This window comes from Magnolia sinica, chromosome 1, assembly GCF_029962835.1.
Source record: "Magnolia sinica isolate HGM2019 chromosome 1, MsV1, whole genome shotgun sequence".
Classification (NCBI taxonomy): domain Eukaryota; kingdom Viridiplantae; phylum Streptophyta; class Magnoliopsida; order Magnoliales; family Magnoliaceae; genus Magnolia; species Magnolia sinica.
The window spans coordinates 25154949-25227037 of NC_080573.1; the positions used below are offsets into that span (position 1 = coordinate 25154949).

The 72089-nt window shown below is 39.6% G+C and overlaps 1 protein-coding gene across 1 annotated transcript; it reads right to left on the bottom strand.

Annotated features, from left to right (window-relative positions):
* Positions 1-8279: 8279 nt before the first annotated feature.
* LOC131243339 (auxin response factor 6-like) lies at positions 8280-19786 on the bottom strand. Its single transcript, XM_058242633.1, has 14 exons — positions 18443-19786; positions 17449-17561; positions 16959-17057; positions 16817-16873; positions 16565-16720; positions 16342-16426; positions 14196-14286; positions 13920-14084; positions 13706-13828; positions 13397-13472; positions 13118-13265; positions 11764-12956; positions 10490-10680; positions 8280-8846 (listed from the first exon to the last, which is right to left on the bottom strand). The coding sequence occupies exons 1-14, from the start codon at positions 18483-18485 to the stop codon at positions 8651-8653; spliced, it is 2736 nt and encodes a 911-aa protein (XP_058098616.1). The 5' UTR covers positions 18486-19786; the 3' UTR covers positions 8280-8650.
* Positions 19787-72089: the final 52303 nt, after the last annotated feature.

Sequence of the window (72089 nt, forward strand, 5' to 3'; positions counted from 1 at the left end):
GATCTGATATAAAATAAGGAGAATATTAAAACTTAACTTTGATGTATTAAGTTTTTTAGTTATAGACTTATAGTTGTATGGAGTAAATATATTAATTTAACTTCCTATTATAATGCACTAACTTAACTTGCCTACCATAAATGTATTATTTTCTTATTTGTTCTTAGATTTTTTTACTTCTAGACTTGTAGTTATATAGAGTAACTTTTTCTTATATATTTCGATATTTGTTCTTTAAATATTGATGCTTATGATTTTTTGTCATCTAATGTTGTTAATTAGTATTTAAGTCACCTAGTGGTTTAACAATATACTTCCCGTTTAGGAAATTATATTGAACAAGTATAATTATTCGACTGAAAATGCTTGTTCTTTATGAATTCCTAAATTGTCTCATTTTGGACAGTTTAGTACCATACCATGTACTTAAGCTATTCTCATTTTTAATTTACATGTAGTTAGAATTTCGGTAGTGTTTCTCTATATTTTCTCCGGATATGTAGTTCTTTACTAGTTGGTTTCCACTACATGTGTAATGGATTACATGTGAGTGTGACAACTAATTAGTATTGAATTTTACATATATATGGAGAATGTGAGGAGGTGCTGTTGAAATTTCGGCTCGCATGTAAATTGTATTAGGATAGTACATGGTATGTTACCGAATGGGATAGAGATAATTAGCATTTCTACATAAAGACAAGTAGGAATATATGAGATATTTAGAGATAATTAGTAAACAAAATTTGAAACAATTATAAACAATTTATAATTATGTATATGTATGTATCCCGGTAGATTTATGAAGACTTAATATTGTTGACATTTAATTTGTATTTTTTAAACAAAAATATAGTAAATTGACAATGTATACATACATGTCTAGTGATGAAGATTGAAAAAAAGCTGAACATGTTCATTAGTTTCTCAGAGTCTTTTACGACTGCACAAAGATTTTTCTAGGAAATAAGTATCTTATAGCAAATCAATTTCTTCCTGAAATTATTTTCATTATAGATGCACTAAAAAAGTGTACTACTGAAGGGTTCAAGTTTTTTACAAGCGATGACTATAGGAATGCAGATGAAATTCGATAAGTATTAGGTTGAATGCCACTTGTTAATGGCCACCACAGTTGTTATGGATTCATAATATAAGATGGCAATGGTTAGATTTGTTTTCAGATCACTTTATTCCAGTTTTGAAAGAATTTCTGTGGAGACCGCCATTATTAATGATACAGTTGAAGAGTTGTTCACTTCATATGTTGGTAATTTGGCCGAAACATCCAGTACAATAATTACTTCTCAATCTACTATTCTTACTGGAGGCAAGTGGCTTTGTGACTTTATATTGTTTTTAGATGAAGAAGAAATGGAGACACATAAAACTGAATTTGAAGTGGAGAAGAATCTAAAGAAGCATGTCATAAGGCTACAAGAAGATGATTTTGATGTTTTGCAGTGGTGGAAGTCGATAGCTCGTGAATACCCTAGACTTTCGGTGATGACACGAGACATATTATCAATTCCAATTTTGACCGTGGCATCAGAATCAACTTTTAACACGGGAAGCAAGGTAGTTACCAAGTATCAAAGATCACTCGCTTCGAATACAGTTGAAGCACTGATATGTACGTAAGATTGGTTGCATCTAGTTTAGGGCGGTAGCAGTTTCGATGTTGAAGAGTATGAGGAGGAAAATGAAAGTGAAGATGAGGTCAAGAATGCATTTAAAATTGCTTGAAGGAATATAAGCTTTAAAATTTTTGTTTAATGTTTTATATTTTGTAATATATTTTCACTCTTTAATTTTGATGTTGAGGACTAATATGTGGTATGATAGTATCTAAAGGTATATCTGACACTCTTTTTTTGTCTTAATAATGTGGCATGTGAGATATTTTAAACTTAATATTGTTGACATTTAATTTCTATTTTTTAACAAAAAATATAATAAATTGATATATGAACAAGCTCGACTCAACTCGAGATAAGCTCGATGACTTGAACCACTAGTTTGACTCGAGCTCAACTCAAAAACTTTGGCAAACAATCTAAGTTTCAATGTAGAGCACGATGGTGAGCTCGAGCTCAAACTTGAGTATAGCATGGACGAATCAAGCCGAGCTTGGCCCACCTCGACTCACCTTTGCTCGATGTACAGCCCTAGCCATCCATACCGTTCATAACGTCATTCCCACTGGGATGAATTGAAAACACAAAATATTAGCCTAATTCAAAACTTCTATGGCCCCATGAATATTTCAACTGTGGACGTTCAATCCTCACGTTTTTGGTTCACTTGAGTATTCGATAGGGCTCATTTCTTAACTCATGTCCTTAAATGAGCTCACAAAACAGATGGACCGGGTGGATTTCTCACAAACATCACGGTGGGTCCCACCTAGGTTGCCATCGCAGGAACTTCCGCGTCCACCACATTGGGTCTCAATTTCCTGCACTACTGGTAGCCACGAACTCTGATGAGCTAAGCCGTCCAACCGTAGGTGGACTATCTAAAACTGTGATTCAAGTCTAAACTAGCATCAGCATCAGCAAATGCGATATTGAAGAAAAGAAAATTGAAGTTCAACACTATGTGGGTCGCATCAAAGACTCCACTCACTACAAATCCTCGCCGTCCATTCAATGGGAATTAAAATTCACTCAGTCCATCAGGTGAGAATGCTTACTTTCACCCTACATAGAGAATATCAGCCTAAAAATTCTTATGGGCCACACTGACAGAAACAATGTAAAATTTCTCCTAAAATCTCTAAATTCACGTGATGTGGCCCACCTTAGTAAGTTACACCTGATTAACAGGTTTGATGAAAGATATACCCTCACCCTCGGTGGTTCTCATACCAACCCCGTTGTTCCCTGCAGTGTGACCCACCTGAGTTGTAGATCTAACTGATTTTGGTTTCTCGTGCTTAGAATCAAGGATATAACATGATGGACGGAGTGGATTTCACATATCCAACATGGTAGGCCATAGAGCTTGCGATGTTTTACGTGGTGCATAAATCAGGAGTTCTAGTAGTTCAGGTTGAGAATCATGCCAAACCCAATCCTGGGCCCAGCTCAAACAATTCAACCCAAACCTAACCTATGTTATTCAACAGGTTGGGTATGGATTGTTCTAATCATATAACCCCATCATTCATGTCAGTTATGACATTGCATATGTGGGCCCACCTCAACCCGACCCATTTGCAGACCCGGTTTGTGTAGTGAGTAAACTCTGTGGGGCCCACTGTGATGTATGAGCCCAAAATTGAAAAAAGTAAAAAGAAAAAGTGGGGATGATAACATCCACCGTTGAAACCTTCCTAGGGCCCACAATGATGTTTATTTGGGAAACGGATTGGCTACTCCCCCTCCCAACAGCCAATGGCTGGTGGTCGGTGCTCTGTGGGCTGGGCCCCACCATGATGTATGTATGTCATCCATGCCGTCCATCTATTTTTCTAGATCATTTTAGGGCATGAGACAAAACACTAGGTATATCCTAATCTCAAGTGGACCACATTACTGGAAACATTGTTGAATGAACGTATACTATTAAAAACTTTCTTGGGGCATAAAAGTTTTGGATCAAGCTGATCTTTGCTTTTTCCCTTCATCTAGGCCATAACCTAATTAACAGATTGGATGTCAAATAAACAGTATAGTGGGCCTTAGAAGGATTTTAATGGTGGATATCCAATCACTATTGTTTTCCTGTGGTGTGGTCCACCTGAGATTTATATCCTTCTCATTTTTGAGATCAAGATATAAAATTATCTCTAAAAATAGATGAACGGCATGAATGAAACACATACATCATGGTGGGGCCCACAGAGCACCGACCACGAGCCACCAGGCTGGTGGCTGGGGAAGTAGCCAATCCGTTTCCTTTTATTTGTCATCTAACCTGTTCATAAGGTAACACAGACATGGATAAAGGGAAAACACAAATATCAGCTTGATCCAAAACTTCTGTGGCCCCTAAGAAAATTTCAATGGTAGGCATTCAATTCCCACTGTTTCCTGTGGTGTGGTCCACTTGAGCTTTGGACAAGATTCAGTTTTGGACTCATACACTAAAATGAACTGGAAAAACGGATGGATGGTGTGCATAAAACACATACATCACGGTGCGCCCCCCCCCCCAAAGTTTACAACTCACTTGACCCGACCCCACTTGCACCCCTATTCGGGCTCGAACCAGGTACAACAAAACGCAGCTCCCAAGTGCTATTGTCATATAGTACTAAGACTCAGATGAGTCCAATACGACTCGTTTCGGTCGACTTGGACTCGGTTGGACCCTTGACTCAGCAGAGTCGTGACTCAACTCAAGACTAGATAAGCCATCCGAGTCGCTCAGGCTTAAATCCATGACTGTACTATATAAGTGGACCAGACCAAGCCTAAGAATCTGGCCTTTAGGCAGATATAAACCAACGTCAAGCCAGTTATTTATCTGGACCAAAACTCAGCCGAGCCGATTTTCCACCCTATAAGATAAATAAGATTTCTGCCATGTGGTCCGCCAATGGCCTAACCTTCTAGATGAACGGTCCAGATCTTGGTCGCCAGAAGTTAGGCAAAAGATAAGGCTCAAAACATCACATGAGAGAGAGAGAGAGAGAGAGAGAGAGAGAGTCCTATATAGGGTTTGGACATCCCTGACTTTTATCATTAGACGGTGCCTGACTAGACCCATCACCATTCAATCAAGGCCCACCCAACTCCCGGAATGAAGATATCCAAGACCCTGTCACCTTTCCAGCTGGCTAACCCCACAAAAGTCTCAGATTTTCTTCCTCATTTTACCTTCTCCCAATAAATTATTTAAAAGAGAGATTGGGACAGTAATTACACGTGTCCTTCCTTCTTTAGTCTCTGTTCTGGTCAGGACAGTTAATATAGTGGTCCACCACGTTGATGTGCAATACACACAAACAAACGGTTGGAATCAGTTGGGTGCATATGAACAGTGAGAAAAATGGCAGAGATATTAATAGCAGTCTTACAGAATCATGCAGCCATAGCAAACAATGTGATCCATCCAGCCGTTCAAACAATGTGATCCCATCAATCGATCTGATCCGTCTATTAAGTCGACATCACATTTTATGGGCCACAAAAAAAAATGCTGATAGGATGATCCAATCCATCTTGATTTGTCCTTATTTACTATAGCCGTCCTTTTCACAAGCGATGGATGGGATGGTTATAATTGTCTAAAAAAGTAATTCTTTAGATTCATAACCGATCCATCTTTGATTATTTGCTGTGATGTTTTCATGGTGCCCCATGGATTCTGTTGGAGCTAATCAACGGTATAGATCAATCGATTGAACTGTCCAAAAATCCAAATGAAGCTACAGTACCCCAATCCCCAAAGATTTGGAAGATGCATTGAAAAGCCCAATCAATGTTTTCTGAAAGGACCGAAATGCCCTGCACTTTTATGTGGGTCTTCCATCATCATGGACCCACTTTTATTTTGAAACAATCCACACCGACCAAAAACCTCCTAACTCATGGGACCCACCTCATGATTAAATCAGCCTGATTTAATCCATTTGATCATGGTGATGGGATACACACACTTGACAGGTTGGAGCCCCACAAAGTTGTGGAATTAAAATCTTTTCTGTTATTTTTTAGAAAAACATAATAATGATAGACGGTCACTTCAGTCTTTCAAGCTCCCAGTGGGTCAATGCATTTCCGGTAAAATCTTTTTTTTGCCCTCTGATTTGTTGAAATTACAGGTAATTAGGTGTAAATAAGTAATCATTAGAAGTCATTAATTTAGTTAAAAGCCATGGTTCCTCCCCTTCGAAAAACACCTGGTCTCTTTTATAGGTCACCTGATGCTCAGTCTTTCTGTCTTTCTCAACGGTTGGGATTATAGGTGTTTGATTCGAGCTACATCCCCCGCTCATCAATAATTGAATTTTGAGACAAATTTCATTTTGGCACAGTCAATGAGACGCATATGTGACTTATAGTTTACCAATGTAAATAATATGGTTAGAAAATATAAAATTATTAAAATTATCACTTAGTGTCGGCATAAGGTCATTGACTAAAATGACCGACCCTATAACTAATACGACAAATAGAGCCAAATTATAGGCCCTTAGGGTAGTTTGACTCAAGAACCAACCAGCCTAGCACAACTTCTTGTGCTCCTGGTTCGTCCATTGATGAACCTCACAGCTCAAGAACCACAAATAGAGTGATCTTGGGAAGTTACTATGTTGAGTGCATGGCATTTGAAAAGGAATTCAGATGGCATTGGCATTGTCTATGTCGTAAAACTGTGTGGGCCCACCATGATATATGTGGCTTTTCTCCAAAATTCATTCATTTTGCATATTTATTTTAAGGCATGAGCATAAAAATGAGGCAAATCCAAAGCTCAAGTGGACCACAACATAGGATGAAGTATGAATAATAATGCACAGCAGTGGAACCTTTGTAGGGCCATCATGGTGTTTATTTGACATCCAACCTGTTTATGAGGACGTTGCACAAACATGAACAACAGGAAAACACAAATATGAACTTAATTAAAAACTTTTGTAGCCCCTAAAAAGCTTTCAATAGCAGGCGTTCAGTCACGTAATCCACTTGAGCTTTGGATCTACCTCATTTTTGGGCAGCCCTAAAATGATGTGAAAAAATGTATTGATCATGTGGATAAAACAAATACGTCTTGGTGGGGCCATAGTGGTTTGGCTTGAAAACACTTGTTATGAGGCTTAATCTTATCTAGCGTTCTAGGTAAAATTTTGCCTCTCTTCTAAAGAGTCAGCATGTCTCATCATTGTGATTTTTAACTACGGCTTACTGGTATTTATCCCTTACTAAACGGGCTCTCATAGGGAATTTTGCCGTAATACCCCCAAAATAAATATAGAAAAAAACTTACTGTAACAATCAGCGGGACCACCCAACTATTTAATACCCCGGGCCTGTTTGGGAGCTTGAAAAGTAATTGGGTGGAAAATACATTCCAATAAAATGGAGTCTTACCTTTTGGTGGAACACATTTTCCAAGAATGGGGCTTTGGTTTAATTGGCAAAATCCTAAAACTTTCAAAGCAAATGTCACTCTCCTATTTCCCAAACCACCAAAACAGGCCGCAAACGAAAAAAAAAAAAAAAAGGAACACGCTTTCACATGGGAAGCCGCAATGCGTGTGGGTCCCACAATTTCGGTCTCTGATACATCACCATGAGTAAACTTGGTTGACAGAAATGCTGCAGAGGGTGAAATGGATGAAAAGGACAGGTGAAAGTTAAGAGATCTGTCCACGACCTAAAAAAAGGCAGAGACCCCTTTTCACGTTGAAAGAGACTGTAGAGAAGTTCCAAAATTTTCCAGCAGTGAAGAAGCCCCACCCATCACATGGTCCATTTAATAACCTTACCCTAATCTCTCTCTCTCTCTCTCTCTCTCTCTCTCTCTGAGGATATTATCTGTCGGCAGAAGTCCAAGACAACCATCATATGATCCATGGGCCTGCCTTCTATATACACAGGCAGAGCCCATAATTTGGTTATCTAGACCGTTAACCTGATGGACCACAACGTGGATAGATCCTGCCACAAATATCCACGTTGAGACAACCCTAACCTGTATCAGTTAAAGGGTTAAAATGGGCACATCGTGTATCATGTAGTCCAAAATCGATACCCAATGTGCATTGGAAAAATACACCAAAATTCAGTTAAAAGAAGTATCGTTAGGACCACACCAAATTTCAGTTTAAAAAAGTCCTACAAGGACCACACAATTCATTGGAACTTGGTCAAGCATCTCATGTGAGGTGACTCGTGAGATATTTTAGGTGATTCGCTTGCCACAGGAACCGATGCATATGAAGCCGAACAAATTCGTTTTGGAAGATAGAAACCATGCTTTCAGCAGGTATCAGAAACGTAGCTGCACAAAGGAAATGCGACAAAGGTCCGTCCACTGAAAAACCAAGATATGGAATGGCTACTAACCTCCATCTACAAGATATTCAGGGTGTGGTCCATCCAGTGCAGCCAGTTAAAATCAATGGCACAGATCATCAAACCATGGGCTAAGCTTGCATTCACAAATATGGTTCCTCATAGGAAACGTGGAAGCGAAATGCCAGGGTGATTGCATGGGAGATTGGTGAGGCTATTCCCAGCACAAGTTAGACTCAGGCCTGGTGGATTCCACCAGAGAAGCTGTGATACTCATCTCTCATGTGAATCGCCTCCCCCTAGCAGAGATTAAAAAAGTAAAATCCAACTGATTGCCAGTATTAGTTGTCCAGAGTCTCGCTACCCTCGAATATCCATGACTGATCCTTACAAGTTCTGTGGCCCATCTCCTCCTGAAACCTCAGTTCAGAATACATTGCAGGATAATAATAATAAAATAAAAAGACAAACTGCCATCTTAACAACATTCGGTCTCCCCCTAATAATTACGTACATACGTGTTGTATGTGTATACTAATTGTTGTTATATGTGGATATCATATTATAATACAGAAATATTCATTAACTTAGGCAGCGGTGAGCTTCTACTCTCCTTGATGGAAAGGCAAGCTAACATTGCAGAAGAGGTTGGCTGGTGATCTATTATCTCCCCCCCTTCTTCAGTAGTCCAACGACCCCACAGACATGATCCCAGTAAGATTTCTTGAGTCCTGATGGCCCACGTAGTTGTCACAGCTGCTGCTTGAGAGCCTTTGGATTGGGACTGAATTCAGAAGCTCGAGGTCTTGTTTACCCATCTGCTGCACTTCTTGGGGTGAGAGGATTTTAATACACCAAACATTGTTTACAAACTCCCTGTATAAAGCATGAATTGAAGCATCCCGTGTCAAATAAATCAATAAACACTAACGATTATTGAAAATACTCGTTGTAATGGGCCGCAGAGAAAAAAATAAAAAAAAATAGTTGCCAGCAATTTTGATGTGCACAGATGGTTCTCCTGCACAATAGGAAAAAGACTGGAGGATTTTTTGGGGTCCAGCTCTGCAGCAATCAAGTTCACTGTTTTTTTTTTCATCTGGGACTCATGTCTCAATGAAAAAAGATTGCTAATCTGATGGATGCTTGCATTGATGGGGACACCCTGAAAATAGACCAGAAGATAAGATCCTAACCCTTCAACTGGCGACCTACAATTGGATTGTTAAGAAAAATGCAGTAACAGTCTGCAAAAGATGGAACAGTTGGGATCTTGGCATTCACATCCACAGTCCGGCCCATCAGAGTAGGGCTTAGGGGTTTGGATAACTGAACTATTGACTCGTGTACAGAACTGAAAGCATCAGTAAAGTGTACATTTGCCGAGGGCCTGAGGCTTGACCTTATTCCTTGAGATTGAAATAGAGAATTGAAAAGCTAAATTCTCATGGAGAGTTGCTAGAAAGGAACCAAACAGCATTTTTTCAGAAACAGCTCCATGTCAGACGCTGATCCAAAAGACTATTATAAAAAAGAACCATGCCTGGAAAAAGATCTTAAGCTATTTTTTTGAAAGAGATCTTACACTTTCAAGATTAATGTGCAAAACAGATTCATATATTAGCAGACATTTCAGAACCACTGGATTCTCTAGGGTCAGTGCATTTGGCATTGAATGTCCAACATATCAAAGTCTACTTTCAGGTTAAGGCTACGTTTGAGATCATGGGGCTGTTTCAATTCAAGGATATTTCCCCAGAAACCCACTGTCCACTTTTGCACATGTTTGTGCATGCGCACTAGAAACCTAGTTTCCTCCCCTCCTATTTTTCCAGTACGCACACACTTTAATTTTCCCTCCCCACCCCCACCAATAGGAGACGTCAATTCCTTTCTTGCATGGAAATAACACATGCCACCATCTAGCCCAAGCACTTTACATGTCCCAGCAACTGCCAAGAAATTTCTGGGGAATTTTTTTATTTTCCAAACAACACATCTGAAAATGGACCCCAATTTAATGAAAAAAAAAAATGTGTTGAATACATACACATGCATACACATTTGCATGTGTAGTATAGATCAAGTATTGATCAATTTTTTTGGGATAGTTTGGGATTTGAGGAAGGAGAGAAATGTAAGTCCTTCAGTATAAAGAGGTGCCAGTTCCTTTTTTTCTTTTTTTTTTGTTGATTGCTAGGTTTTGGAGTGACAAGAGGGTCGCTACTGGAATCTTCTTTTGGTTTCTTTCTGCCACTTTAAAATTAACCTCATTTGGAGAGAAAAAAAAAAGGGTTTTGATCAATTTTTTTTGGGAAAAAAAAAAAAAAAAAAAAAGAATTGGTTTCGTTCTGCCGCTTTAAAGAATTGGAATCTTCTTTTGGTTTCTCTGTGCCGCTTTAAAATTAACCACATGAGTCATCTTGTACTATAGCATCAGATAATTTTTTTTTTTAAAAAAAAAGAGCAATTGCCATGAAGAGAAGAAAGAAAATGTGAGAAAGGGAGAGAATACATACTGCCAGGGATCGTCTCCGAGGAGAAGAACATCGTTCTCCCGGTCGACAAATACAAGCTGCCAGCCTGATCTCAGAGGGTCCTCCAACTGGCCTTCAAGGCCAAACATATGGGCGAGCTCACTGCGCAGCTCATTGTAGCTGCTGAACCTGGTTATGTCCAGTGACCTCCCAAAGGACCCTAACTTGTGAACCTGTCTCGATACCAAAATGTACCCCATCAGTGACCGGGAAACAAATGTAGAAGTGTAACTCAAGACTCAGTATTTCTCTAACATAGTTTCAATGCCAGGACCATAACCTCAACTTCACAGAATCAAGGAAAAAGAATAGAAGAAAACATAAAGAAAAATGGGAAAAAAAAAAAACAAAAACAAAAAGAAATAGAAAAAAAAAGAAGAAGAATAAAGAGAGGTGTTCGCTAGGGAAATTCACCACTTCTGTCCCACTATATGGTGATCCAGACCATCATCAGCTTATAGGTCCCACCTTGGCTAGACCACATGGAAAACGCACCACACATTAGAGATCCTTTTCCTCTATACAAGTGTTCAAATCTGGACCATCATTTCTAACTCACATTTGTATGAATAATAAGGATCTTTGGTTAGTGGGACTTTTGCCACCCACCATCTAGACTGTTTCACTTGGTGTGGCACACAAATCATGGATGGGCCTAAATCCCCAAGCATAATTTATCACAAAGCAGCTGATGATTGGAATGGATTTCACATAATCATCATGGTGGACCCCTTAAAAATTCAAGGGTGGGACATCCCTCTCCTAACTGTTTCCTTTTGTGGCCAACTTGAACCACGGATCAGCCTGATTTTTGGGTTCTGGACATAAAGATGGAGACACAATTGATGGTTGGAGTGGATTGTGCATAAACATCACGATGGGCCTCATTAAAAATCAAGGGTAGGTGTCCCCCTCCGAACTGTTTATCTTGGTGTGGCCCACTTGAATCACAAATCTGACTGATTTTTGAGCCCCACAGCTAAATTTCTGTCACACACCTTTAGTCAAAGTGGATTTTAGAAACACGTCATGGTGTGTGTGTGTGTGTGTGTGTGTGTGTGTATCCCAACTGTTTATCTTGGTGTGGCCCACTTGAATCACAAATCTGACTGATTTTTGAGCCCTACAGCTAAATTTCTGTCACCCACTTTTAGTCAAAGTGGATTATAGAAACACTTCATGGTGTGTGTGTGTGTGTGTGTGTGTGTGTGTGTGACAATCAAATTTCTAAAGGTTGGTGGGTTCCAAATGCCCACCTTCACAAAGGTTCTGGTTGGTGGGTTCACTTGGCCCACATTGTCCGGCGACTGCAAAAAACCCGATTCATCCAAGCAGCTGGAAGTTGTCATTGCCAGATTCAGTGGGAAATCAGTTCCCGCGCCACTCAGAAAACTAGAAGCAGAAAATGGCAGGGTGGTTGAATCAGTCTCGCTGCTAACGCCTCTGAGGCTTGACATGTTGTTCTGCATTAGAAGAGCTGAGGAGTCTATGTTCACCCCAAAGAGAAGATGGTTCTGAGGGTCTGCGCTACCTTCTTGGTCCACTGAGCACTCTCTTCCGAGAAATGGTGGCAGTGATACAGAATGTTGAGAGACATTCGGCTGCGGTGGGCCCAACTGATCTACCTGGGGCAGAACAGACTGGGCTCCAGAAGAGAGAGTAGATTCAACTGTAACTTGCTTGGGCAACCAGGCAGAAGAAGAGGGGATTAGCGAGTTGTTTCTTGGCAGGTTAAGAAGGTGGGATGTATCATTCTGGGAGAATGAGCCCAGAATACTATGTAGAGGAGAGAGCCCAGCTGTAGCAACAGCATTTCCATTCGAGTCTGGAAAAGTCTGCTGCTGGCACAATGAAGATATGGCTTGCAAAGATGGAGTCTGGGTCTGAGAAGCTGATGCTAGCTGAGACAGTGATGAGACTACATTTGGGATCTGTTGCTGATCAGATAGTTGATGCTGCTGCTGCAGCTGGTGGTGGTGGTGTTGCTGTTGCTGTTGTTGCTGCTGCTGAGGCTGCTGCAGGTGATCCTTGAATGAGTGGTGATGCTGCAACTGATGCTGAAGAAGGTGGGCCTGAGATTGGGACTGAGTTTGGTTCCCTGGGATGTTCTGAAGAAAGGTTGGTGATGATTGAGGTTGAGATTGCTGCAAAATCTGACTCTGTAATAGAGACGCAGAACGATTAGGAATATTGTGAGGTTGCTGGAACTGCAGAAGAGATGGAGATGCCTGCTTCAGAGGATCTGCATTCCTCATTTCCTGAAGTGCTGCTGCCGCCATTGCTTGGTACATATCAGGCTGCAGACCTAATAGAGAAGCATCGAGTCTTGGTTGCATCCAGGGTGTCATTCCAATACTCTGGAAATTCAGAGACTGAATCCCCCGATCAACCCCATCTCCTCGGAGCCACATGAGGGGAGAATTCAGACCCAGATCATCATCCTTGCCGCCTGAACGAAATAAATAAATAAACAAATAATAAAAGATTTAGAAACAAAAGCAAGGGTGAAAAAAGTAACTTAAGAACAGACTTCTAAGTTAAAATTTAAGTAGGAGTCCACATTGCGTAAGTCATTTTCTCTGCTCAAAAGAAGCAATCAGGAAGCTATACCATGTAGAGATGGCAGTCCAGGCGGCCATGGTCGCTTCAACCGAAGGGGGAATGGAGATGGATACATTGGAAATGTGGTTAAAGGCTCGATTTCCCACAACGATACTCTCGGCTGCCTCTCTCCAGCTGTTGATTCGTCCCAGCCAACCTGCACTAGTGCTGTGAGAATTACAAACAATCTTCGGTTTCACCAGGGAATAATTCAAGCAGCAACATCTTCAAAAATATAGATTATCCCTACAGGTCCGATCTGAGTCCAATTCGTTTTGCATCGCGTACCTTCACAGAGCGCCAATGTGAGTTTGGCCAACGAACAGGATCTAAATCACCTATGCCAGTTATTGTGCCCATGTACCTAGGTATAATGGAATGACATTATTACTAAGTGTGAAGTGTATATACAAGCATAAAAGGCCAATAGAATGACAAACAAAACATTTGTGGATGGCAGTGTGCATAGCTTAGACATCAAATAGTTCAAAGGCATATCATATCTGCCATAGATAAATGTGAAATTACAGACAACAGCATAAAAAAGTTCAAAAGGGAGGAAGAACGAAAGAGAGACATTTTGAGGATGAAACCTACCGACGCACACTTGACTCTTCTGTTTCAAATAGCATCCGAAAGCGCATGCCAACTGAAACACGGGTGTGGTAGACTGCTTTAGCATATTTGGCTAGAGGTATGACAAATTCAGATGGGCTTGCCCTGAAAACAATGTAAAACAATATAATACATAACTGTTATATTTGTTATGATATTTACAACATTCAAGTTTTATGAGTTGCATTAATTCTACCTTGGGTTATAAAAAATAGTGAAACGACTATTTGTGGCTGCTGCATGAGCTGCAGCAGCAAGGAGCCCTATGTGCATGCTATCACTTGATAAAACTGACGAAGGCATGACTGTTTGTGGCCGATTAGCACGCCGGATTCCCAGGAGTAACTGATTCTTTTCATTCCTGATGACAAAAGCAATATATTTCAGTGTCAGATACAAACTACATATGACATGACGGGTTGAAATGCTACATGCATCAACTAGGTGGCATGAGGATTCTGAACCAGCATACCAGATGAAAAGGACCGAATCACCTGCAACAAGCCTCTTTGCACTTACAAACACACTCCATCCAGTTGTAAGAAGATGTCTCTTAGGCTGACCTGCATTATAAATGGAATTAACAAATGACAGGCCAGTTACAGAAGAGCTTCTAGGGACAGCAAGTATCCTTGCCATTCAGCAGGCCAGTAAATTAACACCTAAGTAACACATAGCACAAATCCTAGCTTAACTATAGAAAATACAAAACCAAACGAAATATTTGAACCCTGAAAAGTCATTTTAAGCTCACACAGTTTTTCACAAACGACAAACTGTCAAACAATATAAAGATACAGTTATAAGGCAGCACTTGTCCCTGTAAAGAGTTCGTGACGCAGGATAACGAACCACTTGCTCTAAAAGCTCAAACTGATAGAGTGTGGCGAATCAATCCCTTGAACATGAGACCTCCCGCTTTAATACTACTTTTGACGCAAGACAACTAACCACTTCCTCTAAAAGCTCCAACTGATAGAGCGTGGCAAATCAATCCCTTTATCTCGTAGCCCAGGTCAAGCCCTTGGCTAAACCCCCTTCATGGGCCCCACTTCACATGGGTCCCGCCTCACATAAGCCACCTACCTCACACCGGCCACTCACCCCAAGTGTGCCCCCGCTTCACACAAGCCACCCCACTCGAGCCCGGTGTGAAAATGCCCCTACATTAGTTTGTATAGACACTCCTTTGCAAGCACTCTAAACTCAGAAAGACACAAAATAATTGACCTTGAGTCGTGATTATTCAGATATCTTCCAAATAACACTTCTTGCAATCCCTTGCATTTCGATATTTTTTCATTTATCCTATCAAATCCATAGTATTGGATCTAGATAAGCTCTTCTGCTGCTTCAGAAACTTGTCCAGTTGTTGATTCCAACATGCACTTCAGAGGATTCATAAAAGCACGATGCATCCCAACATGCACAGCATCCTGATGCTCCGGTCTGTATCACATGGCACTCATGGTTCGATGATTCAGATTGATGATCTTATGTGCCCAAATATGGATGGGGATTCATCCAGATCCCAGGTTTGAAAACCTTTGATCAGTGACCCTCAAATAGATGATATAGAGAGAAATGCATTGAACTAATAAAAAGAGAGGTTTGATGCATCGGATCTTCAGATGTTGAAGATTTTGGGTCATCCCCCATTTGGGGTGGTTCCCTTAAGATCAAAAATCTGGATTAATGAACCATGGTTTCCACTTTTCTGGAATGGGTGCATGACAACACCATTCACATCTCTGATGCATCAGGACTCTATAATTCCTCACATTGAAAAATATCAACAAAATCGTACTGCAGAAATGGTTGCCAGTTCTCTTTATGGGATAACATCTGGGTACAGAATGCCTAAGGCTTACAAAGCCCTCTATGACCTTACAAAGCCCTCTATGACCGAAGAGCAGTAACAATTTACAACTCCCAGAAGGTTCAAATGATAACTTTCCATCAGATACATAGCAAATATACAATACTTGAGGGTTATACCAATCACCTAAACCTGGACAGCCCATTTCCCCTCCCTTTTGAATTCATTCAGTCTTCATTTTCTATTTTTGGTGATTGGGGGTTCTGTTTTCCTGCAAAGAAGCATCAACATTTTATGTCCATCATGTCTGAAACTCATTTTCCTTCTCTTGCTTCCACAACCTCATGAGAACACCATCACCGTACCAGAATTCCAGTACGTAAATTATTTATTTTAAAAAAAAAAAAAAAAGAAAAAGAAAAAAGAAAACTGCATGAATAAGATGTCCTTCACCTAACATAAACTCATCCCCTCCAAAAGTTATTATATTTGTCTCCTTTAAAAAAAAAATAATAATAATAATAATAGTTGAATCACTATATGGCCAAAAGAAAACTAAACGAACTATTCGAAGAATGAGGGTGGGTGACTGACACCTCTCAAACTAAAACAGATAAGAACAAGGTGTGATGAAAAGATGGGGAAAGAAAGTATCCTTTATATTTCAGAAGAAAACAGATTTTCATGTGACCATGAAATACATAATGGTAAGTGAATAGGCGAAATGGCTAATAACCAAAGAGATACAAGAATTTTTAAGACCCATTTATTCGCAGTGCTAAGTATCACTAAAACTCACCGCGAAATATATGACGAAATTTCCACTCATTATCATGAAGATCTCTTGCTATCAGTTCTTGAGCAGGAGGCTGCTGAGAAAAATCCTGCGGGGAACAACAAAGAACGAGAAGTTTATACCGCGTGCTATGAGCTTATAGGATGCGAGAGATATTAGGAAAACCAAAATGAGGATGGAACAGACATTAATGAATTGCTTCAAATTGATTTTTAAAACATCATACCAGTGGAGGAAACACTTTTTCAGCTGCCCGGCGAGGAACAGAAAATCCACCATGAGTACTTGTGTCACTAGCAGTCAATGTCTTGCAAAAATAATTGGTCGGCTGTTTGTTGGGGTTACCCAACTCGGCAGGTAGATAGGGATCCTTTTGCTCTTGCTACAGAATTAGTTGTGTCAATGAAAAGCTAAAACAAACAAAACTGAAAAAGTTGGAAGGAAAGAAAAGAAATCTGGAGATAAATGACTTCACTACCGGACTTAATGGCTGCAAGGTCATTTGAGCATACACTTCATCCGTCTCCACGTCTGCCTGAATAATGACAGATTATCGAACTTCAGAAAGCAAACCATAAAACACTTAAGGGCCCGATAGAGACAACAAGATAGAAACTTACATGCATTGTCACATTGTGAAGCTGACAGATCAATTGAGGAGGTAAGCTTGGGTAATTAGGTATATGGGCATCAACTTCCTTATTGGTTGAAGCAGCCACCTGAATACAGATACCCAGTAACACTAGTAACATTGGCAAAACATGCATTGACAAAAAATATCATTAAGTCTAGGTCATATGATGCCAGCATGGCTTGGTTGAAATGGAGTAGTTGTAATCCTCTAATCTACTCTCTACTTGGAACATGAAATACATGCATGACAGTAATTCTTACCCACAATCCAATATATATTTATAAACAATGGTGTATAAAAACATGAGTTCTTTTTTTTTTTTTTTTTGGAATAAGGTTGCAAATGAAACTACTGCTTTTCCAGCAAAGATCATATTACATGTTAAGATGAGAAGTGATCATAAAAGGAGGATGAATGGTGATTATTTTCCCATGTTCTGTTAGTACCACAGTGGAACCTTAAAAGTCTATGCTGACCTGCTCGCTATGACCTTGTGGGAAATAAACAACACGGCTTCCAACAGCAGGCAAAGACACAAGAGGGCCAGCGCATGCATGCCAAAGTTCAGAATTCAGGCATCGTTTTTCTCCTGTAATATATCCCACACAAAAAAGGCAGTCCTTAGATGCGAGATCTTGAAGCATAGACGAAGAAGAAGTGGGCATGGATCAAGCTTGATAATGAATTTTGTCGCCTTCTAAAAAAGCAAATGATCAAGCTTGATAAATAGCCACTGTTGTGCGTAGCAAATCAACGAGCAATATGTCAATTAATGTATAATTTGGATGCATCCCAAGTAAAAAATCAATCCAACAGCAATGCTGATCTGGATAGACATTGAAACAGGTTTTTTAAGGGCACTTCAGAAGGCCATCAGAAAAAAAAAAAAAAAATGAAAGTCAAATTGGTGACCCAAAATCAACATCCTGGATGAAGATTTAGAGGAGTCCATCCCACCTGCCACTTGGAACACCTAAACAGGCCCTAAATTTGTACGCAAATGCATTTACTGCTTACAAATACAAATACTGCAGTTGTCAGACCAAAACAAAAAACAAAAAGAAAAAAGAAAAAGAAAAAGATGAGAAAAGAAAAAAAGAAAAAGAAAAGAAAAGGCTCCAAAATTAAGAAATAGCCTGTTAGTACCATTAAAACTAACTTCGAGAGTTTGCTCTTTTTCAAAGATAAAAGGGATTCGTGCTCACCACCATTTATATCCCAAGATCGAGTAGGAGAATGCGGCTATTATGAAAACCATAACATAGCCATGGTAAAGAACTCCATATCAGAGAAATTAAAAACCCAAAATCAAAGGAAAGAAAGTTAAATAAAATAAAATTAAAAAAATAAAAATAAAAATTCAAACCCAACATGGTGGAATGTATCATGGATTGATTCAAATCTAACAGTTCAGAACTAACATCCAAAACAACATGAACATTGAAAAAGATTTCACCACCGTAAACTTACCTTCCTGAGGCTGATGACTGAAGCCAGACGAAGAGAGCTTCATTTTTGCAGACTCCAGGATCTTCACACGGATTGAGTAACACCAGACCCAAATCCACGTAGATCCTCCTCAGAAAATGACCAAAATCTTTAAAAGCGGTAACCACTCCATCAAACAACCAACCGTCACTTTCACCTCTCCTCCAAAAAACAAACTACCACATTTCAGACAACTCCATCAAAATTTGAAAATTCAACTTTTTCTCAGCTAATACAAATCAGTTGGCTGCAAACGCTCTCCCTTCCCTTCCCTTTACCGACAACACCCTGCTAACGACCAATATTCCCCAAATATCCCTCATCCAAAATCAGTTCCGCCGATAGAAACGCTTGTTTTCAACCTCATCCAGTCCTGAACTTCACCACCTTCAACCCTAGAATCCCAACCTTCATAACAACAGCTTCAATCACTTTCTAGCTCAAAACGTTCACATTTCATCTCAAAACCAGAGAAATAGCACCAGAAACACTAGATCATCGACCTCCACGGCACCTAGGGTTTCAAAACGTTAAATCTCACCCAATAACCACGCATTACACCAGAAAATCCAGCACAAATCAAAACTGGAGTTCTTTCGCTCAAACTCACAGTCTCAAAAACCGAAAAAGAGCTCCAAAACCTCCAGCTAACAGCTTCTTGCACTAAATTCGAACGAGAAAACCCCCTTTTGAGCAGAAATCGAAGAAAACCAGCAAGAAAACACTGCAAAGCTCAAAATCACCCCAAGATTTACACCTACAGCTTCCAGAACCTTCAATCCAGAAAACCCCTGTCACCAGTAGAAACTGAAGAAAAACCAGCAAAAACGCTCCACAGCTCAAAATATCCGCTTCAAAAGCCAGAAAATCTACAGATCCTCGTCTACAGCTTCCGTAAACGATTTGCAACTCAGAAAACCGCGCATTCTAGCAGAAAGCAGTGCACTTTAACAACAATCCTCGTATTTCAACACAAAGGTGCGCATTTGAGCAGAAAAAAGCGCATTCCAGCACAAAATGCTAGCCTGAGCGTCAAGAACGCGAGGATTCGATGTTAAACTCTAGAAAGTGCGGATCTGCACGATAGAGAGGTCCTGTCAGAGAACAGAGCCTTTAATGTGCGAATTCAGGGTTCAGATAGACGGTTTCGAAGAGCCGATGGGCGATGTGATGTGCAGATCAATGGCTCAGATCTTCCCTCGATCGAGGGAGTGAAAGAGAGCTGCTGCTGGTATTGTTCTGCTTCTTCTTCCTTTTCCCTTTTTTGCTCTCTGTATATTACTCAGCAGTCAATCAATGCAACCGCCATTATTTTCTCTTTTCTTTTTCTTTTCGCTGGGCTTTTATACGGTGAGAGCAAGGACTGGCTGTTTTACAGAAATGCCCCGGTGTTGGTTATCGAAGATTACGCGGATCCAAGCCGTTGGAAGGATGGGCCCCACTTTGAGTTATCATGCACCGAAGTTCACTGGTTTGGAAGAATCTCTACTGTTTTTATGATACTCAGGCAATGGACATTTATATATCCACAGAGTACTCGGCTTTTCAGTTTATGGGAACGACGGACGGAGACGGATTGCGTACTAACCCAGTCCGCTCAAGCGTCCTGGGTAAACTCTGTGGGGCCACCATGGATCTATGTGTCTTATCCACGCCGTTCATCCGTTTTTACACATAATTTTAAGTCATTAGCCCAAAATTGAAGCATATCCAAAGATAAAGTGGATCACACAATAGGAAACAATGGGAATAATGATTTCCACCGTGAAAACCTACCTAAACCGAAAGTGATGTTTATTTGTCATCGAAAGGTACGGAGGGAAAATACAAATATCATGAAGTTTCCAACATAAGCAATTTCATTCACACTGCTTCCTTTGGTGTGGTTAACTTTGGATGTATTTAAATTTTAGAGCCCTTTTGGCCAGGTGGATTGGAAGGGATTGGATGGTACTAGATGGATGGCATGAATTTCTAGGTAATAATGCTGTTTTCAGTAAATTGTCGCGAGATCCATGGGACTCTATATCCCGTCTCTTTGGCACGCCCGGCCAATCCAACCCCAGGATTAAACCTTCTCATCACTTTCAATCCTTCGAGCCAAATACGTCCCTGGAAAATTTGGACAAATTAGGATTCAATGCACTATCGTATCATCGACAAAGCATGACATTAATTTTATCCCATGGCAATATGGGACCATCCCTGCCATGGGTAATAATTATGTCTTTTGAGTCCCATCCCAACTAATCCCTTCTAATCCCACTGCCCAAACAAACGGTAGGGTCATGCTCTAAAATGCTGTGATAAAATGGATGACCGGAGTGGATAAAAGACAGATCACGGTGGCCCCACAGAGTGTCCTGAGTACGCAATCCGCTTCCATGGACCATTTAGGGTCCCACCATCGATGGACCATGCAAACAGATCTCCTTGATTGGATAACGTTCACCTTTCGATTCGCGGTCCACAACTAGACGTTGACGAGAATAGTCCATTTGATGCCGGGTCTCACCGGATCAACGGTTTGGATCATTGAACCATGTTCCTTGCTTGTATAGACTGAATACAACCCGTACTTTTGGCACATGGCCTGTTGGATCATAATGCTGACCATCTATTACGATCAAATCTTCGTAGTGGGACGTTTGGACGGTTAGGATCTTCCAATCAATATAACCTTTTCACGGTGGCCTGTGAAATGGGCATGATACATGATGAAGCGTCAAGATCAAGGATTTAACCATCCACGTGTCTAGAAACACCGGTACACCAGAGTGCATGAGTTACCAGATCCTTCCGCAAGGGCGTGCATGGAGTATAGATGATCCAGACTGTTGATCTGATGGGCCTCATGTTGGATGGACCTTGCCCAAAAATCTCATCATTAGGAGAAATCCTAGCCGTTTGGGTGGAGGCGGGCAATTACACAGTTAAGAGATGATATCCATCTATGGTCCAGATCCGATACATAAAAGAAACCGCTGCCCTTGAGTGAACCGAGACCATACAACGGTTGGTGTACCTTGCGGATGGATCCTAACCATTCAATTAGTGGGGCCCATCTTGGATAAGTCAAAGCCTGACATTTCTGCACACTTGAAATTCAATTCTAGGTCATTTATGGAAAGGCAGCAAATGCTCCAAAGCAGCCTTTCACAAAAGCAGTAGTTTGAATCGTTCGCAGTGGCCACTAGCTGTAAATTTTTATAGTTGTCCTATATTACAACCGGCCAATCCGACGGTCGGTCTAGATCTGCTGCAGAAAAACGGCTAATGAGGATCGGAGATTGAGTGCAGCGAGAGATTATTCAGCGTTGATGAGAATTCCTTTCCGACAGCTGAGCTTGGCTCCACTGTCTTTACCGGTGCAAAATGGGGAGAGGGAGAAACCTGACAATCTAAGGCGTCGTTTGGCACCGTGGATTTGGAGGGGATTCGAGGCTTTCAAATCCCTGCTATTTGGCAGCATAAGGGTGCGGATTAGCTACCGACAGGTTGAGTAGCGAGACTAGCTGGGGAAGTTACGTCAGCAAGTTCCGTAGGCCCTACAACGATGTATGCACCCACACCTTTCATTTATTTGGAGAGATCATTTGAGGGCAGTATCCAAGGAAAGGGTTAAATCCAGAGCTCCAGTGGACCCAGCACAAAAAACAATAGGACATGGACGCCCGCCGTTAAAACTTCTAAAGGCCGCGGAAGTTTTAGATCAACCTGACATGTGTGTTTTCCCTTATTTCACTTCTTTTTTAACTTTTTAACGGGTTGTATTTCAAATAAATATTATGACGGGCATTAGGATAGTTTCAACGGTAGGAATCACTCTCCCCACTATTTTCTTTGGTGGGGTCCACTACAGAATTTTATTTGCCTCACTCTTTAGTTCATGCTCTAAAATGATATCTAAAAATGGATGGATGGGGTAGATATAACACATAGATCATAGCGGGGCTCCTAGAACTTGGTGACATCACTTCAGTAACCGACTCGCTACTCAACCTGTCATCTAACCCATGTCATCCAACCCATGTCCCAGCATAAGGGCTGTTTGGGAGCGTGGATTTGAAGCACCCTGGATTCGGAACCCCCACGATTGGAAACCCCCTAGATTGGCAATCCTCCCAGTGTGTTTGGCACCCTAGAGTATGAATTAACTTTAATTCAAAAATACCTATGCATGGTATATTCACAGGGGTTTGAATTTAATTGTTAAATCAACTTTAATATCCCCAATTAGCGAGATATATAAATTTTGTCACTATGGTTGTGATTAGGGGTGTACATCGAGTTCAGTTGGCCTCAGCTCGACTCGGCTCGGCTACTGGCTGACCTCAGCTCGAACTCGGCTTGACTCAGTCCTCGACCCTGACTGGCCAGCTCGGCTCGGCTTGGTCAATAGTTCGGGCCAATTTGGGCCGAGTTCAAGCCAAGATCGAGTCGAGTTCGCCATTGAGGCATTTCCACAAACACCTGAACTGCAACTTCAAAATCCCAATGTTTTACAAACAGAAGCAATGGTTTTACAAGTATTTTATCAAACACCTTCTAAGCAACATAAAAACCAAGAAAAACAAAGAGAAAAAAGGTATTTGTTTCATGTACTTACCTTACTTGCCACCAGCCACCTTTCGTTGAGTCATTTTATCAAACAGTTGGTGAGCAACATCAATGGCAGAGTAACCGAGTCACTGAACTGGTTCGATCCGAGTTCGATTCGAGGGCCTGCTCGAACTCGGCTCGAACTCATTTTTGAGCTCAAAAAATCAGCTCGACTCGGCTCGAACTCAGCTTCAAACCAACTCGAATTGAGCTTTTTTGAGTCAAGTCGAGCGAGCAAACCGAGCTAGCTCGGTTTGTGTACACCCCTAGTTGTGATATGCCTGTTGAAATATATGCTTTGCTTGAAAATGATGAAATTCCAAGTCTCGGATGGACCGCAAGCTCAAGATCATGTCTAAGTGACTAGCCAATGATTTTGAATCGTTAATTAATATGGACAATGTTTAGATGGTGCTGGACGATATTTGGATAGTGTTGATTTATATGGACAATGTTTGGACGGTGCTGATCATCATTAGTCAGCCATGTGCCCAATAGAATGATAGTGTACAGTGACATACATGTTACACCTGCAACTATTGAAATGATTTTAGGTGTAATCCAAGCTCTCACCGTGGATTACATACCCCCTTAAAGAGGGGGTTGGAAACCCCCTGATTAGCAATCCCCATTTATTTTATGTTGCCAAGCAAACAAGGGGATTTGAAACCCCCTCCAATCCACGTGCCAAACGACCCCTAAAGTAACTAGGGGTTTCCAATCTCCTCTTTGAACGGGTTTGTAATCCACGGTGAGAGCTTGGATTACACCTAAAATCATTTCAATAGTTGCAGGTGTAACATGTGTGTCACCGTATACTATCATTCTATTGGGTACATGGCCCAATAATGATGATAAGCTCCGTCCAAACATTGTCCATGTACATCAGCACCATCCAAACATTGTTCAACATCGTCCAAACATTGTCCATGTAAATCAACAATTAAAAATCATTGGTTAGTCACTCAGACATGATCTTGGGCTTCTGGCCCATTTGAGACTTGGAATTTCATCATTTTCAGGCAAAGCATATATTTCAGTGGGCTTATCACAACCATTGTGTCAAAAACTACATATCTCACTAATTAGAGATATTAAAGTTGATTTAATAATTAAATTCAAACCCCTGTAAATATACCATGGATAGGTACTTTTGGATTAAAGTTGATTCACACTCCAGGGTGCTGAACACACTGGGAGGATTGCAAATCCAGGGGGTTTCTAATCTCGAGGGTTCCGAATCTACGGGGTTCCAAATCCACACTCCCAAGTAGGCCCAATGATCAAGACCGTCTATTTGGTAGGGTCATTCTCTTAGACATTGGATCGTGAAAATGTTTGCATAAATGCATCCCATGAGATGATTATGCCCACCAGTAACACTTGAACACGGATTGCGCCCGTCTCCAGCTGAACGACCAAGAGCTTTGAGTGGCCAACGTGATGTATAGGTCTTATCCACACTGTCCATCCATTTTTTTCATATCATTTTAAGTTGCATGCTTAAAAATGAGGTAGATCCAAGGCTCAAGTGGACCACACCATAAAAAGCAGCGGTGGGCCCAGTTTGATGTTTATTTTCCGAATGCTGATTGCATCCTACCCAGCCTGTTTCTCCAACTGGGAACAAGCAGCAGCTTTGAGTGGGCATAGTGATGTATGGGTCTTATACACACGTTCATCCTTTTTTTTTCCCCTATTATTTAAGGTAGTTCCAGTACTCGAGTCAACGACATCACAGGAAGCAGCGGTGATAGTAATCCTCACCGTTGAAACTTTTTTAGGGACCGCCATAATGTTTCATTGCCATCCAACCTATTCATAAAGTTACATGGACCTGTATTAAGAGAAAACACAAATATCAGCTTCATCCAAAACTTACATGGCCCACAAGCAGTTTTCAACGGTAAGAGTTTAATCCTCATTGTGTAGTTGACTTAAGCCTTGGATCTGCCTCATTTTTTGGATTATACCCTACGAAAAAATGGATGGACGGTGTGGATAAGACCCATACATCATGGTGGCCACTTAAAGTTGTTGTTTGTTGCAAGTTAGAGACAAATCCCATCCTTATTTTCCATTAAATTTATTAATAAAGTTATATAGATGTGGATGAATAGAAAACACAAATATCATCTCCATCTGAAACTTCCATGACCCTCGAGAAGTTTTCAATGGCTAGAGTTTAATTACTATTGTGTAGTCCACTTGAGCCTTGAATTTGCCTCATTTTTGTGCTTATACCCTAAAATGATACAAAAAAAAAATAAAAAATAAAAAATGGATGGACAGTGTGGATAAGACACATACATCACAGTGGCCACTCAAAGCTCCTGCCCTTTCTCAACTGGAGACGATCGAGGGTAGTAAGCAATCTGCGTACGTAGCACTTGGGCTAGGATCCCAGGAACCTGATTGTAAGTGGGGTCGGGCTGGGCTTGTGCTGAAAATCACTGACCCAAGCGTCGTAGAGTTGGGTTTGGGCATAGTGACATAGCTTTGGTGGATCCCTAACTATGGGGCCCACTTTGATATATGTGCCTTGCATTCAAGCCATCCATCATTTTGACAAGATGAAGTAGATCCAAATCTTATGACAAGATGAAGTAGATCCAAATCTTAGGTGGACCATATCACTGGAAATGGTGGTGATTGACCATTAAATACTTCTTGTGAGTCACAAAAGTTTTGAATCAAGTTGGTATGTGACACAGGGAAGGACGTGTGGTTGAGCATCGTCTTCCTCAAGGGGGATAACTATTCCGAATCCACGAAACTTCTCTGGACTCCTCACAAAGATGCCTCAAATCCATGAGGAAAATAAGAAAAATAGAATAATTTGTAAACATTTGTAATAAATTGATTGATAATTGTCTAATCCCTATGTGTCCCTATTACACCATTAATATAGAAAAAAAAACTAAAATTCGTAATTACCAAAAATAGAAAAATTGTAACTTTAATAAAAATCTTAATTCTAATAAAAATTTTCTAAAGCCTAATTTTTAAAAATAAAAATCTATTTCTAAAAAGAATAAAATCTAAAAATAAAAATATTAAAAAATTTAGAATTACTAAAAATAGCAATTTTTCCTTAAAAAATCGTGTTTGAGCTGAAAGCGTGTGTTTTCTGATGAAATGGACATACGTGACCCATGATGTGGGTCCATTCACCTTGGATGGCCCATTTCAGTAAAAATTGATAGGTTACACGACCCATAATGATACCCGGATTAAAAGTTACAGTCAATTTATGGTCCACCTTCTTTTAGCCCAACCATGCTAGAAATGTATCTGTGACATGCTCTACATCAGACCCCTCCACTTGAAAAAACTCATCCTCGAGTTACTCGAAGAACTTGGCTAATGATTCTCTGATAACTTTTGATGTCGATATTTACTAGCCATTCTCGTACTTGGCATTAGGCTCTTGAGCTGACACAATACATATACTCATGCTCTCCTTGACTTGGCTAGTATGGATCAGTTCATTCACTTGTCCCTGTAAGATCTCACGTTCTTTCTGATAATGTGGACAATTAGGCAAACTTGTCCCTGTGACAAGATCAATGTAGTTTTGTATATCTCGTATTTGAGGCAATTTGTTAGGGAGTTCATCGAGCACAATTGCCTTGAACTCTTGCAACACTGGTTTCAAAACCCTTGGGATGTTCACAAGTTGCATATATTTTTTCTTTTCAACTAATGCATGTATATCTCATCTTTCCTCGGATTGTTTAACAAAAGCATATTTTATTATGAGAGACTACCCCTCCACTTTAGAAGTTTTAGGTTGGTTCTCTATTCACATAGAGGCCACATGTTTACCATTGATGAATCCTATGGCCTGTCACAACTTCGTTTCGACAGCGTCATCTCTCGCTGACAAATAATGGGATTTCTTTACATAATCCCTTACTAATCAACTATTCTGCCAATAATTTTAATTTTGTTAGAATAATACCTGGTCGTAGTTGTTAGGGAGGAATCGCATGCGCAATAATTGCTTCTTCCATGACCACGTGCGAATCGGCGCCATCATCTGTCTCGCCCGCTCGAGTTGAAGTTGTTCCCCACCAAGTTGAAGCTTTGCCCTTCAACTTATTAGCCATGAACTTAACCTTCTTTGCTTCAGGGATTTCCATATAGTTGCAGAATCGTTCAACTTTAGAAAACCAATCGAGGAAATCCTCAATATGAAGTTGGTTGTTGAAGATAGAAAGATTGACTCTCATCTTCAATTCTTGATTTGTTCATTCTATTTGATTATTGCCTCATTCAAGATGTTGTGGAATCATGTTGCTGGATCCCATCTTCTTAGGAGTGATCATTGGTTCATTGCCGGTACCATCCTACGATCAGGGCGATTACGAGTCCCAACACCTGCTGGTGGCGAATTATCGCCATGAACTCGGAGTTTCCCTATGGCCTCCATCATGCAATCGATGGAAGCCTGTATCCCTTGCATGGCTTGCCGATTCTCTCGTTGTGATGTGTCGAAAGCTATTAAAAGATGATTCCATGGAGCACCGTCCATGAGATTGTTGCCTGACCCGTTGTTAGAAGCTATATATCTGAGGAGAAAGCCTCGCTCTGATACTAAATTGACGTAGGGAAGGACGTGAGGTCGAGCACTATCTTTGTCACGCCCCAAACTTGGAAACCGGGCTCACAAAATTCCCTATTGCCGAATCCGGTGCCAACAGCCACCGTGGTACCCCATTCTCAACTTCCAGTGCCCATACACCAGAATTCGATCCTAAGATCCTACAAGGAGGATTTTTCAATGTACATTTATCCCGTAAAAAGCATAACCACAAGTTTACCCAAATAACAAAGACAACATCATCATCACATATCCACTAATATAAGTAGTTGAATACAATGTTAAAAAGGAAATACATATATCAATTATCAAAGCTCTAGAAGACAGCTGTACGCTCTAGACTCAGCGCTGTTGCAACCTAACGCTACCTGCACGCATCTATCGTGTATAAGCTTATAGAAAGCTTAGAGGTGGTGTACGTGTGTGCACAAGGTAAGTGCCAAGTATACAATAACAGATCAATGTAGAGACATAGTAAGTCAAATATCATATAATGAGGATGCAATGTAATATGCAGATCCTGACGAGTCCACGAATACTGTCAGTCGTATCTAGGTCATGCAAAAAAGAAACATAGTAAACCAAATGCTATGTGCTGCGGATGCAATGCAATATGTAGTGTGAATGGAATGACTAAGTTGGATTGTGAAGTTGGGATGATAGTACGTAGTATCGCAGGTTATGGGGTCCATCATAAGGGACTTTTATCCAAACCAGTCCCATATCTAAATTTGGATAGCTAGACTTAATGTGGTAAACTCTTGATCTCAGGTTGGTCACACGCCTCAACCGAAGTCTTGGCCATTGTGAAGGTACACATAACAATTAGTTGCGTACCACCAACCTGAGTGGATAGTGAATGAATGAGTAAAATGCTGAGTAGGCAACTCCTGCTCAATAAGTCCACATATCAGTATTGTACATCTCTAGGATCATTACCGGGGTATAGTACACTCCAAGCTGGCTGCCACCTCTGCCAGCCACGTAGCCCAGTGAGTGGAAAAGACCTCATTACCTACCTACCAGCAGTATACCAATGCCTACCCGGCTCGTCGATAGTGGACCCATTTATAAGCTGGTCAAACTCAGCCTAGCTTATAGCCCTTTCACTTGGGTGAATAAGGCCACACCTCCTTCCAACCAATCATGACACAGTGGGAGACGCGGCCTACTAGTATTCGGTACTCAGGCGCTCATATATATCCACTCAGTTTAGACCTTGGAGCATCCCCTGACCACGGAAGTTTAAGAACTTTCACCCAAGGATATTCAAAGTGCACATGCTCAAACCAAATTTTTCGATGTCCCATCTGGTCATCCATGATATGCTTGTGGAGGCCGCAACCCTAATGTCACTAGGGCACCAATGATCATGTCATAAAATGCGAGACACATGAGCCATACCATTTAGTCATGCATCAAACCTGCGCGTACCGCTTGCTCATGTGGGGCAACTCCGTCTCTTAGGGAGTCCGATGAACAGTCAGCCCAATGGCACATGCTATGCTCAATCACTCCTCATAACAAGCATGCGAATAATGCGTATGGGCATGTAACGTGATGCTATGCATGATTATCGAACATAACAATGATCGATCTCACACAATCACAATGGGCCTCACACATCGCAATGGGCCTCATCCAGTCACAATGGGCCTCATACATTCACAATAAGCCTCATACCATCACAATGTGCCTCATATAATCATACTGGACCTTATATAGTCGCAATGGGCTCCATATAATCACAATGGGTCTCACATGGTCATGATGGGCCTCATATAATCGTAATGGGCCTCATATATTGCAATGGGCCTCATACATTCATAATGGACCTCCTATATCGCAATGGGCCTCATATAATCATAATGGGCCCCATATATCGCAATGGGTCTCATACAATCACAATGGGCCCCATATATCGCAATGAGCCTCATACAATCACAATGGGCCTCGCACAATGGGCTTCATACATAATGGACCTCACACAATGGACTTCATACACAATGGACCTCATAAATCACAATGGCCTTATCCAATCATAACACTATGCTAACTCATACTCGGTATGTGTACTAACTTAGTTGTAGTCGATAATCGGCCTATATATATGGCGGGGTCCATAGAAGGACAGCAGATCTAATCCATAATATGAGGATCGATCCTCGACAGTGAATATACCAAATCAGATAGCACGGATCCCTCCGTCTACGGTGATGTTATACTCTCCTTATATCAAGGTTGGGCCTACCTATATTCCTAAGTATCCGAAACGGGCTTCTTTCACCATATTATCATATGGCCCACTAGATGCCCTGGGGGGGAGGCAAATAAGTCCTAGATGGACTCCAAGATTAAAATGAAAAAAATCCTACAAGCAACTAATGGGGGCCTAACATTTTGGGTTAGCCCAATAAGAATAGAAGGATCATGCAATTATCAATGAGGCTCAATAATTAGGATCAACCTACTTAGAGAAGGGTGAGAATGAGACTAACAAAGGCCTAAGGGAAGCTCACAATGTGGACATTTAACCAACATTGCTCCCAAGAAGTGGCCCACAAAGAGCCAAACATATAGTGGGCCCATGGCCTCACACAAGGGTCTCATATATTCACAATAGGATAGGCCTCACACAAGGGCCTAATATACATCTCAATGGGCCTCATCGTATGGGCCACATATACATCATATTGGGCTTCATCATGTGGGCCTTATATACATTATATTGGGCCTCACTAGATAGGCCACAATTATATCACATTAGGCCTCATTTAAAGGCCTTAAATACATCACTTGGGCCTCATTAAATGAACAACATAGATATAGAATGCATACATCAAGGTGGGCCCCACGAGGAATGGATAGCATGAATATATAACATATACAACATGGTGGGCTTGCAGCCCCGCACGGTGTGGTTAAAATACATTATGATGGGCTTGCAAGATGGGCCCCACCAAATGGACAGTGTGTATGTGACACACATCACGGTGGGCTTGCTGGACGTCCAACCCATGGACGGCCTGAATGAAATAGATACACCAGTGGGTCCCACGTCCGGCCTTCAAATGCATCACAATGGCCCTCATCACTTGGGCCCAATATACATCACAATGTGGGGTCCACAACCCTTACAATAACTAGAAAGGCAGATGGACAGCTTATATAACACATACATCATAGTGGGCCTCACAAACCAGCCCCATGGTGGGACGCCCCAACCCAACAGCTAGCTAGTGGGTGTCCACCTGAAATTTGGATTTGATTCATACATACTGGGCCCCTATCCTAGTGCGGGCCTGGGAGGATTTGGTGAGGGATGCAGGGGCCTCATACATCATCAATGGGCCCTACAATGGATGGACAACATGCATAATTAGCACATATAGCAAGGTGGGCCGCCATTGGACAGTCAACCCACCTACTGCTGGCCCAGTTTGGGCAGTAAACAGATGAACAACCAGGGTAAAATACATACACATATGATGGACCTCACACATCACCATTAGGCCCACAGCTGGTGGCCATCATGTACATAACATAAATGGCAAGAGCCCTCTTGCTAGACGTCTAGCCCACCCAATGTGTTGGGCCTCTAGACATCCAGTGAAAGGATGACCTGGATACTACACATACAAGTATAAGGTGGGCCTCACAAGGCACTAATGGGCCCCATACATACTGGCCAACAGGGAAACATGATACACATGAGAAGGTGGGCCAGCAGCTGGGCATCCAGCCCATCTACATGGTGGATTTGCTGGATGTCCAGCAACTGGACAGTCAGGATGGGACACATACCTAGGGGCCTCATCAGTGGGCCTCATAACCCCCTAACTGGGCTTTAATCAAACATCACAGTGGGCAAAAAAAATTCATTGATGGACACCAGCCACACAGCTCCCTGCGGTGTGGATCAATGAGATTTGATCTGTCCCATATCTAGGCCCACGACCCTAAATGATGTGGAAATTGGATGGACGGGCTGGATAAAATGCACCTCACGGTGGGTCCCACTTAGATGTGGGTTGCCCAGGAGGTGGGCCGACGCCACACATCATCCATCAGGTGGGCCGCTGGCATAAAATAAACACATAAAAGTGGCCAGCGGCCAGCAATTCCTACATGCTGGCCCATCTGGTCTGAAGTGATCCATTCGAATGGATGACGTGAATATGAAACTCAGACATTGTGTGGGTCCCACCATCCACGTGCGGACGGTGAGGACACAACAGATATATGGTGGGTCCCATTGTCCAAGAATGTTGGACGGTGTGGATAAAATACATGTACATCAAGGTGTGTACCACCGTCCAGCTGCTGGATGGTGGATACAACACATACATCAAAGCAGGCTTCCACCGTTCACGCCCTACGGATGGTGAGGATGCAACAGATACATCAGGTGGGTCCACACATGTGGCCCTCCAGTTTAAATGCAAACTGATATTTGAGATCTCCCTTTCATCCAACGATCAGCAGTAAGGTGGCCTGGAGGTCCAAAGTACCAGCATGCTTCTACTGCTACTACTATGGTGTAATCCACATGCGTTAGATCTGGACCTGCTATAAATGGATGGTGTGGATAGAGGTCACGCACATCAAGGTGGGCTCTACGTGACCTGGACGGTCTGGATTTTCGATACATCACACCAGGCCCCACAGCACCATCCAGATCTGGACGATGTTGGCATAGAATACATATATCAAGGTAGGGCCCCACCACATGTGGGCCCTCAAATAGAGATTAAAGATGAAAATTCTAAGATCACCCACCGATTGCAAATCTTTTAGGCTCCTTGATCTCCCGAGCTCCTAAGCTTCCTCTTTGATGGAGGATGATGAGAATTGAAGGGTTGGATGGTGAGGATCTTGGGGTAGGAAGTGGACCACACCTAGCTTCTCCTTAGAGCTTGGACATTTGCTTTCTCCTCTTTGGTTGCTTGGAAAAATGGGTAGGGAAGAGAGAGAGAGAGAGAGAGAGAGAGAGAGAGGTTGTAAGGGAGAGGGATGGGTGTACTGGACTTGAGAGTTGACTTTAGATGAGAGAGGGATGGGTGTGGTATTTGATTGATTGATTGATGTGATGTTTCGTAGAGATTCTCTTGAGTTTTACAAATGCGTGGTGTTTTCCTTGAAATCTGTGCAAGCCCACAACTTTTGGCCTGGGTATTGCATCAGTGCGTAAGACGCGACGTCGGAACTGCGGCGACGGTGCGGTTGCAAGGGTGCGAAGGTTGTCGAAATTTGACCGGAAGGACCGCGGAAGCCAACAGAACAGTACGGATTAGGACACGAGTCTTACATACGGAACGGTATGGACTAGGATACAGGCCTGACAGTCTTTCTCAAGGGGGTAACTATTCTGAATGCACGGAACTTCTCTGGACTCCTCACAGAGTGCCTTGAATCCACGAGGAAAATAAGAAAAATACAATAATTTCTAGAAATTTGTAATAAATTGATTGGTAATTGTCTACTCCCCATGTGTCTCTATTACACCATTAATATAGAAAAAAAAACTAAGATTCGTAATTACAAAAAATAGCAAAATCCTAACTCTAATAAAAATCCTAATTCTAATAAAACTCTTCTAAAGCATAATTTCTAAAAATAAAAATTTCAAATAAACTTTTGCAAGAAGAGTCCTAACATGATTACAAGCTATTCCCAAAAAGAAGAAAAATCTAAAACATTAAAAATAAAAATATTAAAAAATTCGAAATTACTAAAAATGACAATTTCTCCTTAAAAATTTATTTTTGAGCTGAAAGTGTGCATTTTCTGATGAAACAGACAAATGTGACTCACTTTTTTAGGTCGGTTCACCTCGGATGGCCCATTTCAATAAAGATTGATAGGTTGTGTGCCCTGTAATGATACTCAGAGCAAAAGTTACGGTCAATTTACAGTCCACCTTTTGGCCCAACCATGCTAGGATTGTATATACGACACGTTCTACATCAGTATGTATATGGTCCTTTCATCCAAAGAGGTCTTTATGACATTATCAATGGGTTGGATAGAAAATAAACATTTCGGTGGCCCCCAAGAAGTTTTAATAGTGAGTATTCAAATCACCACTACTTCTTATGGTGTGCTCAACCTGAGATTTTAAATATGCTTCATTTTTTAAAATCATATCTTAAAATGAGCCGGCAAAATAAATGGATGGTGTGGATGTGAAACACATATATTATGGTGGGCCCATAGTCAAGGATCCATTTAGGCCATAGCCTGGGTAGAGACCTTAGGCGTGCAAGGAAATAGTGCTTATGATTATAATTATCTATTTTGCCAATCCTATATAACAAAAGGGTTCTTCCATTGCCCTTTGGCTCCATGTATTTGTTACGAAGATTTGAGGAGATTTTGCCCAATATCCATTGTTTAACACCACACATGTATTTAAAGGTAAATGGAATAAGAGGAATTTGAAATACATTTCTTTGGTGTTTAAAATCTCACTTTTCTATTATGATGTGGATGTAATCAGAGTGAAATGTTTTCTCTTACTTCTTTCTTATAAGTAGGAGAGTCGCACATGCAACAAAGGTGTCGCTAGGCTACTAATCCGCCATAAATGTGGCACAATTTAATACTCAAAACAACCTAATTATTAGTTATTAGACTAAAATTACATCAATAAAATAAAATAATTCAAACCATTCAAACGTTGACTAGCTAAATAGATAGTTAAAAAACATCAACGAGTAACTCGTTTGTGGCCCAACTAATGCTTGAAATTTCCTCGCTTTTGGCCAAAATATATATTTTTTAATGGGCTCATTATAATTTGTAGACACCCACCTAAGATAGTAGGAAAATACTTTACAACTTTCAATGTAATTTTAAAATTGTCTCTCGATCGATCGAGAGAAGTATTGCAAACATGCACGGATCGAATGGAGAGGATGTCTATCGCCTCCGATCCAATCTAATTGTTCAGATTGGCCATAGGACACTGGACTCCCGTCAATCACCATAGCCCACCCAAATCATCAGGTGGACCACTAGACAACTGAGGTGGCAAAAATGCATCAGAAAATATGAGAAAAAAATAAGTGGGAGTTCAATTCCTGTTGGTCAAAAAGTCAACTTACCAACTCATGAGAGCACATATCGCTAAGAATATCTTAAACTGCGTGAAGATTCTATAACATTAGTACCATGGAAATCGAATTCCCACTAGTCTAGTCTATAAAAGCAGATGTCATTTCCCTTATTTGAAAGGAGAAAAGGATTATAAAAAAAACCCAACAATTAAGGATTGAGCTTAAGGAAGAAGGTGATAGGCTTGAAAATGAGAACTTTGGAAATCCCGGGGGGGGGGGGGGGAATAGGACTATGCCAAATAATCGAATAAAGTGCTGAATAATAAATAAATCGGAGATCTCAATTGCTTAAGTATTGAGACATTGATTCCAAATGATTCGTAGGACAACCTTCACCTAAAGTTTAGGCAGGACAATCTTACTTCACGAATTTCTTTAAAATCAAAATCTCAAACTTTGCAAGAGTAAATAAAAATCAATATTATAATTATTCACCACTTTAACATAAAATAAATTACAGCCATTCACCACATAAATAATAAAATCATTCACCACATAACATAGAGAATTATAGTGGTTCAGTGTGTTAACAACTATTCTAAAATAGCCACACCTACTCCACTCACAAAATTACTCTATGTAATCTTGGCTTTCACTATGAAAAATGTTTTCTCAGGGTCACCTTAAAACCTGATATAATTCTTGTGATTTTACCGGGCTATCACAATCAAACCCCTCATTGAGATTTTCAGGCTATCTTAGACAAAACCTACATTGAGATTTTCTGGCTATCTCAGAAAAATCAAATAAAGAATTGAAGGTATACTTATCTTCACCGTAAAAGACGTATTAGAAGCTGTAGTCGAAGAACCACTTTCTTAAATGTTGATTATTCAATGTTCAGTCAGATAGAAAAAGGTTCAGGGTTCTATTGATTTTAATTAAGTTCAAACCAATGGCTAGTTGAGTTAATTCTCTTGAATCTCAATAGAAGAGTATAGTTTACTCTTTTTAGAATCAAAATGGAAAGATTTAAGATTAAGAGAATTAAACAAAAGCTATAAATAAAATTTATAAATACCGTTCAATAGCTTGTTAAAAACTGAAGTTTCTCTTTCTCTTGCAGAAGGATTTTGATAATAATAAATGATATTTCGGATTAAGAGAGAACCTTAATTTATAGGCAAAGAAGTTGAATCTTTGACTAGCTCGAGGCAGTCTTTGACTAGTCGAAGAAGACTGGATTCAGTTCAACGGATTTCAGATTATATGGGATAAGATTTATGCAAGCTTCGACTGGTCTGAAGACCAGTTCGAGTATTCGAAGAGCTCTGTTCGACTAGTCGAATTTGTTCTTCGACTGGTCAAAGATCTGAAAATTCGAAAAGTTGTTGTTACTGGAGTTCGAGATGAATTATCTCGGGCTGGTCGAAGATCAGTCTTCGACTAGTCGAACCAAAATTTTGACTGGTCGAATTTGCAACCATAAAACAGTTTTTCATCGACTTGAACTTGGATTGGCCGAGAAAACTCAGACTAGTCGAACCAAACCTTAAGCTGGTCGAATTCCAAGAAATCACAAGTATAAAAACCCAATTTAAATATTTTTTGAAAGCACTTAATCCTAAGGTCTTTCTAAGGTTTTATACTACCTGAGATATGAAATATCTGAACTTCTTTGTCTTGAACTTGATCACTGACTTCATCTTGACTTTTGAGCTTGATCTTACACTTGAAAATCAGTTGATCATTAGCTTGATCTTCTCTTGAGAATGTACCAGACTTGAGCTTGATCTTCTCTTGAGAATGTACCAAACTTGAGCTTGATCTTCTCTTGACCTTGAGCTTGATCTTTTCTTGATCTTGGATCGATCTTGAAGATCTCTTGTCAAGTTATTTTGACTATAAAAAATTTGACAGCTAAAGTGTGCTTTAATTATTTTAACACTTACAAGGCTTGAGCAAGTTTGGTTGGTGAGTTGAGCTAGCTTCGGGAGATTTTCTAAGTGATAAATGAGCTCGAGGAGTTTCTTTGGGAGAGGTTTAGAGATGCTAAAAGGTGACTGATTTTAAAGTTCTACAAGCTGAGTATATTCAAAATCAAGGACATCCAATCATCTCTTTTGACATAAGATTACACGATTTTTCTCCTTTCATCTCACATCTCCAAGAGTCTACATCAGCAACTTGCACATAACATTTGTCACATCTTAAATTCAGCTCTTGGTGCTCATTCACCATAACCTAAACCTGAAGGTGACAACCTCCGTATTACCCCGATTTTCGCCCCTAGCACCCATACGCGAAGTTCCAAAAATGGGATCCTATAAGGAGGATTTTAAGCGCATTTTTTTTTTGTGTGTAAAGGAACATAACCACAAGTGCAATAAAACCAAAACATCATCATATTTCCATTATATATACTATTTTGTACAATGCTGACAAAGGAAAATATAAGATATATAAAAACCTCAAAAAGATAGAGCATTCATTCTAACCTCAATATTACTGATACACTCTAGCTTAACTTGCAGTATAAACAAATGCGCATAAGCTTCTTATAAAGCTCAGTAGAATGTGTGTGTGGGCACACATAGTGCATATGACAGATATATCGCATCAATATCAATATCAGAGTAGGCCGCAAGATAGAGGGCCTAGATAATTTTAAGATTAAGATCTTTGTATATGCTAACCACCAGGTGTTACGACCCTAGAAAGACCCTAGATTAGGTGTTCTAAAAACATGGCTGTAAACGTAATATGTGTAATGTAAATTCACTGAAGTTCGGCTAGCCCAACTTCAGGTTTAGCCAACCTAACAAAATTTGGCCAAGTATACATCAACATTTAAAAATTTTGTTGCAAGTTCAGCTAGCCCAACTTTGGGTTCGACCAGCCTAACTAGGAATTGGGCCAGCCTGAAAGTTCACAGGTCAAGTTTCCAACAATAGATTTCTTTGGAATTTAGTGGGATTTGGCTAGCAGAACCCTGTATTCGGCCAATCGAATTTTGGATAAATCTTATCCCGCGCAATCCGAGAATCGTTGGAATCTAGTCAGCTGAACCTATTCTTAGGTTAGCTGAATCTTTTGGCTATAAATATAAGCATTCTCCTATTCATTTCTACAATGAAAATTAGAAAAAATTCTTCTCAAAGATAGAGAGAAATTTAGGCCCTCCTTAAGCTATTTGTGTGATAATTCTTATTATTGTTTAACTTATTCTATTTTCTTTCTCAAGTTAGCTTTAATCATATTTAAGAGAGTAATCTATACTCCACTTGAGAATTAAGATAATTTAATATTTAGCATTGGGGTTTTTTCATTTCCTGAAATACTTTAGATCTATATACTCTTTCTAGTTAAGCAATTACTACCTCCTCTACACTCAAGAAAGATGATCATTACTACAAGCTTCAACTGCATCTTTGAATCAATAATTGAAGATAAGTATGTTTTTCTGAGATAACATAAAAATCTTTGTGGGTTGATTTGTGATAGCTCGTAAAAATCACAAAAGGGGTTTTATTGTGGTGAACTTGTGAAAATCACAAGAACTATATAAGGTTGTTAAGGTGAACCTATGAAAACTTTGAAATCATGAAAGTCAAAATTACGAGGGTAGTAAATTTGGGAGTGGAGTAGGTGTGGTTTTTATAGCACCAAACCACTATAACCCCTTATAACTTGTGGTGAATGCTTATTATTTTTGGTGATGAATGTTATTTATTTCATTCTTTGTGGTGAATGCTGTATTTATTTTATCTTCTTTTGTTAGTTTGAAAGATTGATTTTAAAGACATTCGTAAAATAAGGTTGTCCTGCCTAATATTTTAGGTAAAGATTGTCCTACGAATTATTTAGAATTGAGATTTTCTATTCCTTATATATTTTACTTTTATTTTGATTATTTGGCATTGTCCTATTCACCCCCTCTTTAAAAGATCAATAACTCATCTTATCATAAAGGTTTATGGTTTACCTAATTTAAAACCGATAGATAGTGAAATCCGATACACTCAAAGGGTTGAGTACATCTACTGGAGTGGAGTAAGCACATAGCCGAACCACTATATATCATTGTGTTTGTAATGCTTAATCTTTATTGTGTTTGCAATGATTCATGCTACGTTTAATTTATGCATACGAGATGTTTGATAAAATGCAACTTTCATATATTTCACTATTCTATTTTTTTTATTGTGCTTACTTGTCAATTAATCCTGCTTATTAGTATTTAGAAGTTAATATTTGCATTAAGTAAGATTAACATTTAAAAAAATCCTATTCACCACCCTCTGGGACACTTGGGCATAATTATGTACTTCAGTATTAACGGTTTACTGCAAATTTAATTAGTATCAGAGTGGGTTCCTCTTGATGGGTTTAACAACCTAGGGGAGATCCTGACTGAAGTTGAAATTATGACCAAAGGAGAGGGAACATCAGTCTCTCGACCACCTAGTTTTATGGTTCAAATTATACATATTGGAAAGCTAGGATGAACATATTCTTACAATCATTAGACCATGATGTTTGGGACATTATTGAGACTAGATATGTGCCACCAATGGAACAAGTGATACTTGAAACTTGCACTACCATATCTCGACCAAAATTGAAGGCATTTTAGATTGACTATGAGAAACAAAGGAAACCATGTATGCCAAAGCGATGAACGCGATTTACAATGCTATTTCATAAGAATAATTTAAGCAAACATGTATGTGTGAAACCTCAAAACAAGCATGGGATTTATTGGAAACAACCTATGAGGGAGCAAGCATGGTAAAACGCTCAAAGGTACAACTCTTGATAGTCCAATTTAAAAATATAAAAATGGATGAACGTGAGACGTTTATGGAGTTTTACATAAAACTGAATGATATATGTAACTCCATGTGGGGACTTAGAGAGAGGGTTCCAGTATAAAAAATATGTAGGAAAATCTTGAGATCCTTATTAGAATGCTTTAACTTAAAAGTCACTACCATAGAAGTGTAGAGATATTAATGAAATGAAAGTAGAGGAACTCATGGGTTCCCTACAAACTTTTAAGCTAAACTTTAAAACTGCTACAAAATCCAAACATAATGTCCTCAAAACCTCTAAAAATAAAGTTGAATCAGAAGAAGACAGCGAAGAGGAAAATGTAGATGAGGAGGTGGCCTTTTTGGCCAAGTGGTTTAAAAAATTCTTTAATAAGAACCTTGGAAGAACATTTAACAATAAGGGAAAACAACCTGACATAAGCGCCAAATAAGTAAATTTTTCTAAAGGTCTAAGGAGCCTTAATGTTATAGTTGCAGAAAGTATGACTATCTATCTACTGAGTGTCCCACAAAGAAATCAAAAGGAAAGGCTATGAGAGCCACATGGGACGATACCAAAGACTCTGATTTAAAAACAAGTGAGTCTAAAAGTGATGTAGACAAAAAATCTTTGAAAATTCTTATGGCCTTTACTACTACGGTCATCCCGAATCTAATGGACAATGAGAAGATAGATGAGCAATGAACTGAAAAGGCCTCCTTAAAAGGAGGAGAAGAATAAGAAAAAGATGACATTCATGACGCATATGATCTACGCTCACATTTTAAGCATTCATAGAAAGCTTGGGCAAGCCAACTTAAAAGTCACCACTATAGAAGAGGATTTATATAAATATGTAATTGCAATATGCTATAGTATAGTCCACAAGTGTTGTTTACTAAATATGGAAATTTACCTTGAATTATTGGTGACCTTAAAATGAATTAAATGGAATTGGATTATAGGCTTACCACCTTTGTGAATTACGGTTCCTTGTTGGTTGCTTTGCTGGCTTGGTGTGGGTGGAATCCCGCTTGTGCCCTTTTGGCTTGCCTTGTCAGCTTTTGTTGGGAGGAACCCGCTATGAATTTATATATTGTTGGGGTGGTAAGGCCTACTTATTGGATTAATTTTGGTCACTAGTTGTAAAGGTTTACTAAATGATTATTTGTAAATTAGATTAATAAAGGTTAGATTAATCATGCATTTATGATGCTTAGGCGTTATTGGGTGGTTAATCCAGATGTTATGGACGCAATATACCTTGAGTACTTTTATGAGATCTTGGACCATTATTCAAATGACACATTTTTTGTGGGCTTGGTCAACTATTTGAAAGACCCAATCCTTTGAGCCAGGTCGACTGTTTGAAAGACTCATCTCTTATAAAATAAGCTGAGTCGACTATTTAAAAGACCAGTCTCTTGTTACTTTATGACTAGGTCAACTATTTAAAAGACCCATTCACTTGCATTTGGTCTGGTTGAATGTGCATCTCTAGTGCGAAGAACATTCATGCATTTAAATAAGACACATTATAAACTATGGCTATTTGTATATCTTCCTCGAAAATATACTCGATTAATATGTCAATTATATAATCTTGATGAGACTTATCATTGAATTGACCACTCATCATCTGTTATGCAATTTTGTCCAACCGTACAGGTAGTGCAGGGTTGGTCGTGGCGAGTTTTAGCCTAGGGATGTCCTGAGAGGAGTTTTTGGGAGTTAGTTGTTGTGAAGACTTGCTACAATAGCTAACCTGCAGGCCCACTAATAAATTTATTTCTTTCCCCCTTTTGTGGTTTTTGTATACGTTCATTTAGATCTTGTATATTTTTCAGTCCCAAATTATGGGACCCATTTGGCATGATATACTTTTATAATTGTTTTTGGATATTGGCTTTGTTGAAATGGTTACAGTTATCTTCGATTATCTTTAATTTTGTTATTAACTTTACATTGCTCTGATTTATTTTGTATATGGGATGAATGTTAATTTGACTAAGTATACATGGTTTCCTTACGTGTGGCATTCCTAAGTAATACTCGGGTTTGCGTAGCTAGAGCATCGTTCTTAAATGGTGAAACTAGGGCATTGTCAGTGTTGGTACTAATGCACTTGACTGTTTTAGTGTTAATACCCTAAGACTTGAGATCTAAGCCTTCGTACTCGTGTGCCAGGTTTCAAGGTGACTGAGTTGGTATTCGGGCTAAGTATTAAGATAACCGCGGCCTTGGGAATCCACAATAACTAAATATTGGGATGTAGAACATGAGGAAATTAACCTTAGATACAAACACTAGGATTAAGGAAACCTGAAAATGTAGGTTTCCGTGAGAAGTTTTGGGAAGAGCCTTCAAATATAAGAAGGAAATTTAGGTTCTGTGGGAAATTGTTGCCAATTAAGTTAGGGCTAGATCGAACTCGAATGCTCCCTTGAGCATTCGTTAGGATTGCTAGTGAGTCTGAAATCTATGCTTAGGTTTGAGGGTATGAAAGTGTCCACTGCGCTTCCCATGAAACCTAACCCCTCATTACAAGCGACTTACAATTAAGTGAGTTATTCTATCCCCTAGAAGGGAAGATCTCTCGTTAAGCTACCTTAGGGTCCAATAAGTAGAAATATTAGAGGATGGATCACCCCTCCTCCGAAGGATGTCTATCCCCTAAATTGAATTATTAAACCTTGCATGCTTCGTGTGGTGAAAGTGAGAAACTATATGATATTTCTCGGGGGTTTGGAAAAGCTAAAACAATAGATGTATGGAACTCTTTAAGTGTAATGTATGCATTTTGAATAGAGTTTAAAATTCTAGCAATTGCTAATGGACTCACTGCTCTAATCAAGTAGTAGACCAGAATTTACCAAGATTAAGGATCGGTGCCAAGGGACTAACTGGCCGGCCAGGCAGGAAGTTGGTATGTCAAATTCATACCTGTTGTACCTATCCTTCCATGTTAGCCCAAACTTTAGAAATAAAAAATTTTGTGCATCCACCCCTGAAAAATTTCAAAGGTAACGAACTTGATTAGAAGATGTGCCTATGATCGTAAGTAACTGGGTGTCCACCCAGTGATCCACCAAAAGTATAGTCGGCTTGATCTGAGACCTGTACCCTAGCGACCGCGCCGTCGCCGCGGTTCCGATGCCGCGTCTCGCGCGCTGAGGCGATTCCCGGGCAAGGAGATGTGGGCCCGCGTTCAGTTTGAGGAAAACACCGCACATTTGCAAACCCGAGAAAGATTTCAAATCATGTCCCATCAATCCCATCAATCACACCTCATGTCAAGTACACATCACCCCATCCCCAAGCAACCCCTAAAGTCAACACTCTCTTACATAAAGTACACCCATCACTCACTTCACCCATCACCCCATCACTCACCCATCCCTCTCTCTCTTACAACCACTCTCTCTCATCTCTCTCTCCCTCATTCTCCAAGCAACCCACGTCCAAGCTTCCATGGGAGAGAGCTTGTGTGGCCCACTTCCTACTTCCCATCTCCACCATCCAAAGAACATCTCGACCGTTGAAATCGTCCCCTTGGACCTCTAGATCGTGTTGGCGGAAGAAGGAAGAAGAGATCAAAGGTGGGTGTATTTTATTTTACCCTTTTTTTTGTGATTTAAGGGCCCACTGGGGTCCCTCTGCTACATCGACCTCTCCCCTTCTCTCTCTCTCTCTCTCTCTCTCTCTCTCTCTCTTGTAATGGTGTGTGGCCCACTTGATGTGTCCAACCATCCAGGTCGTCAGCCCATTTGGCCAGAGATGGGGCCACCTTGAAGATGTATTCCATCTAGGCCGTCTGTCCGCTGGACGTCCCGGACGTTTGGATGGGAGTGTGGAAACACAAATATCTGCTTGGTCCAAACTCCAAGTGGGCCACACCAACATGGACCACCTTGATGTATTGTATCCTGCACCGTCCATCTGGACGTGCAGGGTTTGGGTGGACTGCACGTTGCAGCAAGTAACACTGTTTGCGCTGTTGTGGTACCTTATGAGATGTACGTTTTGGATCCACACCGCACACGTGTGGTCCGCTGTGATATATAGGTTTCATCGTATCGTCCATCTGCTGGACGTGGACCCCACCATAGCAACGTGTGGGGCCGACCTTGACCGGATGTGTTTTATCCACACTGTCCAACCAATAGACGGTGGACATCAACCGACTAAAGTATCGAACGTAGCAGCTGCTGCTACATTGCTGTCAGCGTGTGGACCTAGGTCTGATGTCAGCAGGTTCTGTAGGGCCACGTGTGGATGTGTTCCACCTACACTGCCCATCAATGACGTTGGGTCCCATTGGCGTGGACGTGTTATCCACCGTCCATTCATCTGGACGTGGCCCCCCCCTTTAATGTAAGTGTTTTATTCAGCGCCCATTTAGTGGAAGTCCACCTAATGCATGGGCTTTATTTGTACCATCCAGCAGGGCTAGACGGTGGATACCCACCTTTGCTGTGTATTTATTCACTCTGCCCATCTGTAGGACCCACCTGACGTACGGATTCCATCCACACCGTCCGTTATCTGATGCATGTATCGTATATCCCCAACGTCCAATCTACTGGACGGTGGGATTCCCATATGATGTATGTGTTGTATACACTCTGTCCATCTGCTTGGACCAAGGGCCATCCCACACGTGTGGAACGTGTGGTGGATGGGACCCACCTTGATATTTGTATTCTTCATCTACACCGTCTAAAGATTAGGACAGTGTTATGGGACGCCTGCATGATGTATGTGTTTTAGTACATGTCGTCCATCTGATTAGAGCGTGACCCACCCCACACGTATGACACATGTGGGGGTGGGACCCACCTTAACGTATGTGTCTTGAATCCACACCGTCCGTCTGGACGGTGTGTTGCATGGAACCCAGCATGATGTATCTGTTTATCCATTGTCCATCCATCCGGACGTGTTGGAAGTGGATTGGCTGGTGTACCTCATCCCAGCTATGTAATAATTGTAAGTGACGTCACCAAGCTCTATGAGTCCCATCCGCCATCTGCACCATCTATACCGTTCAAGTGGTGGGACCCACCTGCTGTACATGACGTCACTAAGTTATGTGGGTCCCACACAGGAGGTATTGGGATATGTCCTAACCGTCCATCTGTTTATCCTCACCGTCCATATTATGGACGGTGGGAACCCACAAGGAAAAGAATGAGTCAGATCTGAAGTTCCAGCAGACCCACCATGATGGATGTGTTCCATCCAAACCGTCCATCCATTTGGCAAGCTCATCTTAAGGCTTGAGAAAAAAAATGAAGCAGACCTGATGTTCGGGTGGACCACGCTGCCGAAAGCAGTGTTGAGTGAATGTCCATCATTGATACCCGTTTGGGGTCAGAAGTTCTGGAACAATATGAAATTTGTTTTTCCTCTCAGTCCAGGTTTTTGTGACATTATGAACTGACTAGATGGACAATAAACGTTATGGTGGGCCCCTTTAAATTTTAACAATGGAAATCATTATCACCATTATTATTTATGGTATGGTCCAAATGATCTTTTGATATGATTCATTTTTAGATAATACTCTAAAATAATTTCAAAAAATAGATCAATGGTGTAGATGGTGCGGCCCATTGTTACGGCCCATCTTGATGTATATGTGGCCCATTGAGATGTATTTGGGGCCCATGGGTTGAGGCGCATTGTGATGTATTTGGGGCCCATGAGTTGAGGTCCATTTATGAGACCCTTGTGTAAGGTCCATTGAGATTGTATATGAGGCCCTTGTGTGAGGCCATGGGCTCACTATATGTTTGGCCCTATGGCGGCCACTCCTTGAGAGCAATGTTGGTTAAATGGCCACATTGATGGGCAATGATGGTTGAATGTCCACATTGTGACCTTCCCTTAGGCATTATTAGGCTCATTCTCGCCGATTCCAATTGTCAAGGCCAATTTCCGATGGTCGAGGCCGATTCTGATTATCGAGGCCGATTACCGATTCCGATTATTGAGGCTGACTGCCGAGGCCAATCCCGATTGTCAAGGCTGATTACCGATTTTCAATTGTCAAGGTTGATTGCTGAAGCCAATTCTGATTATCAAAGCCGATTACCGATTCCAATTATTGAGGCCGACTGCCGATTTCGATTGTCGAGGCAGATTGTTGAGGCCGATTTCGATTGTCGAGGCCGATTGTTGAGGCCGATTCCGATTCCTATTGTTGAGGCTAATTATCAAGGCCGATTCTGATTGTCGATTCTGATTCTGATTGTCGAGACCAATTCCGATTATCTAGGCCAATTCTGATTGTGGAGGCCGATTCCGATTGCCAAGGCCAATTTTGATTATCGAGGCTGATTATTGAGGCCGATTCTGATTTCGATTGTCAAGACCGATTCTGATTCCAATTGTTGAGGCCGATTATCGAGGTCGATTCCGATTGTCAAGGCCAATTGTTGAGGCCGATTCTGATTTCGATTGTTGAGGCTGATTGTTGAGGCCGATTGTTGACGCCGATTTCGATTTTAATTGTCGAGGCCGATTCCGATTATCGAGGCCGATTCCGATTGTTAATTCTGATTGTCGAAGCCGATTGTTGAGGCCGATTTCAATTCTGATTGTTGAGGCCGATTATCGAGGCTGATTCCAATTGTCGATACCGATTCCAATTGTCAATTCTGATTCCGATTATCGCGGCTTAATGAAATACATTGCGGCCTGTATTTGAGGCCCATTGTGATGTGTATTCGGCCCATGTTTGAGGCCCAATGTGATGTTTGTGCGGCCTGTATTTGAGGCTCATTGTGATGTATATTCAGCCCGTGTTTAAGGCCCAATGTGATGTATATGAGGCATATGTGATGAGGCCCATTGTGATGCATTTGAGGGCCAGGCGATTGAGCCCATTGTGATATATGTTAGGCCCATGTGAAAGGCCTATCATGATGTGTATTAAGCTCTTGAGTGAGGCTCATGGTGTTATATTTTTTGCCCTTGTATGAGGTCATGGGTCCACTATATGTTAGGCTCTATATGGGTCATTCCTTAGGGGCAATGTTGGTTAAATGTCCACGTTGTCGAGGTCGATTGTTAATGCCGGTTATTGATACCGATTATGAGTACGTAATAACATAGCATCATGATACATGCCCATACGCATCATCTACATGTTTATTATGAGATGTGATTGACCATTGCATAGGTCATTGGGCGAGGTTGTTATGAGACTCCCGATAGGCGGAGGTTATTTACATGAGCGCACGATATGCGCGGGATTGATGCATGGGATTGTATGACTCATGCATCTTGCATTGTGTGTTGTGATTATTGTACGCCATAGCGACATTGCGGGCGATGGGGCGACAACTGGTTTGAAGTATAATAGACCCGGTGATTTCCCGAGAGAGCACCGTACCGATATGTGGACTTATTGAGTAGGAGTTGCATACTCATGCATTCATTTCATTCACTATCCACTCGGGCTGGTGGTGCGCAACTAATTGTTGTATACCTTCATAATGGCCAGGATTTTGGTTGGGGCGCGCGACTAACCTGAGATCGGGAGTTTACCACATTGAGTCCGACTATCCAAATTTAGGTATGGGACTGGTTTGGATAGAAGTCCCTTGTGATGGATCCCATGGCATGCGATACTACGTATTATCATCTCGACTTCACACTTCAACGCATGGTCATTCCATTCGCCCCACATATTGCTTACATTCTCGGCATATGACATTTTAGGTTACTCGTGTTTCGTGTTTATATGGTTTAGATACGATTTGATATTTGTCTCTTTATGACTCCTCATTTATATAGTTGATCTGTATCGTGAATTCTGATATTATTTCTAATTTGTATAGTTGATCTATATTGCGTATTCTGATATTGTTTGACTCATGGACTTGTCAATATTTTCACTTACTCTGATAACGTATGATTCATGATCTTACGCCTATTTCGACATTGTATGATTATGGCTTTGCGTTGAATACTTGGCACTTACCTTGTGCACACACTTTCACTACCTACTAAGCTTTTTATAAGCTTATGCACGATAGATGCGTGCAGGTGGCGTTAGGTTGCAGCAGCGTTGAGCTTAGAACATGCAGCGAACCTCTGGAGTTTTGATTTTTGACATGTATTTTCCTTTCAGCACTGTATTCAATTGTTTATATTAGTGGATATATGATGATAATGTTGCCTTTATAATTTGGGTCTACTTGCGGTTATGCTTATTACGAAATAAATGTATACTAAAAAAAAAAAAAATTCTCCTTGTAGGATTCTAGGATCGGAATCTGGCGTATAGGCGCTGGGAGCCAAGAATGGGGTACTACGTCATACCTGTTGTACCTATCCTTCCATGTTAGCCCAAACTTTAGAAATAAAAAATTTTGTGCATCCACCCCTGAAAAATTTCAAAGGTAACGAACTTGATTAGAAGATGTGCCTATGATCGTAAGTAACTGGGTGTCCACCCAGTGATCCACCAAAAGTATAGTCTAGTCGCCTAATTTTCCCTGAGACGTAGCCTTATCACCCAGAACAATCCCCACTTAGGTGATATATACCACCCCTAGGATGGAAAAACTTAATTACACACCTTAGGCCTATGCAATCAAAACGAAGGAGAGGTAGACCTTCTTAGGTATGTCAGTCTGGGTCGATTTTTTCTGATCCGACTGATAATTGCTAGTTGATCTGACTGACACTTGTCGTCGATCCGACCGATGATGCAATTTTAAACATAAAAACCCTAGCTTGATTTTCATTTCTTACTTCCTCTTTCCATTTCTCTTCTTCCTTATCTCCATTTTCTCCCTCTTTTCGACCCTTGCTTCCCAATCTCTTGATTCTCTCAAAAATCCATCCTGACATCTTCTCCATTTCATGACATTTCTTCTATTTCTCATTTTTCCTTTAACCTGAATCACTAAAAAATGACTCAACCCCCACTCTTTGACTTAATAAGAGTTTTGGGTCAAAGCTCGGCATGATGCTAGCCCTTTATCATCCATACAGCCCAAATCCCTTTTGCGACATGGCTGTTGCTGGACCCATGAGTCGTCCCCTTCGTATTCCTCTGATTCCTTACCGAGACCGAGTGAAGAGATGAAAAAACTTAAGACTCGATGGAGTGGTTCACATCTCATTTCGTAGTGTGCGAGAACTAATTTTTAATAAATTGCCTTCGAGGGTTTGATGTGTATGAGCTCCTCATCCAGGTGGGGTGGGACCCCATCTTATCATTAGGTCTCATGTACGAGGGCCTAGTTCGGTCGTTCTTTGCTAGGTGCTCGAAGACGAGCATGAACTCACCCAGCTTCGATGTTCGGTATGGTGGTAGGGTTATGCATGTGACTCTAACCACTATTAGTTAGTTGATCGGGGTTTCGCTACCTAGAATTGACTTTCCCGAGTCTGATTTGGCTTCCCATGCCCAAAGGGAGGTGTGGACTTGTTTTTTGTGCAGTGACCACAACGTCAAATGGTACTAAGGCAATGCCGTATGGGCATTGAAGATGACTCCCAAGTATCGCATTCTCCACTTGGTCCTCATCACCACACACTCAGGTAATTGAATAAACCTGACCCCTTTCATGGTGGAGAAGCTTACAAGGTTGGTCACGATCAATAACTTTGCCTCCTTATGGTGATTGTGTGCCAGAATGTGTCAAAATTGTTATCAATCTATTCATCTCTCCTACTATTTGGCCACCTCATCTGCATATTGGTGTGTCGATATGAATTTTTGGAGCCTTATGCGCACCCTGTCCCAATAAAGTTGATTAATTAGAAGAACATTTGGAAGATGAATCTGTCTCATCAACAAGAACCCGTGTTGCCACAGGATCCTGTCCCGCCATCTTCGAAGGGTAGATTGTCTTCTTGTTCATCTTCCTCTTCCTCATCCGATCATGCTCCGTCCACTGGACAATCACAGTGGGGCACCCAGGCCCGATTAACCTTAATTGAGGAGAGGTAGGCCCGTATAGAGGAGGGACAGTCGTGAGTAGAGCGATCGCAAGGAAGATATACCGCTTCCTCAGGAGCCTGACATCTTATTTCCACTTACAAGGGCATGTTGTTTCTTCTCGACAAGCTTTGGTTAGATGACTGGTTGTTGTTAGTACACATGATCGTTGGTCTTTAAGTTCTGATTATGTTGTTTGGTCATGCCGACCATGTATTCTTAAGCATGGTAGGGTGATTATTCACATTCGCTAGATTTCTAATTATTTTTTGACTCGTATAGATTTATGCAATTATAGCTTTACCATCTCAATTGTTTTAAGAACTTTCGTTACATCTGTTTCCTTTGTCCTCATATGCTCAATAGATATCGTGTTGCATGTTCTTACTTTCGTAGACATAGTCTAACTGGAGAGTCATATTCCTTATGTATGGTATAATACTTGTTAGCTCAATGTTCTCGCGTATAGGATTTTGCCATCCCCTAATAAGTATGAAAGATATGTATGTGGGATCCTTAGGAAACAATTATTCTAAGGGGGTAGATTGTGCTGAACCAAATTGAAAAAGGTGAGCTAAACAGTCCTAGAGGGGGGGTGAATAGGATTATGCCAAATAAAAACTTAAAGTACTGAAATAATAAATAAATCAGAATAAATCAAAAATTTCAATAGCACTAGTATTGAAAAATTGATTCAAACTTAGTTTGTAAGACAACCTTATTTCACGAATATTTGTAAGGATCAAGACTTCAAACTAAGCAAGATATAATAAAGCTATCAATTACAAATACTCACCACTAGTGTAAAAATAAAATTACAATCATTCACCACTAGTGCAGAAATAAAATTACAATCATTCACCACAGACACAAAAATTAAACATTCACCACAACACCACAAGTTATAGTGGTTCGGTGTGTACATCAACTGTTCTTAAACAGCCACACCAACTCCACTCCTAATAATCACAACCCATGTGATATTAGCGTTCAGTAAAACCAAGGTTTTCATAGGTTCACCTTAAAAACTTATACGTCGTGATTTTAGAAGGGCTATCACAAACAAAAACCCCTTTATGAGATTTTTTGGCTATCTCAGACAAACCAACAAGTGAGATTTTCTGGCTATCTCAAAGAAACCAAAATACAAAGATAGATTACACTTATCTTTACCTTGAAGATGTATCTCTTGATGTTGCCTGTAGAACCACTTCTCTTGAAGTACATTGTTCAATGTCCAGTCACACAAACAAGGGTTCTAAGTTCTAGATAAATTTTAAATCGATTTAAACTAGATGCTACTTATTTGAATTCCTCTAGATCTCAAAGTAGATTATCAACTCTTTTTATAAAGTAAGATTCATAAAAAGGATATCTAGGAATTAAAACAAAAAGGTATTAAAAAATATTAATTAAAATACCTTGCAATGACTTTACTATAATGGGGGCTTCTCTCTCTAGATATAGGCTTTTCTCAGCTTTAATTGGTAACTTAGAATTGAGAGGAGGCTTCTATTTATAGTTAGAAATGTTGTTGCATCAACTCATCTAAGGTTCTCTACGACTTGTGTAAGATTAAACAAATTTTCAAATTTTGAGCGCGATTAGATAAAACGCTTCTTCCACTGCTCGAAGGCCTTGCTCAATTGGTCGAGGGTGCCAAATTTTAGTTGATGGACTTCAAGTCTGGTCAAAGGCCTCTCTTCGACTGGTCGAGGAAGCAACAGAAAATTCTGTTTTTCTGCATTTTAAACTTAGACTAGTTAAAAATATTTTAGATTGGTTGAGCCACAGCTTAGACTAGTCGAACCTAAGTCTATACTAGTCGAATACTAGTCTATATTAGGCATAAAAACTCATATATGATTATGTTTTGAAAGGACCTAAGCCTAAGGTCTTTCTAGGGTCAATTATACCTAAAAAGATTGACATGAAGTAGTTTGAACTTTTTTGGAGCTTGATCTTCTAGTTGAATCTTCAATAGGGCTTAAAGATGGAGCTTAATCTTTTACTAGAATTAAAGTAGAATTTATCTTAAAGGCGAACTTTCAATCTTGATCTACTTCTTGACTTAAACTTCAGGAAGGTCTTAATCTTAGTAAAAAGTATGTCTTGAAGTCATGTCATGAACTTTCCATCTTGATCACTTGAAGTTACTTCTTGAACTTTCCATCTTGATTCACATTGTGTGAACTACATCAGAAGATGTTTTGTCCCATCGAAATTTGACAAACAAGAGTGTGCTTTATACATTATAGCACTTACAATCTCCTCCTTTTTCAAATTCATGACAAAATGCTTAACATAACAACATCCATACAGATAGCTTGATTCCTAAGTTGTTGAAGATGCAGCTCTATTGAATGAGCAAAATTTTAACTCCCCCTCAATGTGAGATTATCCCTGTGATATGACAAATAATACAATTCCAATACAAAACTCCCAACAGCCATCCATATATCAACATTCAATATAATGTATAACTTTATTGATTCTACTTATCAAATTAGAAATCTCTTCCCTTTTTTATCACAAAATGACAAAAGGAAGAATACTCATGTGATAAACCACAACAGAAATAGTAGACCAATAAGAGGAAAATGCATAGAGAATGACAATTAAGAGTTAACATAAAGTCATTAACAAGGATTAAAATAAGAGTTTGAGAGATTTATCATCTAACACAATTAGTATAAAGTTATACAGCTCAAGCATAAAATAACATCAACCTAATCGGATCCAAAAGAAGAGGATGGAGGAGGTATAGATGGGTCGATCTGGTGAATTCCTCTAGTAATGTGGTGAAAGTATTTTCGCATATATTTTATTAAAGATTTATGACTTTCAACCAGATTGTCTTGTGATGCCTTCAACTCAACTACCTTCTCTTCTAATGACTTGAGCCGATCATCAACCTGAGATGGTTAATAGCCAAGATCAGCTTCATCATCCGATTCCAGCTCTGCAAAGATATCATCCGTAGATGCGTCCTTAGGTAATGGTGCATCTGCCTCTTCTTCTTTATCCTCATCTCTCTGGCTGGGAAGGTCTGCTAGGTTCATCTTATTAATATTCGTATCATCAAATGGGAGAGCAGACTCGGGCACATCAGTCAATAGAATGACAATGTTGTAAAGGATGGCAAGAGTTGTCATGAGATATGTAAAAGGTATGAAACCATAACCTAGATGAATACGAAATTGGATAATCAAGTAGCATATCAATGAGAGAAGATATATAAAAATGTCAGAAGTAACAGCGTGAAGGACACTAGTCATAAAGGGAGTAAGTTCAGACTTATTCCCAAAACGAGAATACAGATTTGATGTAAAAATACGATGAAGTACCCTTAATCTTGGAATCATCTGGGTGGCACGGAGGGCATCACTAAAACTCCAATCAGCATTAAATCTATATAACTTACGAGTAATTTCCCTTCGCTCAGATTTATTCATTCTATTAGTAAGTGAGGTAATGGGTATGCCTTCATCATTCACATTCACATCAAGAAATCATGAGATTAGGTGCTTATCAACTGAAACTGTCCCTTTTCTAAAATTAATAGAGAATGTCAAGTTATCAAGAGACAACTCTCCTATTGATGCATACATCCCTTGAGCTATGAAGCGGAATGCCGTTCCGCCCCAACCCAAAATGTTATCCTAACTAATGACAGAAAGGATAGGCAATAGTTTAAATGGAGTAATGTGATCAATATTCAGTCCTTTTTATAATGATATCTTTAGAGCGGAGATCCTTTACATGGTCTGAATCTTCTTCGGGAGCTCTCAGGGTTCTCACCCTAACTGGAGTTGTCTGAGAGGAGGAGCCGCTAGGGCCCTTGCGTGTAGCCTTCCTCTTAGACCGATGCTCCATATAGAGTTTGCAAAAGAAGATATTAAAGATGGGTTTGGCTTAAATCAGATTTTTGTACAAGAACTCTCTATGAAAAAGAAGTAAATCTCAAATCAATCACAAAATGAAGAATAACTAGCAAGAAGGAACCCAAATCTAAAAAGAAATAAAAAATAAATCACTTACCAAGACTCTATGGAGATGGGTTCAGCGAGTCGAGCCAAGGCTAGTCAAGGAAGAAGGGTGAAATGAGGAAGAAGAAGAGATTTTTCCTCTTTTAAGAGGCCCATCCTCGCACTTCGACCGGTTGAGTATGGTCCTTGACCCGTCGAAGCTCGACTGGTCGAGTACTCGACCGGTCATGCAGCTAGAAAATTTCATATACCTTTTCTTTTAAAATTTTGAAAATTATATGTTTTGCATTTTTCTAAAAATTATAAACATATAAATAATGAAAATGCATAAACAACATGATTTAATTAATTAAAAGTACGCAGACCAATATCATATTTTAATTTGGAATATCTATTCCTGTCAAGCGGTTTGGTCATAATGTCCGCAAGCTGCTTTTCCATCTGAATGTATTCTAATGAAATGCTCGTCCTCAACTAATTCTCGAATGAAATGATATCGAATGTCAATATGTTTGCATACGAGAATGTTGAATGAGATTTTTTGAAATATTAATAACGCTTGAGTTATTAGAATATAGTATCATTGTATCTTACGCAATGTCATAATCAACTAACATCCTTTTCATCCAGATCAACTAGGTGCTAGCATTACAAGCTGCAATATATTCAGCTTCAACAGTTGAGAGAGACAGAAAATTTTATTTCTTGCTGAGTCCGGAAACTAAACAATTCCCTACATAGAAACATTCACCACTGGTAGATTTTCTATCATCGATATTTCTTGCCCAGTCAGCATCGGTATATCTGGCAAATTGTACATTTGTATCATGCGGATACTAAAGACCAAAATTAGCTATATTTTCTACATATATAATTATCCATTTAACAACAATTAGATGAGATTCCAACGTTAAAAGGAATATCAGGTCTACTAGTAGTTAAGTATAGAAGACTACCAATCATGCTTTGATATAAACGATAGTCTATACTTTTACCTGTTTCATCCTTAGAAAATTTGAGAGTTGTACTCATAAGAGTATCAAACTTTTTTCCATTCTCAAATCCAAATTTCTTTACTAAACTCAAAGTATATTTGGTTTGAGAGATGAATATTTCATCTTCTTGTTTTACTTGTAATCCAAGAAAGTAATTTAATTCTCCAACCATATTCATTTCAAACTTGGATCTCATCAGTTCTACAAACTCAGCAGACAAGTTAGAGCATGTACATCTGTAAATAATATCATCAACGTAGATCTGTACAATCAATATATGGTCATTATATCTTTTGACAAATAAAGTTTTATTAACGCTTCCCATGATAAAGTTGTGATTAAGCAAAAATTTTGTCAACTTTTCGTACTATGCCCTAGGAGCTTGTTTTAATCCATAAAGTGCATTTTTAAGATGATATACATGATTTAAGAGTTTAGGGTGCTCAAAACCCTTAGTTTGTTTAACATATGCCTCTTCATGTAAATCACCATTTAGAAACTCACAATTAACATCCATTTGATATATCTTGAATTTTTTTATAGCAAGCAATTGAAATAAATAATCTAATAGATTTAAGGCGTGCAACTGGTGCAAAAGTTTGATCGTAGTCAATTCCTTCTATCTAAGTGTAGCCTTGTACAACCATTCGAGCCTTGTTTCTAATGATATTTCTCATTTCAACAGATTTGTTCTTAAAAATTCATTTGGTTCCGATTTTATGTTTATCAGAAGGTTTGAGAATTAAATATCAAACATCATTTCTAATGAATTAATTTAACTCTTCTTGCATAGCCAAAATCCAACTTTCATTGGCAAGTGCTTCATTTACCTTTGCCGGTTCAGTTTGGAAAGTGAAGCAGACGTAATTATAAATATTCTCTATTGTTTCCTGTTGAACACTAATACAAGGTTACCTAATATCTGATCAGTCAGATGGTCTTTGACTGACCTTAATTCAGAATTATCTAATTTAGATGAAGAGTCCAATTTATCGATAATGTTGACTTCATCATCATCATAACTTGGTGTGAGTCTGATCAGGTGATCGTCAATTACAACGTTTATCGATTCCTGAATCACTCATGTTCTTTTATTAAGAATACGATATGCTTGACTATTAAGACCATAACCCAAAAATATTCCCTCATCACTCTTTGCTTCAAACTTACTCAAATTTTCTCAGTCATGTAAAATGTAACATTTACTTTCAAAACTTCGAAAGCATTTAACAGTTTGAAAAGGCCGAGCTCTAAGTCCTAGAGGGGGTGGGGGGTGAATAGGATTATGCCAAATAAAAAATAAATGTTTCAGCCCATAAGTTTTTCAGTAAATTCATACTATTTAACATTACATTGGCCATTTCCTATAACACTCTGTTCTTTCTTTCAACAACCATATTCTGTTGAGGTGTTTTAGGAGTTGAGAACTCATGTGATATACCATGGTCTGTACGTTACTTCTCAAAATTGCTATTTTCAAACTCAGTACCATGATCACTTCTGATCTTGATCACATGAACTTCTTTTTTAGTCTAAATTCGTTTTCGAATTCTTCTAATTTCATCAAGAGTTTCAGATTTTTCTCTTAAGAAGGCTACCCAAGTAATCTGGTAATATCATTTACAATAACCAGAAAATACTTCTTTTCACTTCTACTCTTCATTCTCGTTGGTCCTACCAAATCTATATGGAGTAATTCGAGAGGTTTGGATGTGGCTAAGGAGTTCACTTTCTTGTGATGACTTTTGATTTACTTACCAATCTGACATGCGCCACAAATCTTTTCTACATTTTTTAATTTAGGTAAGCCATGAATATGATCTCTCTTGCTCAAGCTATAAAGATTTCTAAAGTTGACTTGTCCAAGACGTTTATGCCATAGTTCTATTTCGTCTGTTTGGACCATGTAACATGAAAAATTAGAAGAGCATGAGTCATTAATAATATAACAATTCTCAGAAGTCCAACAACCATTTAATATCACACTTCCCTTCTCATTTGATATCTTACATCCATGATTTGTAAATTTCACACTATGTTTGTTATTGCAGATTTGAGATGTATTTAAGAGGTTATGTTTTAGACCTTTAACATACAGTACATTCTCAAAAGGGAGGGAGATTGGAGAGTTGAATAGTACCTTAGCCTATGATTCTACAGTTGCTTCCATCACCAAAGGTAACTGAGCCGTCGTTTACTTCTCTGAGGTTGGTGAATATTGCTTTGTCACCTGTCATATGTCTTGAACATCCACTGTCTATGTACCATTTTGAATGACTAGTGGCTTTGAAGGCTGTGTGGGCAACAAGACCTGTAGCCTTTAAAACCCATTTCAATATAGTTCTAGGCTTAGGAGTTTCATTAGATTTTCTCCATTTTTGGGAGTTGAAATTACTCCACTGTTTATTAACTTCGATTCTATTTGAGTTAGGTTTAAGAAGCTCTTTGAGTAAGTCCATTATTTTTTCAGCTAAAGGAGGTTTATTAAAATTTTGATTTCTATAGCTGATAGTATTAGAGTTAATTTTAGAAACTTGAAAAGATTTTGGATATTTAAAATCATTTCGACCAAAATTTCTCAAGTTCTTACCTTTAGAATTTGAAGATTCTCCTTTTACAAATATAGGAGATAATTTCTTCTTTTTCTGAGAGTTATCTTTGATAAAACCTAGAACTGATTTATCACCACATTTTCTGGATGATGATAATAATTTTTTCAGTTGTGGGTCTTCGTAGGTATATCTCCAAGTTAGAACTCAAAAGGGAAGAAACTTCAAGTTTTAGATTCTCATTTTCAGTTCTGAGTTTTTCTAACTCTGAAGTTTTGAAATTTAAGTCTAGTTTTGCTTTTTCAAAACAATCTGAAAGATAAGATTTTTCTAAAATATTATTTTCAAGTTCTTCTTTTAACTTAAGATATTTTTCTCTTTGAATTTTTAGTTTGACAGTAATTTTACAACTTTCCCTGTATAAGGCATTGTAGGCATCTTAAAGATCATCTTCATTCTTATTTTCAGGGTCACTCCTGAGATGATCATAATCAGATAAGTTACAGTTATCTGAGGATGTGACTCTAGCTATAGTCATTGAGGCTTTCACTTCATTTGAATTTTCTTGTTCTGATTCATCTGACTTAGAAGAACTTTCAAATCCGGATGATTCATCCCAAGTAACTATCATGCCCTTTCTTTTTGCTCTATCCCTTTCAGGACATTTATTCATCAAATGCCCATATTAATTGCAGTTGAAACATTGATTGTCTTTTATAGATTTTCAAGATTTAGATTTTTCTTTTCTTTTGTCAGATGGTTTTTGAGAATAAGACCTTTTCTTGTTTTTGAAAATTCTGTAAAATTTTTTAGCAAGTAAAGCCATATCATCTTCTGTATCTTCAACATCAGAATTAACGCAGTTATCTTTTGAAATAGATTTACATGATTTAAGAGTAATGGACTTACTTTTAGGAGCTTTAAAGTTTAACTCATACGTTTGGAAAGAACGAACTAACTCCTTAACCTTCATTTGATCAATATCTCTTAATTCCTGAATGACAATTACTTTGGAATTGAATCTCTCAGCAAAAGATCACAGTATTTTAGTACAGACCTTACTTTCTGGGATTCCATCTCCTAAACCCCACAAGAAATTTACTATATCATTTAGTTTCGTATAGAAGTCCATGAAAGTTTCATTTTCTTCCATACGTATTTTCTCAAATTTAGTAGTGAGGATTTGAACTTTAGATTTCTTGACAATAGAAGTTTCTTTATGTGTCATCTTAAGAATATCCCAGGCTTGTTTGGCTGTATCATATGAAATAATTCTCTTGAATTCATCAGGTGATAGAGAACAAGTTATGACATTTAAGGCCTTAGCATTTGTACTGCTTTTGCTTTTCTGATGTGTAGTTTATAAATAGAATGCAATTTCTTACATAGATTTAGTTCCATTACTACCTAGAACTTCAGACATAGGAGGTTTCCATTTGGTTATAGTGGCTTGCCACACGCTTTCATCTAAGGATTTTAGAAAAATCTTCATTTTGTCTTTCCAATATACATAGTTAGAGCCATCAAAAGGTGGTGGCCTGGTAATAGATATGCTATCAAAATTTGACATAATGAAAGCTCTAGATCTTTAAACTCAAAGAACTTAATAAAAAAATATGAGTAACTTAGCTCTGATACTACTTGAAAAAAGCGAGCTAAACAGTCCTAGAGGCGGAGTGAATAAGACTATGCCAAATAAAAACTTAAAGTATTAAAATAATGAATAAATCAAAAATCTCAATAGCACTAGTATTGAAAAATTGATTCAAACTTAGTTCGTAGGACAACCTTCACAAAAAATAATGTTTTAGGCAGGACAACCTTATTTCATGGACATGTATAAGGATTAAGACTTTAAATCAAACAAAATATAATAAAGCTATCTATTACAAACACTCACCACTAGTACAAAAATAAAATTACAATCATTCACCACTAGTGTAGAAATAAAATTACAATCATTCACGACTGATACAAAAATTAAACATTCACCACAACACTAGGAGTTATAGTGGTTGGTGTATACACCTGCTGTTCTCAAATATCCACACCTACTCCACTCCTAATAATCACAACCCACGTGATATTGGCTTTCACTAAAAATAAGGTTTTCACAGGTTTACTTTAAAACCTTATACAGTTGTGATTTTAGAAGGGCTATCACAAACAAAAACCCCTTTATGAGATTTTCTGGCTATTTCAGACAAACCAACAAGTGAGATTTTCTGACTATTTCAGACAAACCAACAAGTGAGATTTTCTAGCTATCTCAAAGAAACCAAAATACAAAGATAAATTATACTTATCTTCACCTTGAAGACGTATCTCTTGATGTACCCTGTATAACCGCTTCTCTTAAAGTAGATTGTTTAATGTCTAGTCATATAAACAGGGGTTCTAGGTTCTAGATAGATTTTAAATCGATTCAAACCAAAGACTACTTATTTGAATTCCTCTACATCTCAAAGTAGAGTATTAACTCTCTTTACAAAGTAAGATTCATAAAAAGGAGATCTAGGAATTAAAATAAAAAGCTATTAAAAAATATTAATTAAAATACCATGCAATAACTTCACTATAATGGGGACTTCTATCTCTAAATGTAGGCTTTTTACAACTTTAATTGGTAATTTTAGATTGAGAAAAAGCCTCTATTTATAGTTAGAAATGTTATTGCTTCGACTCCTCTAAGGTTCTCTATGACTTATCTAAGATTAAACAAAATTTCAAATTTTGAGCACGATCAGATAAAACGATTTTTCGACTAGTTGAAGGCTCTGCTCAATTGTTCGAGGGCCCTGCTCTGGACTTCGAGTCGAACAACCCTCGACTGGTCGAAGGCTTCTCTTCGACTGGTCGAGGAAGCAACGGAAAAACCCACTTTTCTGCATTTTGAATTTAGACTAGTTGAAAATATCTTAGACTGGTTGAGTCACAAATTAGACTAGTTGAACCTAAGTTTAGACTAGTCGAAGATTATTCTATATTAAACATAAAAACCCATATATGATTACGTTTTGAAAGGACCTAAGCCTAAGGTCTTTCTAGGGTCAATTATACTTGAAAAGATTAACACAAAGTAGTTTGAACTTTTTCAGAGCTTGATCTTCCAGTTGAATCTTCAATAGGGCTTGAAGATGGAGCTTGATGTTTTACTAAAATTCAAGTAGAATTTATCTTAAAGGTGAACTTTCCGTCTTGATCTACTTCTTGACTTGAACTTTAGAAAGGTCTTGATCTTAGTGAAAAGCATGTCTTGAAGTCATGTCATGAACTTTCAATCTTAATCACTTGAAGTTATTTCTTGAACTTTCTATCTTGATTCACATCATAAGCTGTTTTGTCTCATCGAAATTTGACAAACAAGAGTGTGCTTTATACATTATAATACTTACATGAATCTACTTAGAGTTCACTAGCCTAAGCTAACTAATATATACATGTCCAAACTTAAGCGACATTCATGCATAGCTTGCTGTGGGTGTAGGACTAGTCATGGGACCTAAATTCCTAGATCTTCAGTCCATTTAGATTCGGACGTCCAATTTGGGAGAACCTACCCTATAAGCACATCAAATTGAATATTCAAATCAGGGATTGATCAATGCGATTCATTCAGTCGATCCCTAACACTCGGACAATTGAACCTTCACTCCATCCCGCCAAAGACTAGACTTTCCAAGCATGGGATTGATAATGAACCACCTCACACAACTTTTAGGACTTCAGAATAGTGATTTAGGTCGATACAGGACGATTTGGGCCCTCTCGGCTTAGCCGACCTATCCATCCCAAAATCAAGATATATTTGACATCTGTCAGTCTGACTGATTGATTGTCGATTCTTGCCAGTCTGACCGACATCTTGCACTAAGTCATGATCTCGTTATTGAGATTTGGGAAAATTAGGTGAGAGGTATAAATACCCATTTCTTTTTCTTTTCCCTCATTTCATTCCAACCCTGGAGAGACGATGAGAGTGAAGATGAGAAAGGACGGGAGAGCCTCAGTGGATTCTCGACGCCCTGAATCACATAAGCCATCTCCGATCATCTCCGACCGGCTCCTGTCTCTTCTAGATTGGTTTTGGAGCCCTACTCGTCATATAGCACTACTCAGCTTTGAGTGGAAGTTGTGTGCAAGGTGTAGCGTCGCTATAGCCTTGGATTCATGGCGGAATCTACTGCTCTAGCCAATTGTTAAACCCCGAGGTGAGAAACCCACCCTTTTCGAATCCTTGATTTAAACCCTAATTTAGAAAAAAATACTATAGATACCCTTAATCGAAATTTTACATAGGGTTTTGCCCAATTTCCAACCCTAGGAGTTGTTACCAAGAAGTCGAATGCAAATTAGAAGTAGTTGAGCCAAGGAATCCTAACCTTTAGGTGATGATATGTCCTTTAAGCTTTCCTTTGACAATTTTAATCAAGTGATAGTCTCAACTAGTGAATGAACATGTCAGATTACCTCAAAATACATGATAATTCTTTTGCTCTATCTTACATGTAGTGAATTGGGGATAATTTGTTATTATCCATAACATGTTTATGTATATACTTACGTAACATGCTTAGTATTATGTATAGGTTGATCCACAAACGCGTACTCTATAACATGCTTAGATTTGCTTGAATCAGCCACTCGCCTCATACGATTTATATGAACTTGTAATTGTATTATGATGTAGTGTAATCCACAAGTTTTTTTTGCCAAATATGGGAATTTACCTTGAACTATTGACCTCCTTTAAATGGATTAAATGGAATTAGGTTGTAGGCTTATCACCTTTGTGAATTATTGTGACCTTGTTGGTTGCCTTGCTAGCTTGATGTGGGTGGAATCCCATTTATTTCTTATTGCCTTGCCTTGTCGGCTTTTATTGGGAGGAACCCATTGTGAATTTATATATAATTGGGGTGATAAGGCCTACTTGTTGGTTTAAGGTTGGCCACTAGTTGTAAATGCTTAAAAAAATGGATGTTTGCGAATTGGATTAATAAGGGTTAGATTAATCATGCATTCATGGCACTCGTGCATTATTGGATGGCTAATCCAAATGTTGTGGACGCTATGTACCTTGAGTACTTTTGCATGCTCCTAGACCACTATTCAAATAACTCATTTTTTGTGGGTTGAGTCGACTATTTGAAAGACCCAGTTCTTTGAGTCGAGTCAACTGTTTGAAAGACCCGTCTTTGGTAATTATGAGTTGAGCTGATTGTTTGAAAGACCCAGTATCATATTGCTTTGTGAATGAGTTGACTGTTTAAAAGACTCATTCACTTACATTTTGTTCGATCAGATGTGCATCCTCTATATGAAGAACATTAATGCATTCATGCATTTAAATAAGACATATTATAAACTATGACTATTTGTATGTCTTCCTCGAAACTATAATACTCAATTAATATGTCAACTGTGTAATCTTGATGGGACTTATCACTTAGTTGTCTACTCATCATCTATTGTACAAATGCACCTAATTGTATAGGTAGCGAATGGTTGGTCGTATTAAGGTTTAGCTAGGGGATGACCTGGGAGTTTTGGGGGAGTTGGTTGTCATGGAGCCTTGCTACAACAACTGACTTCGGGCCCACCAATAGATTTATTTGTTTGCCCTTTTGTGGTTTCTGTATTCGCGCATTTGGATATTACGGATGTTTCAATCTCCAGCCAGGGACCCATTTAGGATGACATACTTTTATATTTTCTTTGGGTGTTAGCTTTATTCACATTATTAAAATTATCTTCATGTATCTTTGATTCTGTTATTAACTATTAACTGCACACTACTCTAATTTATTTTGTATGTGGGATGAATTCTAATTTGACTAAGTACAAATGTGGAACATTTTCCCGGCATTCCTAGGCGATACTTGGGGTTTGTGTAGCTAGAGCATTATTTTCAAGCGGTGAAATTGGAGGATTTGTGCAGCTAGAGCATTGTTTTCAAGCGGTGAAATTGGAGCGTTGTCAATGTCGGTACCAATGTGCTCGACCATTTTAGTGTTAATACCCTAAGACTCTGGGATTTGAGCCTTGGTACTCTGATGTTAGGTTTTGGAGGTGTGATAGAGCCCCACTGTCCAGGCTAAGGATCTGCAGCACATTGGGTTCATGCTCTAAAATAAGCTAAGAAGTAGGATGGACAGTATGAATATACAGTACATACATCAAGGTGGCATGATCGCTGGCTCACCTGCTGGGCAGGAAGACTAAAACACATATAACATGGTGGCCCTCACCAGGGAGGGCCTGGATACACATGGCGGGGGTCCACGGTAGGCCTCAAAATCTGGTTGGATGACAAATAACATTACAGCAGGCCATTGGAAGTTTTAAGCATAAGCATTCAAACACCATTGTTTTCTTAGTGGGGCCCACCCAAAACCGGGCCCCACATCCTGCCTGGCCTACCAAGGTGGATGGGCAGCGTGGATACAACACTTGCACCAAGGTGGGACCCCACAACGAGCCCTACACGTTGGTTGGATGAAAAAAATAAACATTACTGTGTACCTTGGGAGGTTGGACGTACGGTTAGCGTCCAATCACCACCGTTTCCTTTGGCGTGGTGCACTTATATCGGCGCCCACGCCCTCAAATGGATTGTTCATACAAATGGACTGTCCTTTATATGGACAGCATGAGTAAAACAATTGCATCATGGTGGGACCCTCACAGCGGGCCCCACAGTGTGGGAAAACCATCTGGTTTCCACCTGAGTCATGGATCTGCTTCATTTTAGGTAAGCCCACAAGGACCCAGAACCCATTTTTGTGACCCAACGAATGGATGGCTGGGGGAGGCGATCCCTACGACACGGTGGGAGTCCACAACAGGCCCCACAGCCTTTAAATACAGTGGGAAGAAAACCCACAGCGGCCCACTTTCAGCCTACCAAGGCCTGTTGGCCTTTACGGCAGGCAAAATGGTGGGCCAGTCTCCAGTAGGCCCCACGGCCCATGCTGGTAAAGAAAATCAACATTATAGTGGGCCTATGGAAGGTTTCAAGGGTAGTCAACGCTCTCCATTGTTTCCTCTGATGCAACCCACCTGAGACTCAGATCTGACTCATTTTGGGCCCATCGCCTAAAATGATCTGCCAAAGCAGATGGATGGTATGGATGAAACAGATACATCATGGAGGGTCCCATGAAGTGGGCCACCTATAGGGCAGTGTGTATTACGGTGGGTCCCATAAAGTGGGAAACCTGCTGGGCAGCATGCCCAAGCACGCTGCCTGCAGCGTGGACCCCTAGTGGACCCCAAAAGTTTTGGGTCAAATTGATATTTTTACTTTTCCCCCACCTCCCAGGCCCATGTGGTCTCATGAACAGGTTAAATGAAAAAAAAAGAAAACACTCATGGTGGGCCCTGGAAAGGTTTCAATGGTGGACGTCACTGTTTCCACTGTTTTCTATGGTGTGGTCATCCTGAGATCTGGATCTGTCTCATTTTTTGGGATGAAATTATTTGGAAAAATAGATGGACGGCATGGATTAAACATATATAACTGACGCTGGCCTATTTCCAGCGTCGTGTGTGTGTGTGTGTGTGTGTATATATATATATATATATATATATATATATATATATATATATATATATATTCTCGGGGCCAAGTGATGTTTGTTTGCCATTCAACCTTTGCATCCTCTAAAGTGATGTTTATTTATAGTCCAATACATTCAAAAGATTACACAGACATGGATGATGAAGGGAAAATACAAATATCATCCCGGTCCAAAACTTCTTGCCCCAAGAAGTTTTCAACGGTAGGGATTCAAATCCTACCGTTTCATGTGGTGCGGTCTACTTAAGCGTTATGCATTCTTCAATTCTGGGCTTATGCATCTAAAATAAGCTGGAAAAACGGATGGACGGCGTGGTAAGAAACATACATCACGGTGGGCCCCACGGACTTTACTACTCCGTACACAATCCGCATCACTTCAAGGGAACTTGAACTCTGGCCATTCTCTTGGAGGAATCGGTCTCTAACAGCTCAGAGTGGTCGGAGGCTTTCCACACACGCATGGGATTTCAATCGGACAAGTGGGGCCAATTGACTGTCTGGATATAATCTAGACGGAAGTGGAATGCGGGGGTGTGCCGCGTTGACGTTGTGATGTTCTGTTGGCCTCATCATGATATGTATTATATCCACACCGACCATCCATTTTGGCAAAATCACTCAAGGCTTAATGAAAAAAAAAAAGAAGCCAGGTCCAAACCTCAAGTTAACCACCGTAGAAAGCTGCAGGAATTACACCTACCATTGAAAACTTCTCGGCGTCCACGGAAGCTTTGGATCATCGTACCTGATGTGACTCCAAAATCTGAACGGTCCATGTGAAGCAACATCTCATGATACTCTTGGAGCCCAATTTTTACTTTGCTCTAAAACTTTGGTGGGCCATGAAAAGTGAAAATAGTTTCCTTCCTTAGATTTGCGTTTTTCTTTGCTATGGCTCACTAGAATCTTAGGGGTCGTTTGGCACTTTGGATTGGAGGGGATTGGAGAGGATTAGAGGGGGTTTCAAATCCCCACGGTTGTTTGGCAGCAAAAAGTAATGTATATATATATATATATATATATATATATAGAGAGAGAGAGAGAGAGAAATGCTCACCTGCGCACCAGTTCGCACGGAACTGGTGCGAACTTTTTTGAGAACCCAGCATACGTGATGTGGATCCAAAATCTAAACTGTTCATGTGAAGCAGCACCGCGTGAAACTCCCCGGTCTAAGTTTTACTTTGATGGGCCAAGAAAAATGAAAACAATTTCCTCCCTTGATTTGATTTTCTTTTTGTTATGGCCCACCAGAATTTTAGATCAGGGTGAAAATTTGTCAGATAAGGTTTCATGGGATTCCGCATCACATGGACCGTTCAGATTAGACACCCATAACACGTGTGCAAAGGTGCGCACGTGCGTAGGTGCACCGGTGAGCATGACTATATATATATTCCTTCATTCATGTTCGTATTACCTTACTGATAGATTGGATGGCAAATAAATAACATGTCAGCCCATTCTGATGGTGGGTGTCATTTTTCTACTATTTTCTTCAGTGTGGTGTACTTAGGTTTGGATTTTGCTCATCTTTTAGTTCATTCCTTAAAATGAGCTGCAAAATGAATGGACAACGATGGATATAGCACTATAATGGGCAAACTTCAAAAGGTTGACACATCACCGAGGTAAGACTCACGCCTAACTCCAGATGGCACGATCACACTGTATATCCACTTTTCCATATAATTTTAGAGCAGTATTCAAAAATTGAAGCAGATCGAATCATCAGGTGGAGCATATCATAAGAAACAGTCGTGGTTAATGGGCCCCAAAAGTTTTGGATCAAGCTGATATTTGTTTTTTCCTTTAGTTAGGTTTACGTGACCTTGTCAACGGATTGAATGGTAAATCAACATTACAGAACAATTAAGGTGCGCCCCACGGTAAGGACTGCACTGTGTTGAGGCCGGAGTTTCACCTAATCCTCTCTCCACCCAGGTTCGCGGTGTGTGAGACCTACCAAGCAAATCCACTTCCAATACAGGCTACTTCCTAATTTGGAAGATCTCTGTATGTCCCTTTTCAACCGTCAATTTTTCGGCCACAAATTAGAAGGCTACAGTTGTCTGATCGATGAAATTCTTTTTGGGATATTCCACAACCACAATGGAAAGCAAAAGATAAGTAGTCTGGATTACTGAGCCACAGGTCGTACTTTTCGAGAGCGGATTGGATACCGAACGCTTCAGTATTCAAAAGGCTATTGAAGTGACGTGGCAAAATGGCATTGGTTAGATACCAATCGGCTCTTTTTCTTCCAATAAATGCTCTTTCAACGGAGATTCGTTAGCGGATGTTTTCCGTTTAAGCATTGAAAGCACTTGGCCTCGCACAGGTAATTATTTATCTTAAGAAAAAAAGATGCGGATCTCTGTTTCGTGTGCTGGGAAAACAGTTGGGGCCCACTGTGATGTTTGTGAGAAATCCTACCCGTCTATCCGTTTTTTGAGTTCAATTAAGGACATGAAGCCAAAAATGAACCGCTTCCAAAGCTTAAGTGGGCCAAAAATGTGATAATTGAACGTCCACAGTTGAAATATTCATGGGCCACAGAAGTTTTGAGTCGTGCTAGTATTTGTGATTTCAGTTCATCCTAGTAGGAATGAAGTTACTAACAATATAGATGGCTTGTAAACATCATTGTCTAACCCAGGTAGATTTTAACGGATCTAACAAAGTAGCATTTATACTAAGAGAACGTACCATTGGTATCTAACCAATGGCGTTTTACCACATCACTTCAGTAGCCTTTTGGCTACTGAAGCGTTTAGTATCCAATCCGCTCTCGTACTTTTACGGGAGCGGATTGGATACCGAACGCTTTAGTAGCCAAAAGGCTACTGAAGTGATGTGGTAAAACACCATTGGTTAGATACCAATGGTACGTTTCCTTAGTATAAATGCTACTCTGTTAGATCCGTTAACGGATATATCTTTGTTTCCGCCATGCGCTCACTCGACTACGAAATTGGATTGTTATATTGAGAAAATTCAGTTGTGCCCACTGTGAATTTATGTAATTTATCCACACCTTTCATCTGTTTTTCCATCTAATTTTAGGCGTTGAGCCCAAAATTGAAGCTTATAAAAATCTCAAGTGGACCATATCACAGGAAACAATGGAAATATGATTTTCACCGTTGAAACCTTTCCAGGCCCCACAGTGATGATTATTTTTCATCCAAACCATTCGAAGGATCAAAAAACATGGATGAAGGTAAAAAACAAATATAATCTTGATCCAAAACTTCTGTGACCCCCAAGAATTTTTCAATGGTATAAATTCAATTCATGCTACTTCCTTTTGGTGAGGTTGATTGTAGTCTTATATATGCTTAGGTTTTGAGCTAATGCCCTAAAATTATCTTATAAAATGAATGGGCAGGTGGATAAAATGCATAAATCACAATGGACCCCGCAGAGTTTACTCAGTACACAATCAGCTTCCCTTGGCCACGTACCGGTAAACTTTTCCAAACTCCACGTAACTGTTTTTTGGATGTGGATATCTTGCAGAAGCCGGAAGGCTTTCGCATGAAGTTCCTGCACGGGGAACCAGGTAGGGCCCACTGTGATGTTTGTGAGAAATCCTCCCCTTCCATCTGTTTTTTGAGTTCATTTCAGGATATGATGCCAAAAATAAACTGCATCCAAAGCTAAAGTGGGCCATACTAAAAGAAAATGTAGTTAGGGAAATTTCTACAGTTAAAATCTACTTAGGTTAGACAATGATGTTTACAAGCCATCTATACTGTTAGTAACTTCATTCCTACTGGATGAACTGAAATCACAAATATTAGCACGACTCAAAACTTCTATGGCCCATGAATATTTCAGCTATGGATGTTCAATTATCATATTTTTGGCCCACTTAAGCTCTGGAAATGATTCATTTTTGGCTTTATGTCCTTAATTGAATTCAAAAAACGAATAAATAGGTAGGATTTCTCACAAACATCACAGTGGGCCCCAACTGTTTTCCCAACACAGGAAACCGATATCCGCATCTTTTTTTCTTAAGATAAATAATTACTTGTGCAAGGCCGAGTGCGTTCAATGCTTAAACGGGAAACATCGGCTAACATATCTTTGTTGGAAGAGCATTTATCGGAAGAAAAAGAGCCGATTGGTATCTAACCAATGCCATTTTGCCAAGTTACTTCAGTGGCCTTTTGGCCACTGGAGCGTTCAGTATCCAATCCGCTCCCTTACTTTCAAATCAAAATCCTGCATGCCGTACAAAACCTTGGATCTCGCGTATGCTAAAATATCTCTTTAAACCATGAGAAATACTTTGATACTCTCGCTGGCTATGATGGTTGATACAAAGGCAGTGAGAAATTGTACACTTATCATAGCATTAACTCAAATCAAACCGTTCAAATCATGGACCTACTTGGATTATAAACTAAATATTGCACTGATTAAGTTTTCTGGACATTCAATGGACGGTTGAAAAGAAATATACTGAACGGTTTCAATCCAAGAAACAAATATCCATTGATCATAGTTTAGAATTGCTCAATCATTCTGACCTTTTTCTGATAACCTATTAATGGTAGGATCCACTGTTTGAATGAGTTGATATATTCCAATGCATATCGCATGTGCAATTTCCAAGTGACTGAGTATGAACTATCATGCTCTGCCAGAGTATATCAAATAATACACTGTCAGCTTGAGATCTGCTGCAAAGCTGGTGCTAAAAATCGTGATCTTAGATGGGCAAGGAATCGCACAATTTTTTATTTTTTATTTCTTTGTTTACGTTACATCATCTTTTCATGTCATGTAACCTAGTTTAAGGTATCTTAATCCGTTTTTTGGAGTGCAAGTCTCATCAGGTGGCCCACAGACTTTGAATACGGACTGTCGGCAATCATATACTGGCTGTCTACACAGAGAGGATAAACTTGTACTGAGTGGGGCCCATGATTTCTCAATCAATCTGTCCATAGAATTTGGATGGCCCGTACACTAACTCATGAGGAAGACAGCGGATGGCACCTAAGCGGATTGGCTGGTGTACCTCACACCAGCTATATATCCGCTGTATTGACGTCAGAGAGTTATGTGAATCTGATCACGAGGTGTGTTATATCCAAACCGTCCATTCATTTGATGAACTTGCCTTAAGCTTTAGATGAAAAATAAGACAGATATAACTATCAAGTGGACCACACTGCAAAAAGTAGTGGGGGATTGAACGTCTACCATTGAAACCCTTTTTGGGGTCACAGAAGTTTTGCCTCAATATGAAATTTGTTTTTCCACTTCATTCAGTTCTTTGTGACCTTATGCACAGATTGGATGGAAAATAAACATCATGGAGGGCCCTACAAATTGTTTAATGGTGAAAATCATCATTTCTCCTTCTATTTATGCTGTGGTCCAGATGATCTTTGGAGTTGATTCAGTTTTTGGATAATTCTCTAAAATGATCTCTAATAATAGATGAATGGTGTAGATACGATAAATACATCACTGTAAGGCCCATGTAACCTTAATCTCCTTTGAGCCATTCGTACAACTAGGAACCCGAGGAGCATCAATGGTCGTCTTCGCACGACACGTACATACAGCAGCACACGCCAGCCAATCTGCTTCCGGGAATGCGCAAGGATACAGACGCGGATTGCGTGCTACCCCAACCCGTCCCTAGCTCCGAAAGGACAGTTCTGTGGGTGAACCCACCATGATGTATCTGTACATCCAAACCATGTATCCCTTTTCTTAGATTATTTTAAGGCATGAACACAAATGATGTATATCCAACGCTCAAGTATACCACACCAAATGATAAGCTTGGTTGTATTAAAATGCACAAAGCATTAAAGGTCAGTTGCATTAAATGCAAGAGTCATCCATGGTGTGGTCCATTTGATCGTTGGATTTGCCTCATTTTTGTGTTCCCGAATAAAATAATATGAGAAAAGGGATATACAGTTTGGATGTACAGATACATCACGGTGGGCCCGCCCACGGAACTGCCCGTTCGGAGCTAGGGACGAGCAGGGGTAGATTCGCATCATACGAGCGTAGTGGATGGAAGCAGATTGGCTGGTGTACCGCACACTAGCTATATATAACGTTACACGGGCCCTACAATGATGTATTTATTATATTCACACCGATTCATCCATTTTCTGAGATCAATTTAGACTACTATCCAAAAAATAAATCATATCCAAAGATCAAATGGACCACACCACAAATAGCAGCTGAGATAATGATTTTACCGTTAAAAATTTCATAGGGCCTACCATAACGTTTATTTTTCATCCAATCTGTTCATGATGTCACAAAAGACCTGGATGAAAAGGAAAAACTTCCGTGACCTCAAAAGGCTTTCAATGGTATACGTTCAATCCTCCACTGCTTTTTGCAGTGTGGTCCACTTGATCATTAGATCTGCCTTATTTTTCATCTCAATCCTTACGAGGAGCTTGAAAAATGGATGGACGGTTTAGATATAACACATACCTCATGCTAGGACCCACAGAACTTGCTAATGTCAATACACCAGCTAATCTGCTTCCGTGACTTATGGTGCTATGTGGGCCCCACCATGATGCATGCCATTCTTTACTTAATTTAATATTTCATTAAGTCAAATACTAGTCAAGATTCATAAAGGGAGTAAATGGTGGCCCATTGTTAACCCAATACCACCTTTGGGCCCCATCATTGTATGATTACTATCTACTTTATATAGATGGAATTTGTACCTAGCTACCCATTCTGGGGCCACTAGTTGAATGGTCAGAATCATCATAAAGAATCCACCCAAAACGAGGCCAAAAACTTAGATGGTATGGATTGGCATGCACTTTGCCATGTATGTTATTCTAGTAGAACTTGTACAATACTAATCTAATAAGTCTTAATATACCAATTTTATACAAGTGTTATTACCCTCAATTCAGGCAGCTAGGCAACTCATGCGACCGAGGGCCTGGATCAAATGCATGTGTATGTATATGAATGTGTGGGTGTGTCAGAGTGTACTCAACTCAAAGGTATTGACTAAATTAGTCGGTACCCCTACGTTGGGATGGACAGATTGGAGAGCGGATTGAAACCCGAAATCCCCTTGGTCACTAACAGAATTGGAAGTGTTCACTGTACTTGAGATATTTGAGCAAGGGAAGGGATTAATCCTCACGAATGAGTTCTTTTTGCCATGCACTAGCTATTATGAAATTGACCGGTTTAAGAATTTTTTATTATTATCTCACTAATGCTTTAATGTGGTATTTCTCAATTAAATTAAAAGATTCACATACAAGGGAATAAGAACTAGCATAAACGTGATCGATCTTTATTAATATACTAGCCCTGTTATAGTCGTTGTGCCTCACACTTACTATTAAAGAGAAAAAATTGAAAGATAAATACCTAACACGTTGTTCAAAACGGGTGATTGAGGCGAATGGCTAGTAGAATATGACTGAAGTATAAAC

Bases quoted from the DNA above. Each gene is read 5' to 3' on its own strand.
- LOC131243339 (XM_058242633.1), bottom strand. From the start codon at position 18,485: ATGAAGCTCTCTTCGTCTGGCTTCAGTCATCAGCCTCAGGAAG. The intron at 16,427-16,564 runs GTATGATGTTTT...TGTTCCCCGCAG, and splicing joins AAAAAGTGTTTCCTCCACTG to GATTTTTCTCAGCAGCCTCC. The intron at 14,287-16,341 runs GTGAGTTTTAGT...TTTATAATGCAG, and splicing joins ATTTCGTCATATATTTCGCG to GTCAGCCTAAGAGACATCTT.